This window comes from Narcine bancroftii, chromosome 4 (genome assembly GCF_036971445.1).
Source record: "Narcine bancroftii isolate sNarBan1 chromosome 4, sNarBan1.hap1, whole genome shotgun sequence".
Taxonomy (NCBI): Eukaryota; Metazoa; Chordata; class Chondrichthyes; order Torpediniformes; family Narcinidae; genus Narcine; species Narcine bancroftii.
This window is the reverse complement of record NC_091472.1, coordinates 57,571,768-57,643,856: the sequence shown is the minus strand read 5'-3', so window position 1 is coordinate 57,643,856 and position 72,089 is coordinate 57,571,768. Positions and strand designations below refer to the sequence as shown.

The following is a 72,089-nucleotide window of genomic DNA, read 5'->3' as shown; positions in this document are numbered from 1 at the left end:
GCAAAATGATTCCAGAAAAGTAAACGTGATAAATGGCTTCTTCAGTGCAGAAGGCTGGTAAACCAAATGAAGATTCCAGTTGTGGATTATAATTGACGTCCTGCACGTAGACAGGAATATGAAATAAACAAGGTGATGATGATAAAGCAAGGGCAGCGGAATTATTCTTTGATCAGTGATGAATTCAACCTTCGCTCGATTGAATGTCCGTCCGTTGGATATCAGTGTATCCGTTAAATGGTCGAGGTCAATGGAATTATTGCAGAGGTTATGCTTTTGCAAAGTTCTTGGGATAATAAATCAATAAAAAAGTAATGGAAATGTGGTACCTGAAGCATCGCCGTCCCGGCACGCCGTATTGACACACTTTTTGCTTGCTGGGTAGTTTGCAGCCCTGGTGTAAGGTGGGGGCGCTACAGAGTTAGGAGGGATCTGATTTGAGGCCATGCAATGGTTACGTGGTGATATCGGTTGTAGTCAATCAGGTGATGTAGTTTGAAAAGAAGCCACTGTTTAAATGTAATTGTTGTCTGATCAAAACACTACAAACTAAAAATAAGTTAAATGATTGACACCATTGAAGGCCATTTGGTATGATCAATATATTTCTGAGATGAACTAAAACAGGGTGCTAACTTCAACTTATCATTTTACAGTAGCTCTCAACTTAAGGTTACGTGTATATAAAATATAATTTCTCTTGTTTCCCCCCCCCCCCCCCACCCCCTTTGGGATATCGAGGACTGTCAACATTCTTGTACAAATGTTGAATGACCCTTAACATGATCAGTTGTAGAAAGTTTGTTTTCGTTGTAGTGGGGAAGTCGAAGTAAAAACAGCCGAAACGAAAAGTAACTTTCGGAAGAGGTAATGAATAGTTACCCTAAACATTAAAAAGAAAGTGCCATAATCTCAATGAAGCCGATCTGTTAACTTAATACTCTAACTGGTCGCAGATTTAACCACCGACTGTAGATTGAAATTCAAGCTGCAGCTACAAAGCGGAAAGCTGCATTTCTCGAGAGGATCCCCCCCTTTCCGGAAAGCAGGAAAGACCATACTGTTCACGACAGAAGAGGGAAAACCTACCAGTCTTCGGGGGAACCTCAATCAAATATATTATTTTCCCACAGACGGGATCGGACAGCCTTTTATGGCCTCAGTCATAATGTCGAATAAATCACTTTTTAATTTACGTTCTACAATTTGGATCGATTGAAATTATTTATAGGACCTCCAAATAATCCTTTCGCCTGGAAATTGAGAAACTCCTGGGCAAGTTGAGCACCCCATTCTCTCTCCGACCGCCCACTCTCCACCTTCCCCCAGCCCGACCTCCATCAACAACACCCAACATACACACATCAAAAGCCACGTTCCTCCTGTAATGGGGTGACACCAAACAGTTGCGTTCATTTCCTTCCCCATCCATTAAAAATAAAACTCAGGGAGATGTTTTATGGCCTCTTTGCTAACAGATAAAATGACGTGGCTGACAAACACTGATTGATTTAGCAGACTTCTTTCTGTCCCCAATAAGTTAAATTCCATATTGCCCTCTGTATCTTCAGCTTATTTCAGCAATAGATGATTTACCGGCTGGAACTAACTTTTCAATTCGTCTTATCAAATAGAGCAAATGGGCTAATTTGTCCCTAGATCCAAAACCAGAGATTAACGTACTTTTAAATTGTAGCTAAAGCATGTATTTGATCCTGCGTGTGCACATTGGGGGAGGGGGGATGTTGTGCTGCAGGCTTTGATTGAAACAGAGATGTAGGGATTGTGCGAAATAAGCAGGCATTCCGATACGTCCTAATTGTGTATCTAGAGCTTTATTAAATCATCACTGTGTTTAATGTCCCAGCTTTGTAATGTCGTCCATTCAGTAAAGGTTGGTGTTGACCGTGTCAGATTCGTCTGTAGTCATGGATATTATAAAATCAATTTACAAACGGAGAATGATAGATACAATTATTCAACCATACGTTTTCATGCGGTTGGTGAGAATGACAAGTAGTCATCCTGTCATCTTGGGCGCAAGTTAATTTTTACCATGATATACAATGGTTGAATGGGTTCGGCTCGTCACATATCAAAGGTGAGGTTCGTTTTCTTTAGATTTTTGTGTTCAATCGAATGTATAGTTTCATGCATGCCACCCAAAAATCGAGGGCCCAAATTAGCAGTTGAAAAATATTTAATTGAAACTGCCTTTTGAGTAACAGTATGTTATTTTACTTCAATCATTAAACTGATATTAAGTGTGCTCTCTGCTTTTTAAGCTACTATTAAATGGTTAGCTGACTCCCTGTGGACAACACTGCCTTTGCCAGAAGTTAGGGATCAGAATAAATATGGTCTGTGCTTGAATTATGATCTACACAGATGGCTTTTCAAGGATTCCCAAAACCGCGGTCTGTAAGTGAAGATTGCGGTTACTTTAGGCCCATTCCAGCCCTGCAATTTCAGTAATGGAAAATACCAAGTAGAAACCTTCTATCCATTATCCGCAGTGAATATGAGTGCAAAAATATTGTGAAACTATTTCTTAGCCGGACCCGAACGCATACTTTTAATTACAAGTATAAATCCGTCTTTTACCTTTTTAATCATTCTAGTGGTTGAATTTACAATTTGAAAACTGTTCAGTAATAGTTATGTTAAAGCGATGGGCGATTTTCCCTACAACGATTGAATTCATGTGGCTGAACGTTAGTTTACTTTGTTGTGAAATACTCCTAGAGAGGAAAAAGTTATTTATCATCAGAAAGTTTCCACCCAGCCAAAACATTCTCTGCCGAGCTGCTGCGATGCCCGGGGAAACATTCGATGAAGTGAGCGTTCGTTATAGAACCTATGCATCATTTCGGCAGTATAACGATGTCACCTTGTCGGGTCATGGCTCTTTACAGAACCCATTTGTTGAATATCAGTCATATCCATCTGATGAATTACAGCACGAACCTCTCAAGCTCAACATCTTCTTTCATTGGCATTCTAATTTAATCCTTTTAGTCGTTTATATAAAGAATGTTAACAGTTGATATGTAATGCCTTTAAGTACTGTACTGCAGAGCTTGTGAAATTTATAGTCTGTGTATATATTCTGGCTCCAGATATCAGCATTGTAATGGATGGCTGTATTTCATGAATCCAAGTATATCTTCCCGGCTGTAAGGAATCAAAAGTCATTCCATTTATGGTGCACTAATGTCTCTTAGTTAATCCACAAGACAGGCAATAAAATTTAGTACTAAATGCGCTGTTTGATAACAAAGAACTTATATTGATTATAGAAACGATCTAAACTAAATAAACCACCTTTTATTATTATATCTGCGAGAAAACTTTACAGCAGTGATTAAGGCAGCAAAAGAGACAGTAAAATCTGTGTAAATAAACTATGAACCCATTTTAAAGCAAATGTAGATAGGATGCAAAGCAGATCCATCACAGATAGTTATGTTTTGTGGCATTGAATAGATTCATTATTGACACTGTAAACCAGACGATTTAAATTCCAGATTATCTTGTTTATTTTCCTATTTTTCTGTCTTATGTTCTGATAGAATATTACTTTTTTTAATGAAAAAACTACAGCAAATGCTGTTAACATTTAAATATAATGTATATTGGCCATCGACATGGCCCATGTCTCGTTTTCTTGTTTTGTTTGCGGAAATAAACAATCACGAATCTTCGTTTGGGCTGTCACACAAATCTACGTGTCTCTCTCCAGGCACGGCCTGACCCGCTGTCCTTTTCCAACACCCAGTTTTATTTTGAAAGTTTTAGCAATGACAAATTTGTTGGGGGTTTGAAAATTTGGAACTTCTGCATTGTTAAGTTACACACATCAACTTAATGTTATTTTACGAAATAAAGGAGACCCGATGAATTAAATGTTACCTGAAAACTTCTAACACACAAGAAAGAAACTATGGACATTCGTATTTTGCGCACACTGATGTTGACTACAAATGCATTTGGGGAAAATGTGTCCATGGTAAGTCATCGCAGTACTTTATTGAAGTGCAAAATACCAAGATAGTTGCAATTTCTCAGAGAGGAGTATATTTCAGATAGAAATAGGTCATCCAGCCCGTCGAGCTGCTCCGCCATTCAATTAGATAATGGCTGATCTGGTGACAGGCTCATCTCCACTTACCTGCCTTTTCCCAACTAAAAATCTATCTATCAGGTGGAGCAGGAACATTTGTCAGAAATGTAGAATGTTTTTGCCAGCTTTTGGCGCCAGACCCCTAGGCCCAACATTCGTTTGGATCTTGCCTGCTCACAATTGCAGCGCTTTAATTATCGAAGATAATTGTTTGGACGTTGCTCAACACCACGGAGTCCAAAATGATTCCGATTTAACACTTTGGCAAACTTATCTTACATTTTTTTTCCAGGCAAACTCCAATAGAGCTTTTAACGTTTCGGGGTAAAAACATTTCCTCCGGGTTGTCCTGAAACATTCACTCCCAGATGGCGCGGGACCCGTCTGGCATTTTCTGTTTACATTTTAGACTTCCAGCATTGTGCAGTTTTTTAAATAAATTTTCAAGCCAGAATATTCTCCGAACCGGAGGCCTGAATGATCCTCCAAGAGTGAGGAAGGCGATGCTTTAATGTTTTGTATTACAATGTAGAGAGTTATATGTCAGCTGTAAGGTTATTAATTCTGTTTCGATATTTTCAAGTATCGATCATGTATCCAAATGTCTTTGTTCTTTATGTAATCGCTTTCAATTCATAATAATTATAATTTGAACGATAATGTGTGTATTTATACAGCAATCATTACTACTGGCTGACCATTTAAAATTAAATACGGTTAATACTATTTTCTTAACCTCTGTTTTCGTATTTTTAAAGAAACGCTAGAATCCAAGCCCATAAAGTCGTAATTAGAAGGCGTGAGATGTATATTCAGAGCCAGGTGGTTGAACTCACTGTCATCTCCACAAGTGAACCCCCCCCCCCCTACCCCTTTTAACTGGACCTCACGGTAAGACTTGGAGATCAATAATCAGCTTAATGGAGCTCATTAGGGTGATTGCCAGCCAACAGCTTGTGAAATTTCCCAGCTCTTGCACCCAGTGGTTGGAGATGTTTAAGGAAGAGTCTAATTCTGGACCTGATGGCTAGTTTGTTTGTGTCCTATGCGAGGGCGGATGATACATCAATCAGACAAGAACCTTTCTCAAACAATGACGATTTGTTTATAACACAATGCCAAGGGAAATTCAGCAAGGTAATTGCATGTTTATGGCTCTATCTGAATACCTAGGCATCATTCCAGAACACGGCCAGCCACTCTGATATGCAGTGATCTATGTCGGTGCCACCAAAAGGTCAAAATGACCCAGCTGCCTTAAAAACGAAACCAGCACATCAAGTAATAATAGTATATGTCAGTTACAATATTCTGAGTGATCAACTAATAATTTCCATGTTAAATATTCTTAAACATTATAGGATTTGACGCTTTAATTAAGGAATCGAAAATCTGCTGACAATGTCGTTCTCCGCTCGCAGTGTTGCCATTTGAATGCTCACAGTTTCAATGGAAAGCTGTCCTGCCATCTTTCGAATTAATTAATTCATGAACCCGTGCAAAGCTGATTATGCTGGTGGACTGGAAGACGTTGGATATTTGGAATGCAGCAGAAATAACTCCGCAGAATTTCACTTTGAGACTTTGGTGATATTTACAGTATTTTTAGTTCTTGAAGCGTGTTGTTTTTTTTAATAGTAGTGGATATCTATTTAAGAGTCCAGGAGGGCAAGGTGTATGGAGTTATCTGATTCATGTTTCATCCTTATAACACATTTAAAACTATGTCAACAACGATTAAGGTCGAATTTAAAATGATAAGGACAAATCATTATTTGACGGCAAAAGATTGTGCTTGCAAACATAACAAACGTTTGGCGTACACGCAACTGCGGTCGTTATTTTAACTGGAACGTACTTTTATGAGAACCTTTCTCAGACTCGGTCCGACACCCTACATATTTTATTGCGTCGTTTTCTAGAAATCGTTTTGTGCATATATATCCTTCGGTTCTCTCCATTCTCTGCAAGACCCCAGTTGCATTCACCATATTCCATTTGAGAGTTCGTTTGAAGGATTGTTTCAAATGGACCTTTCCCCCTCTCACAGCCACTCATATTAAAGTTAATAAGCAAGATCATGAATACTGATTTGCCTTGCCAAAACATTTGCTGTGAGATTATGTGATATTAATAATCTGATGTTTATTTTAAAATAGTGAATAAAGATTTAGTGTAAACGGTCATTCGTTCTGATGAGCGTTGTACAGCAATAATAAGGTCGTTTATTTACTGAGAGAAGTAAAAGTTGACATTACAGATGTAACAATCTGTCTTGGTGGACGCCAGCCAGTCCGCGGGGGTTCAGTCGGGGCAGTATGCTGTGGAAAGAGTTTCTTCTGTTGATTTACCCGTGTTCATTCTGTTTCGGTATCAAAGATGTAAAACTATATTTTTAAATTCTCATACCATGTCACCACTCAGGTAGCGGTTACGATAACTGACTATCTGATTTCTGTGTTATCCCTCGTGTCGGATTGATGTGGAGCTCGTGACTGGGGCTTTCGGGAGGGCAGAAATCTCACTGGGAAGGACAAGCAAGTAGAGTGGGGGTGGGGAAGGAGAACTGCTATTCTCCCATCTGCTGCAGTTTCTTCAGCAAAGGGAAACTCCATGCGAGACCTTGTTACAGTATCTAGAATCCGGAAACGTAACAAAAGGAAAAAATATGAAGAACAGGACATCTTCAGACGAAGCTAAATAACATTAACGCTCTTGGACAAATCCTACAGTTTCACCAAATAAATACAGATTTACATGCTTGTTGCTGTAACAAAAAATGTATGGAAGAGTACCTATTTTTACTGATTTCGTTAGAGCTCTGTTTATCGTTTATACCTAGACTAATGAGACCAAAACATAGTAAAGTAAAGCAGGAAAAACTGGCAGAAACAATTTGAACAAGTTGTATTATATCAATAGTGGTGAAAACCCAATGAAGTGGTTCCCATAGGATGGTATTAACGTCGACTGTGGCAAATTGGAAGTCATACACATATTCTAATTATATTCTGTTTCCATTTTCGTTTAATATTGGGATTATATTATTTTTGTTGTATGCAATTCAGTAATGATATAACAGTTAAATTATAGCTTGCTTTTAAAATCAAATCCTATACCTCCAATATTTAACTGAGCATTATCGAATGACTCAAAGTTCAGTGCACAGAGTTATCTGTTAGTTATGACTGAAAGATCATTACACTACTTCTTATAATCTTGCTGGATCATTTTATAAGGTTACGGTATATTTAATAAACATTTGTGCCGAGTGTATCATCCAGAGCGTAACTCTCTCAACCTGTATCATAAACATTACGGCAATTCTCCTCATAATGAATGCGAACATATTTTTGACTTCTTTCACCATGCATCGCACTCTCAGCATTTCGCAGGTTGGTGAAAATTCACTTTCCATAAAGGTTGACTAGTAAGGATTATGTACTACAATATAATGGAATAAATGTCATAACTGGAATTTTATGGGCATCGCTGCTCCTCGTTAGCCACATTATATTTTATTCTTTCTGTGAAACAGTCACGCGTTTAAATGGCCAATACGATTAAATAATCGCATTTGGCTGTACCATTTTAGAACTCACAAACGACACCTTAGACTCATTGATATTATTATCCTTCTCCTAAAATAAATGTATTAATATTGACATAATTGATCGTAAACTATTCCTCGACATTCAACCTAAATCTACTGGGGTGCCACGCGTGTGATTGAAATATAGCGCAGAGAGCGCTCACCGTTCTGTCGGTGCACTTTCCGAGTGTGGCGAGGTGAAAAATCCTGAGCCTCGGTGCAGACATTGAAACAGACCGAGGCCAGTCCACCAAGACTCCAGAAACACACGGTCATATGGCACGGGCCAGTTAAATAAATAACACTCTGGTGACAAGGCCTGTTGTAGATCTGATTAAAGATAAGGGGCATTCAAATTCTTTTTTGGAAAAGTAAATGAGTGAAAATAAATCCAATCATCTGAGAGTCCGTAAATAATTATCACGGAAAAGTACAATAGAAACTAAGTGGAAATTTTTACATGGGGCTAATTCACTATTTTTTTTAAAAAATAAGTTAATATAAAAATTGCAAAGCAATTATTACCCACTTTACTATTTGTGAGCCGAAGCGATAAATTTTATGCGAATCTTGCATAAAAAGATAAATGACCAAAAATGATTAAAACGTGGATGATTTTAAATATGTCGTTAGCTAATGTACCTACTGAAAGCCTAAAGTATAGTTTGTGGTAAGAATGAACCATAGAAATCGCACGAATATCCCCGACGAAGTCCGAAGTACCACCCAATATACCACCCAATATTAGAAAACATTATACATTTCGCGCATTCAGATAACGTGGATCACAGGTGCAACAAAGCGTCCTTTAAACCAGTATACCCATTTTATTAGATATATTTACGATCAGTGCAATCTTTTGAATCAGCTGGCATTGAAAGGAAATATTGAACATCATTGGGTAAACAAACCTGGAAAAAGCAAATGCTCGTTATTTTGAATGTTAATAGATGGTAATAGCTCAAACGAGGTGTTGAATATTAATAAATCTGTGCCCCTAAAAATCCAGCTGGGTATACAGTAAGCAAATGAAAATCAATATCAAAACATGGAAACTTATGGTACAAGATCACTCACTTTGAATGAAGATTTTTAAACAAGACTATACGATTTCAAGTCCCAAACAATATTTACATATTTGCAATTTACAAGTAGGAAGTTGAATATGATCTCTTTTCGCCTTCCTTTCGCAATAATATAACTTACTCTTTTCTTCTGCAATGTCCTTTACTTCGTGGTAATCCCATTGGGGGAAAGGTTTAAAATAATGTTCACATTTATAGCAAAATTTGCGACGGAGATGCTGGAGCACTTCGTACTGGTGAGGCGTTTTGTTTGGGGACGGCAGTACTTAAAGGGACGAGACCTGATCTGATGACCGTGGCCTTGTGATCCGCATCCACTTCGATGTCCTTCTCGATAATGTCAGTCGATTCCGAGTCACTTTTCTCACTGTCACTCTGGTTCTCCCTCTCTCGCTGTTCTTCTTCCAGAGATGGAGGTTTCTCTAGGTCTTCCTTCTCCTTCTCCTTCTGTGCTTGAGCTTCTTTCGAATGTCTCCACTTCATCCGCCTGTTTTGAAACCATACTTTTACCTAGTGATAAAAGAGCAATCACTCATTCAGGAAAAATGCTTCTGAAACAAAAAAAAGTTCGGTACTTCTTTTGTCCGCTCAGCCCATGAATCAGCTCCGCTTTCAAGCTTGAGGTGGCTCTTGAGTGTACCCGCGTTACAAAATACTGCCCTGATTTTATTTCACAGGTTTACTACCTCTTGCTTGATGAAGGACTCAATCCCGAAACGTTGCTTATGTATCTTTGCTCTATACAGTAAAGTAGTGTACTTTAAAGTAGCTGACTTTCCCCAGTTTTGAGATTTTACAGTTACCACTTTTCTCCGTCTCGAGTCTTTTTTTAGTGATGAAGCAGCGTGCTCGCCGTTTAGCAGTTTCAAAAGAACGACGTGGTTCTTTTGTTTACATGATGGTACCAATTAAAAGGGGAACATGAACTGGAGATCTTCAACTCATCTGAACACATCGTAACTTGGGGATTATTTGGCTAACTGCCGTGTTGACCGCGATTTCCTCCCTGAATTCTCCTTACTGTTGGTTCTGTAACAAATTTTATTAAATCTATGCTTCTTTCAACCCGCTGCATTGGTTAAAAAAAAATTTCCGACCGCTTTATTGCACCCAATTAATAACTACTTTAAACACTGACCTGTGCATCTGTCAATCCCAGCATCGCCGCCAGCTGCTTCCGGTCAGGTTTAGTCACATATTTCTGAATCTCAAATCTCTTCTCGAGTCCCTTTCGCTGCAGATTAGAGAACACCGCTCTGGACCAAGATCGTTTCCGTTTGTACGTCTGGGGCATTGTGTCTTTTGTTAGAACTGCGTAAGGCCCTGCTAGTTAAAATAAAGCATAGCATCAGAGTTCATGTCTCCAACAAAACAATAAAATGGACTTACACTGTGATCCCCAACTTGTTTAAAGTTTATCGGTGGCCGGTAATTGGACCTAAAATGCCTTTTGGAAGTCAGGAACTGAAATGTGCGGTTGGACAGTTCCACTGGTGGAAACTGAAAGCGCGCTGCCTTTCAGCGCACGTCTGACTCCGCTTCTGCTTCTCACCAAATTCACCGGCTTTGTTGACCTCTAGATGAATGATAAAAATTATTGTTCAAGCACTGCCATTCGCTCACAGAGTTTAAATGATTGGGATAATTAATTTGTTGTTTTAATATATCATAAAAATGTAAACGCATTCAACAGTTCAGAAATAGGATGCAAAAGCGCGCGTGGTTCTCTCGCATTTTAACGAGTGGTGGCGTTAATCTTTATTTCGTTATTTTCTTGAGATTCAATGGACATTTGGCATGAATTAACGCCTTCTCGTGTTGAAATATTTTAACCAGAGCGCTGATGTAGATTTCGTCTGTGGCGAAAATCGGCGAATTAAGGCTATTAACCTGGAAAAGAATCCTGATAATGTTGCTGGTTCGAGCTTCTGGAGTTCAAAACTGAGGGAGGCTCACCAAGTCCAGGGTCCAGCGACGCAAAGAACTGGTTGGCGGAACTCTGCACGGAGAGGTGGAGTCCAGAGCGGCGACCTGGGCCCATGAGAGAGGTGAGGTCTGCAACAGTAAACGGGGAAGAAAGCGGGTGGGTTCTTTGCTGCCTTCTGGAGTCGTCTTAAGTTCAGTTCTGTTGATTCTTAAAATCCTGCCTGTTTATTGGCCCCGTCATCCGACACATTCACCCAACAAATATTTCAACAGAAACTTGTCAGGCCGAGACAAAACGCCCCACCATTATGCATTTGACTGACTCCTGTTACTTTGGTAGTTATATCCCAAACAATTCCCCCACCCCGTTGGCACAGATAAATTGCAAGTGCACACGGTAAACAACCCGGGATTTTCCATCAATTTCCCGAGCTGTCGTCGCAGATTTTACTTTATAAAATAAGTGTGTCATTTTGATTTAATGATGTTATGTCCGCCTTACCTCGTAAAGTGCTGCACTCCTTCATTTTAAAGTCTGTATCGCCCGACAAGATGCGGTCAATGCCGAACTTAAGGTCCTTACTGGAGGGCGCGGGAAGCTGCTGCACCGAGCCAGCTGCCAACTGGATCCGGGGCGATGAAGAAGTACAGATGGCCGGGGCCCGATGGTAGGAGGAAGCCGGCGAAGGTCTCTGCGCGAAGCCACCGATCTGCTCTGGGGCGACGGGCGTGGGGCGCAGAGGGGAGCCCGGGGGCTGCATGCTGTGGAGGCCGTTCATGTGAGCCACGATGGCCGATGATCCTGGCAGAGGCGGCGGGGCTGCTGGCATGTTCTCGGTGTCGCTCAGATGCAGAATGTCCGCGATGCAAAAGGAAGGTTTCTTCACCGAATCCAATAAACCATTCGAGCAGTAGGCGGACCAGAGGCTGAAATTACTGGGGTAATATGGAGCTAGTCCTGCGGTGTACATTCTGCAATCCTCCCTCGGATTGTTTTTAGCAACTAGGATGCAAATGCGAAAGATACGATCTAAAATAGGCTTATTTGGGGGGAGGGGGGAACTTGACTTTGCGAACTCGAAACTTTCCTAAAACTCATCTGCACATTTGGCAGAGAGTTCAAGTCGGCTTGGGAAGAAGTTGCCACTGTTCAACTGTGATTGGCTGCTTGTGTTGACAGCACACCCAATGGCACAGAGATCCTTGAAGCGGCTGACTCCGCCTCCTCCAATGCAGCTGCGACTGAAGCTGGAATTCACTGTCAATTCATTTTACTTCTATTGACCCACGCAATTGCAACAATGACGCCAGTAATCACATTTGGTAGGATTTCCCTTTGATTAAAAAACTGAGGTGAACATTGCGAAGTTTCCTGAAAATTGCTGCTGCTTTCTTGTAACAACATATTGAATTGTTGTTTTATTTATTTTCCGCGTCAGGGCTTTTAAAAACGTGTCAACTTCTCTGTATTGGACAAATGACGGGATAATTCAGCAACTCAACGACTAGATGTTCCAAAGCTGAGAACATTTGACCACTATAAATTGCTCTTTTTTTTTGGACGGACTTAGTGCGCTTTATTTTAAATAACTTTACAAAATCATTAAGGGACTAGAGAGAGCGCCCAGTGTCATTGAAGCCATATTCCAGCACGGAGTTTTCTTTAGTGGAAAATCGAAAATACTTTCTAAAATAAATATATAGCCTGTAAGGAACAATGATTCCACCAGCCTCATAACATTAACTGTTAAGGTTTGGCTACAATTCAATATTTGGAGATGTTCGATAACAGAAAACTGTCTAATAATGGCTTTTCGTGTTGTAAGAACCTATTTGTTGTCCTGGCCTTTTCTATTTCAAACGCTGCTCCAGCCTTTGTTTCCCCCCCCACACCCTCCCATCGCCGCCTAGTGCTGTCTCCTAACCGTTCTCACAATGAAGCTGATTTACATTTAACCTTAACCTCCTGCAATTGACGTTGTAACAATAGTGTATTATTGGAAAAAGTACGCATTTGCCCTAGATCTCTCACCTTAACCCCTGCAATTTATTCAATGACAATAACAAATGAGTTATTTTCATGGGTTTTTTGAACAATGTAAAACACCTTGCTTTTTGCGTCTCAATACATTCCTGAGTATTTGTTTAAACTGCAAATATGTAAGGACTATTTTTCCTTGGGCCAATCTTCACAGTAGAGGAAATGTCGAGCTCTATTAAATTCACATCGTTGATAGCCATCCTGTTTTGATGTGCTTAAACGCGAAGTAAATGAGCGGATATGCCTGTTAGATTTTCTTAAAATAGAGCCCGTTTAGTATTTTAGGATACAGCAGAAATCATTATTTCTTCCGGAGAAAAACTTTATAATGACTGGTAGAACTTCCGTTTTCAATATTTATGCAACTTTATCTCGTCTCGCAAGTTGTACTTGTGACGCAAATCCGCTCCGGTACATGAAAATGCCACAGAAAGAAGGGAAAGAAATGTGACCGGACCGATCTCAGTCCTTTGAACAACAAAGAAAACACTTTCAGATTAGTTCCTGCTGACCCCAGATTACCCACAGAATAAGGAATCTACATCTTAATGAAAATGAACGGTCTATTTGTCCATTTTATTTGTTTAAGAAACGAGCAAATTTGGTTAAAATGACATCAAAGCGTCTTTCGTTGCATTTAATTGAAATCCCCACTTCCATCGTAAACTAATTTATTTGCATCTATGAGATCTGTTTGAAATCCATGGTCAAATTTGTATCTCTGGCGGTGGCAATGGTGCAACAAGTGGCGATCTTCCTTCTGTCAGCTGCACCGCTCGTTCTCCTGTCTCGATTAGCGCAAAAGAGCTATAATACCCACAGGATTTTATTCTCAAACACCCATTCGCTGTTGAAATGCAATTAGAATAATACATTGTTTATTTTATATGTACGTCATTCTCATTTATGATTGTATATCGCGGTCGTTGTCTGTAAAGCGATATATAATCATTCCTATTGTTTGGTGTCGTTGAGATGATTACCCCCGGAAGACTCTCTTTGGCCCACGATACATTTAAAATATTCCACTGACACTTTTCCGGAACACAAAGAGCGAAATGAATCTTTATAGTCATTGACTCAGACATAACAATATGGGGAAGAGGATGAAGAAATAGCTCAGAGGAGCTGAACTATAGTTTTTTTCAGGTGTGGAGGAGATGTAAAAGGAAATATTTCAGCAATTTGAGAGATCGCTTTTCGGCAATTCTATAAAAAGAGACGAAGGAGATGTATATTTTATTTTGTGAGGTTGGAAGTGGCAGCTATTCTGTTCGACGTGTTTGGTTAAATAATTCATTTGGTCCAAAAGAGATCAAAATCAATCAAAGTGCCTTTCCATCCCTCCCTCTAACCCTGTCCCACTCTACCTATTCAATGACTGCCCATTTATTCATCTACATATAGTGGGGTTTTTTTTTCTATTTACGTTTCTATCAGCTTTGTTGTTACGTCGATAGGCTCTTTCAAATTATTTCTTCTCTCCTGTAATGTTTTTGTCGAGGAATGATACTGTCCTTTAGTTGTAGCAACACTGAGCATCTTTCAGAAATGCACATTTATCAAGTAAATTAAGCAGCCAGTCAGAATTAACTGTTTCAATATATACTGCTGTCAATAAATCACAACCTACTCCTGACGTCCAGTTATCCATGGAAAAATCGGTTACTGCCTTAATGAGCGAAACCCCGTCCGATATGTCCCCTGTGAAACAGAATACAATTCAGCTTCATTAACGCCGCCATAATGCGAGAATGAGTTTTGCTGATGGTTATTGCCCATTGCCGGTGATTTCCCTCGCTCGTGATGATCCGAAGGAGTAAAAACACAATACTGGAGAAACTCAGCAGGTTCAACAGTGTCCTTTCTACAGTAAAATCAATGTTACACTATAGTACAACCAATGTTATACTATAGTATAACCCATGTTTCACTATAGTACAACCCATGTTACACTATAGTATAACCCATGTTACTCTATAGTATAACCAATGTTTCACTATAGTATAACCCATTTTACACTATAGTATAACCCATGTTACTCTATAGTATAACCAATGTTACACTATAGTATAACCAATGATTCACTATAGTATAACCCATGTTACTCTATAGTATAACCCATGTTACACTATAGTATAACCCATGTTAAACTATAGTATAACCCATGTTACACTATAGAATAACCCATGTTATACTGTAGTATAACCCATGTTACACTGTAGTATAACCCATGTTACACTGTAGTATAACCCATGTTACACTGTAGTATAACCCATGTTTCACTGTAGTATAACCCATGTTACACTATAGTATAACCCATGTTACACTATAGTATAACCCATGTTACACTATAGTATAACCCATGTTTCACTATAGTATAACCCATGTTACACTATAGTATAACCCATGTTACACTATAGTATAACCCATGTTACACTATAGTATAACCCATGTTACACTATAGTATAACCCATGTTACACTATAGTATAACCCATGTTACTCTATAGTATAACCCATGTTTCACTATAGTATAACCCATGTTACACTATAGTATAAGCCATGTTACACTATAGTATAACCCATGTTACACTATAGTATAAGCCATGTTACACTATAGTATAACCAATGTTTCACTATAGTATAACCCATGTTACACTATAGTATAACCCATGTTACACTATAGTATAACCCATGTTACTCTATAGTATAACCCATGTTTCACTATAATATAACCCATGTTACTCTATAGTATAACCAATGTTACACTATAGTATAACCCATGTTACACTATAGTATAACCAATGTTTCACTATAGTATAACCCATGTTACACTATAGTATAACCCATGTTTCACTATAGTATAACCCATGTTACACTATAGTATAACCAATGTTTCACTATAGTATAACCCATGTTACACTATAGTATAACCCATGTTACTCTATAGTATAACCAATGTTTCACTATAGTATAACCCATGTTTCACTATAGTATAACCCATGTTACACTATAGTATAACCCATGTTACACTATAGTATAACCCATGTTACTCTATATTATAACCCATGTTTCACTATAGTATAACCAATGTTACACTATAGTATAACCCATGTTACTCTATAGTATAACCAATGTTACACTATAGTATAAACCATGTTACACTATAGTATAACCCATGTTACTCTATAGTATAACCCATGTTTCACTATAGTATAACCCATGTTACACTATAGTATAACCCATGTTACACTATAGTATAACCCATGTTACACTATAGTATAACCCATTTTACTCTATAGTATAAACCATGTTTCACTATAGTATAACCAATGTTACACTATAGTATAACCCATGTTACACTATAGTATAACCCATGTTACTCTATAGTATAACCCATGTTTCACCATAGTATAACCCATGTTACACTATAGTATAACCCATGTTACTCTATAGTATAACCAATGTTTCACTATAGTATAACCCATTTTACACTATAGTATAACCCATGTTTCACTATAGTATAACCCATGTTACTCTATAGTATAACCAATGTTTCACTATAGTATAACCCATGTTACACTATAGTATAACCAATGTTTCACTATAGTATAACCCATGTTACACTATAGTATAACCAATGTTTCACTATAGTATAACCCATGTTACACTATAGTATAACCAATGTTTCACTATAGTATAACCCATGTTACACTATAGTATAACCCATGTTACTCTATAGTATAACCAATGTTTCACTATAGTATAACCCATGTTTCACTATAGTATAACCCATGTTACACTATAGTATAACCCATGTTACTCTATATTATAACCCATGTTTCACTATAGTATAACCAATGTTACACTATAGTATAACCCATGTTACTCTATAGTATAACCAATGTTACACTATAGTATAAACCATGTTACTCTATAGTATAACCAATGTTACACTATAGTATAAACCATGTTACACTATAGTATAACCCATGTTACTCTATAGTATAACCCATGTTACACTATAGTATAACCCATGTTACACTATAGTATAACCCATTTTACTCTATAGTATAACCCATGTTTCACTATAGTATAACCAATGTTTCACTATAGTATAACCCATGTTACACTATAGTATAACCCATGTTACACTATAGTATAACCCATTTTACTCTATAGTATAACCCATGTTTCACTATAGTATAACCAATGTTACACTATAGTATAACCCATGTTACACTATAGTATAACCCATGTTACTCTATAGTATAACCCATGTTACACTATAGTATAACCCATGTTACTCTATATTATAACCCATGTTTCACTATAGTATAACCAATGTTACACTATAGTATAACCCATGTTACTCTATAGTATAACCAATGTTACACTATAGTATAAACCATGTTACTCTATAGTATAACCAATGTTACACTATAGTATAAACCATGTTACACTATAGTATAACCCATGTTACACTATAGTATAACCCATTTTACTCTATAGTATAACCCATGTTTCACTATAGTATAACCAATGTTTCACTATAGTATAACCCATGTTACACTATAGTATAACCCATGTTACTCTATAGTATAACCCATGTTTCACTATAGTATAACCCATGTTTTACCATAGTATAACCCATGTTACACTATAGTATAACCCATGTTACTCTATATTATAACCCATGTTTCACTATAGTATAACCAATGTTACACTATAGTATAACCCATGTTACTCTATAGTATAACCAATGTTACACTATAGTATAAACCATGTTACTCTATAGTATAACCAATGTTACACTATAGTATAAACCATGTTACACTATAGTATAACCCATGTTACACTATAGTATAACCCATTTTACTCTATAGTATAACCCATGTTTCACTATAGTATAACCAATGTTTCACTATAGTATAACCCATGTTACACTATAGTATAACCCATGTTACTCTATAGTATAACCCATGTTTCACTATAGTATAACCCATGTTTCACCATAGTATAACCCATGTTACACTATAGTATAACCAATGTTTCACTATAGTATAACCCATGTTACTCTATAGTATAACCAATGTTACACTATAGTATAACCCAGGTTTCGAACTTGAGCCCTTCATTATCTTTGCTATTAAAAGGACACTGTTGAACCTGCTGAGTTTCTCTGGTATTGTGATTTTACTCCAACCCCGGTGTCTGCAGACTTTCGTGTTTTCCTTCCTTTAAGTCAAGCAGCAGGCTGACTCACAGATGCACATTGCCACCTATAGGCAGCCTCGGGCCGTGCAGATCCATCAGTGCGCAGACTCGCTTCCTCCTTCGCAACATTTGGAACTCGTTTTCTGGCTAAACACTGATGCAAATACACTAAATGTTAAAATGTTTAACTTCAAGAAGAAAACCACATTGCCTTTCCAAGGCTGGGTAAACGTTTTGCTTCATCTTTAGTGATTTAACCGCCCATTCCAGGTCACTAATGGGGCGGCTGTTTATAATCCATCTCCCAAAAATATGGTTCAACTATGTGTTTCATAAATGCTAACCGATGTAATGTATTCTCCCCCAAGGAATTCGTCAATGCTTCATATATTAATACACCATACCATCAGGTGCCAAACATTCAGCGGTTTAACTTCAGTGTAAAAGAAATGGGAGTCAATCATTTTACTGCAAACGGAATTCAGGGTCATTCTTAACAAAGTTTTGCTGAAAATACAGGTACTCCCGGCGTGGGACACGCAAGAAGGATGTGCCTGAAGTTAAGTTTATTTTGAGGACGGAATAACTGCGGGGAGGAGAGTTCGCGGTGGGCTGTATCGACGCGAATTCTTCAACGAGAAGTAATCTGACCTTGCGCGGGTTGTAACCCGAGCGATCAAGTAAACTGATGGAAACCTGGAAAGAGCAACAACCATTCTCATTCTCTGTTCGCACTCTTAATTCTCCGAGCAATTTACTTCGTGACAAGGAAACGTGTCTCAGAGAATGAACCTGAAACACTTTCCCTGAAATGAGCAACTGTGTTGCATGCAAAACACCGCTCATCGAATTCTTTGAAGGGAAATATTTTCAGGGATTGCTTGCAAAATTCCTTCTTGCTCCGGTTACAGTCTCCAACCAAACCGGGAACAGGCAAGACAAGTGCCTTAATGTCCATATCCATGTTTCATTAGAGCCGTTTGCAAAGCAAAACCAGGCATGCCTGTCTGCCCGTTGCGGCCGTTTCTTAATAGCCTGCATGACCGCGGGTCAAATGACGCCCAATTGTGCCTCTATACTGGAGGACAGACTGCCTCCCTCTTCCCAGTTGGTACGTCGATTTGTCTTCCATCCATTTTTTTTAAACTTTATTTATTCGTTCAAAAAACAAATAATATATGACATATGCAGCAATTAAACATGAACGTTTTTTTTAGAAAAAAAAAGAAAAGAACCCCCCCCCCCCACCCTTACAGCCAACTCTCCTAAGGAGAGCCATAAAAAAAGAAAAAAAGAAAGAATATTAAAGAAAAAGTTAAATATACATATTAAAATCTAGTCAATATAAATTGAAATGTAAATATTCTGAGTATAACAGCCATTTATTAATTTTAAAAATTATAATTATAATGCAAAACATATGTAATTTTTTCCATTATTAAACAATATTTCATCTCATTATGCCATCTATTAATATCAATCATATTTGTATCTTTCCACGTACTTGGCAATACATTTTTTCGCTACGGATAAAGCTAAATGTACAAAATCAAGCTGGAACTTACCTAATCCCAAACCATTCAGAGGTAGCGAACTACCCAATAAAAATACTGTTGGATCTAAAACTATTTTAATCTTAAACAGGTATTCTAAAAACGACTGAATTTTCTTCCAAAAAGTTTGTATATGTATACATAACCAAACAGTTCCAACCATAAAACCACATCTAAAACACAAATCTGATTCATTAAAACTGTATTTTTTTTAATTTTTCAGGTGTCAAATATAATTGATGTAAAAAATTGTAATTAATCATTGCATAACGTGCATTTATCAATCTAGTTACACTATCATAACAGATATCTAACCAATCTTCTTCAGAAAAAATAAAACCAATATCCGCTTCCCATTTAATTTTAGATCTATCCCAACCCTTTTTATCCATACCATCCTGTAATATTTGATACATAGATGAAATATAACCCTTCTCTGGTACCTTCATAAGAAAAGTATCAAATTTAGTCATTTTAGGTAAAATCATATCTCTACCAAACATACATTTTATGAAAGATCAAATTTGAATATAAAGAAATAAAAAGTTCTTATCAATACCAAAATCTTCCCTCATCTGATTAAAAGATAAAAACTCACCCTCTTTAAAACAATCTCCCAAATTTTTCACACCTTTAAATCTCCAATGCAATAAACTTTGATTATGTATTGAAAAAGAAATAAGTTGATTATTATACAACGGAGTCAAAGCCAATAATTTACCCCTAGAGCCTGTCATTTTATTTTTCTTTATCCATAACTTCATTAAATGTTTTAGTTTAGGCACATTATATTGTTGTAACAAATTTATATTCCACCTAAACAAAATTTGATGTATTTCAAATCTCAATTTTAGCCCAACTAGGAGGCCGTACCAAATCCATTAATGAACTAATAAATTTAAGTTGGGCTGCTTCATAATCATATTTAAAATGTGGTAAACATAGTCCTCCTAACTCATATTTCCAAGTTAATTTATTCAAAGCTACTCTTGAAAATTTACCCCTCCATAAAAACTCCCTAACCATTTTATTCAAATCTCAAAAAAAAATTTATCAAGTAAATATGGAATAGATTGAAACAAATATTGCATATGCAGAGAGATATTCATCTTAATTGTATTTATCCTTCCCATTAAAAGAATAGGTAAATCTTTCCATTTAATCAAATCAGTTTTAATTTTTTTCATTAACAGCATAACTTAATTTATATAAAGATTGATAATTAACATCAAAATTATACCCAGATATTTAATTCCATCAGTCCACTTCAAATTAATAATATTCTTATAAACTGAATAATCTCCTTCACTTACTGGTAATATTTCACTTTTTTCCCAATTAACTTTATATCCAGAAAGACATCCTTATTGTATTAAACATTCCTTCAAGTACAAAAGTGACTGAGCTGGGTTTATTAAATACACAAATACATCATCAGCAAATAAATTAATTTTACACTCCTCATCTACAACTTTCATACCTTGCATCTGTGTATTTTGTCTTATCAACTGTGCTAAAGGTTCAATCACTAACGCAAACAAAGCTGGTGATTCAAGGACAACCTTGACAAGTTGATCGAATTAACTTAAAAGATTCTGAAATCAAACCATTCGTCAATACTCTAGCTACCAGTTTACTATATAGAGCCCTAATCCAATCAATAAAAGAAGGACCAAACTTAAATTTCTCCAAAACTTTAAACAAAAAATTCCATTTAACTCTATCAAATGCTTTTTCTGCATCTAAGGATATCATCATCGGGTGATCTAAAGATTCTCAAAATCTATTAATCAAACTAATCACGCACAAAATGTTATCTGAAGCATATCTATTCTTTATAAAACCTGTTTGATCAATATAAATCAACTTTGGTATAAATTTAGCCAATCTATTCGCTAATATTTTAGCTATCATTTTAGCTATTATTTTATAATCTACATTTAACCACGAAATTGGTCTATATGAAGATACTTTCAAAGGATCTCTATCTTTTTTAGGAATTACTGTAATTAAGGCACTAGAGCAAGAATCAGGTAATTCATAATGTTCTCCAACTTGACGTAATACATCCCAAAAACACTGTAGATAAATCATCATAAAAAAATTTATAAAATTCAACTGAAAACCCATCATCACCAGACGATTTACCGTTCGGCGTTTCCAGCATAGCCATTTTAATTTCTAAATATCGGTAAATTCAACTGTGATTAAAAAAAAGATCAATCGATTCAGTTTCTTGTTTTCCTTCAGATGTATATAACTTTTTATAAAATGAATAAAATTCATCATTAATCTCACGAGGTTTATAAGTAATAGAAGAATTCCATCTAACAGCATTAATAGTCCCTGATATCTTGTCTTTCTTTAATTGCCATGCCAATACCTTATGTGCTTTCTCTCCCCATTCGTAATACCTTTGTTTAGTCCTATTAATCAAACATTCAAATTGATAAGATTGCAAAGTATTATATTTCAATTTCAGCCTAGATAATTCTATTTTCTGATCTTCTGTAGCATCTTTCTGTAATTCCTTTTTTAGCAATTTGTTTCTCTAATTCAAGACTCTGATTTATTCGATTCTTTTTTATTTTAGAAGTATAACTAATTATTTGTCCTCTCAAATAGGCTTTCATAGCATCCCATAACACAAACTTACTTTGAATAGAATTAGAATTTTCTTTCAAAAAAAATTAATTTGTTTCTTCAAAAAATCAATAAATTCCATATTTTTAACAACATTGTATTAAATCTCCAATGATAAGCTATTTGAGTTTTCTCAGAAGTTTCATATGTAAAATATAACAGAGAATGATCTGAAATCACCCTACTTTTATATTCTGCTTGTTGTATTTTCCCTTGTAAATGTGCCAATACTAAAAAGAAGTCAATCCTTGAAAGCGATTCATGTCTAGATTAATAAAAGGAAAAATCTTTCTATGTCGGATTCTTTGGCTTGGCTTCGCGGACAAAGATTTATGGAGGGGTATGTTCACATCTGCTGCAGGCTCGTTGATGACTGACAAGTCCGATGTGGGACAGGCAGGCACGGTTGCAGTGGTTGCAAGGGAAAATTGGTTGGTTGGGGTTGGGTGTTGGGTTTTTCCTCCTTTGTCTTTTGTCAGTGAGATGGGCTCTGTGGTCTTCTTCAAAGAAGGTTGCTGCCCACCGAACTGTGAGGTGCCAAGATGCACGGTTGGAGGTGATATCAGCCCACTGGTGGTGGTCAATGTGGCAGGCACCAAGAGATTTCTTTAAGCAATCCTTGTACCTCTTCTTTGGTGCACCTCTGTCTCGGTGGCCAGTGGAGAGCTTGCCATAGGACACAATCTTGGGAAGGCGATGGTCCTCCATTCTGGAGACGTGACCTACCCAGTGCAGTTGGGTCTTCAGCAGCTTGCGGACTCTGCCAGCTCAAGTACTTCGATGTTGGTGATGAAGACATTCCAATGAATGTTGAGGATGGAGCTGAGACAGTGCTGACGGAAGCGTTCTAGGCGATGCTGGTAGAGGACCCATGATTTGGAGCCGAACAGGAGCGTGGATATGACAATGGCTCTGTACACGCTGATCTTTGTGTGTTCCTTCAGGTGGTTGTTTTTCCAGACTCTTTTGTGTAGTCTTCCAAAGGCGCTATTTGCCTTGGTGAGTCTGTTGTCTATCTCTTTGTTGATCCTTGCATCAGATGAAATGGTGCAGCCGAGGTAGGTAAACTGGTTCACCGTTTTGAGTTCAGTGTGCCCGATGGAGATGTGGGGGAGGGGGCTGGTGGTCATGGTGGGGAGCTGGCTGATGGAGGACCTCAGTTTTCTTCCAGGCCAAACATTTTGGCAGTTTCCACAAAACAGGACGTCATGCACTGGAGAGCTGGCTCTGAATGGGCAACTAAAGTGGCATCATCTGCAAAGAGTAGTTCACGGACAAGTTGCTCTTTTGTCTTGGTGTGAGCTTGCAGGTGCCTCAGATTGAAGAGACTGCCATCCGTGCGGTACCGGATGTAAACACCGTCTTCATTGTTGAGGTCTTTATTGGCTTGTTTCAGCATCATGCTGAAGAAGATAGTAAAGAGGGTTGGTGCGAGGACGCAGCCTTGCTTCACGCCGTTGTCAATGGAGAAGGGTTTGGAGAGCTCATTGCTGTATCTGATCCGACCTTGTTGGTTTTCGTGCAGTTGAATAACCATGTTGAGGAACTTGGGGGGGCATCTGAGGCACTCTAGAATTTGCCAAAGCCCTTTCCTGCTCACGGTCTCAAAGGCTTTAGTGAGGTCAACAAAGGTGATGTGGAGTCCTTTGTTTTGTTCTCTGCACTTTTCTTGGAGCTGTCTGAGGGCAAAGACCATGTCAGTAGTTCCTCTGTGCGAAAGCCACACTGTGATTCTGGGAGGACATTTTCGGCGACACTAGGTATTAGTCTATTAAAGAGAATCCTAGCGAAGTTTAAGACGTCTCCAAATATCTACTAAATTAAGATCTTTCATCAACGCTTGGACCTGAATTGCCATCTTGGAATTTTTAACTTTCTTCTGAGATTTATCTAATAAAGGTTCCAAAACACAATTAAAGTCACCACCAACTAAAATATTATCAATAGCCTGACCCAACATAAAAAATGCATCTGAAATAAATGTTTCATCATCTGCATTTGGGGCATAAATATTAAATAAAGTTCAAAATTCACTAAAAATCTTACAAATCAATTTAAGAATACATCCTGCCTTTTCCTCCATTGATTGTAATTCAAAAGATACATTTTTATGTATCAAAATTGCTACACCTTTAGCTCTGGAATGAAATGAAGAAGAATATACATGCCCAACCCAGTCCCTTTTTAATTTCACACTTTCCTTCACATTCAAATGTGTTTCTTGTAAAAAGGCAATATCATTTTTAATTTTCTTAATATACGTGAAGACTCACTTACACTTAATCGCACTATTTAATCCTCGAACATTAAAAGTAGCAAACCTCAACTTTCACATATCTACTATTATTACTATATACCAATAATATCTTTATATAAAAACTCAAATCAACACATATAGGCCCTCCAATAGAAAAAAAATCACAAATAAAAAAATAAAAAAAATAAAAATTAAAAAACAATAAAGAAAAAAAAGAAAATCCCCCTAAAAAAAAACCTATCAAAAGATAGTAATCCCCTAAACAAAAATTGGGTGTGGGTCACCCACTAGTGGTTGATGACTAGTAAAGAACTTAGTGCAAATCTCTCCCTCCCCAGCCAAGCAGTCAATAACATCAAAATATCATAATAACACAAGAAAAAAATAGAATAAGAAAATTCTTCTTTTCATCCAGAAGATTCCAATCTCGAAGATCCCATTTCAGAAGGAAGTAGACTCTTTTCATTCCCGTTTTTCCCATTTCTGCCATTTCTTCCATTTCCAGAGCAACCAGATTTTTCTTTAGGAGATAATGGTGGACTACGTCTTCGACCTCTTATATCTGGCAATGAATCAGCAAAAATCATTGCTTCATGATCAGTTTCAAAAAACTGAAATTGATAGTCTCCATAAAACACCTTCAACACTGCAAGGTAATGAAAAGTAGACTTATAACCTTTACGCCACAAAACTTCTTTAACTGGATTGAATCGACATCGACGTTGAATGACATCTTGACTCAGAGCAGGATAAAAAAAGACTCTGCTATTCTGAATCAATAATGGGGTTTGTTGTTGTCTCACATTTTGTACTGCTAGTCGATGTATTGCTTCTCTATCCAAATAACTCAAACATCGAATTATTACCAGTCTCGGTGGTTGACCAGCTGAGGGTGTTCTTCTTAAAGCTCTATAGGCTCTTTCCAATACCAATCCCCCAGAAAAAAATTCTTGCCCTAATATTTGCGGAATCCAGTCTTTAAAGAAACGAAGAGAATCTTGTCCTTCTATACCTTCTGGCAAACCAACAATTTTCACATTATTCCTTCTGCTTTGATTCTCCAAGTAATCTATTTTTCTTTCTAGCTCCTTCTCATGTTCTCCTAATTCTATGATTGATTTTTCCGCCTTCAACACTTTTTCTGTGTTAGAAGTCACTTGTTGATTGCAGTCCAAAAAAGCAGTCTGAAATTTTTTAAATTCGTCATAAGATGCATCCGCACGTGTCTTAACCATATTTAATTCTGAACTTATACCAGCATTCATTTGAGCTATTTCATTCATTTGAGATGTCAATAAAGGTTTTATAACAGCTTGAATAACTTCATTTAATTGCATACACTGTAATTCAGTAAAATTCAACTCTGCTCTCTCTGATGTAGTGGCAGAACAAGGTAACTGCAGCACCTGCTGCAACTCAACAGAAGGCATTTAAAGAATTTTACTGTGGGTCTGGACTCCCAGTGACGGCACTCCGACTTCCTCAGGGAGTCGCCGCTGGACTCCCCCCTTTTCTCGTTGTTTTTTCATCAATTCACGAAGAAAAACTATTTCTTCAGATTGAAATGCTACCTGATGCATTTCCAACAATGGAGTCATCTTCCTGTGTGCTCCCTCCATTGAAATCGAAAGGCTTTCCAAATCAGGGTCCACTTCTTGGGAACAGGCACCTTCTTCTGGAAAATGAGTAGTTCCAGCACCATCCTTCATTTGGTGAGTAATAGTTTTTTTTCAGCCCCCACAGGCAATCTTTGGGGTTTAGACAATGAGGAGATTAAGCCTGGGGCTGTATCAAGTCGTCTAGGCCCCAAATCTTCAACACTTCGAAAATGTAACTTCTTCTGCACTTGGGGTTTAGTCTTTTTACCATTAGTGGCCATAATAATTCCTTAATACTTTAAACTAAAATTTTAAAAGTTTAAACCTGAAAACAAAGGGTTAAAAAACAGGTATTTAAAAATCTGGCCAGAGAGGTCGAGATTGCACGTCTAGACTCTACGCCATCTTGCCACACCCCCCTTCAATCCAATTTTTACACAATTCGTAATAATGGCAGATAAGTTTGCTATGGTAGTTTGTAATTTATTGTGTCGAGATTCGCGTGAGTCTTGGCAAAAATAAACTGCTGGAGGAACCCAGAAGCATCTGTAGAGGCCAAGGGGTGGCCTGCAGTTCAGATCGAGGCCCTGCAACAGTCTCAACCTGAAATGACGGCTTCCCCTTGGCCTCCCTACATTCTGCCTTGTCCCGCTGACTTCCTCCAATGCTTGGTCTGTTGCTCCTTTTTCTGGATACTTCGGTTCTTTGCACCTTGCCCCAGATGACCATGTGCCCCGTGCCTTAGGATGCCATCTGAAGCCGCAAGGCACTGAAGCATATGGAGGAACCTTGCACTCTATTCCGATTTCAGATTTTGTTCCATTGAGCGAGGAGTAACTTATCAAACAGCTGTGTTATAGGAGTGGGTACATTTCCCTCCGTTTTCCATGTCTAATTCGTCTTTAACTCACAGAAATCCCGAACTTTGTATTTTGATGCTGGGAATAGAGCCGGTGCTCTTATACATTTAAAAGCATTAATATTTAATTAAATGAAATTAATGTTCAATTATTTGTCAGAAATTTGTAAATATTACACCACAGAAATTGAATCGATTGAAATCAGATTTATCGGACCAATGGTTTAGGTATGGTGAAGATGTTGGAACTTTCTTGCCTTCAACATGGTCTTGCCCTAATGTAAGGCCCTTTTGGGCAGTTTTACAAATTTTTTTGGGAAAAAGTTACAGAAATTGTTTTTTTTTCCCCACAAAGTCCAGATTTATTTTTATTAGGAAACATTGAAGGACAAGACCTAAATAAAAACTTTAAATATATCAATCGGAAATTTGTTAAACCAGTGTTAGGTGGTGAGGAAATGTATTGCAGTCACTTGGAAATCTGATATATCTTTAGGTATGTCAAGATGGCATGCAGAAATTCAAATTTGTATTCCTTTGGGAAAAAAATTACATACAGCTTGAGAAACAAAATTGCCTTTTTGCAAATTTGATGGTGTATGCCCAAATAATAGGATTTAATTTGCAATAATGTCTTTTCTATGCCTCTAGACCTGTGAGATTCTCCTCTGAATTGTAATGAAGAATTCTTATATGTGTGTTAGATGACATCTCTCTGAACAATCCTTTTCTTCTTTTTCTATGTTTATATAGTTATATTATATCTATATGTCAACTGTTTTGAGAGGGGGTTTGGGGTAGGGGTGATTACCATCATATATATAACTTTAATTTGGTTTTTTTCTGGAATGTGTATAATCATATCAATTTTGATTACTGTATGTATGGAAACAATTTTAAATAAAATATTCAAAAAAATTTAAATACTCCACTTGATTTTATTTGATTAAACATAATTTTCACTATGTGCTTCCATTCGTTTGTGTAGAGATAATGAAAATTGATGCGTTTATCTTTCTCTCAAAAAAATAGGCCCAAAAAGTGCAACTATTCCCAATGCAAAGTCTCCATCCAAAATGTTGATTTGTGCATTTTGTCTCCACAGACGTTGCTTGACTCGTGAGATCTTCCAGCATTGTTTCTTGGTCAATCCCCTTTGTTTTCAATCCTCCAAGGTCTTTCAGAATTATTTTGTTTAATTTATTTTTCATTGTGTCTGAATAAACATAAAAGTCTATTGTCCAGGTAGTTAACTCGTGCCTCATGTTTCTAGTATTCAGGCTAATTTCTACATATAGGCTGCCTCGTTTATAACAATCTCAGTCTAAATGCTCCAAATTTGCAGCAAAACAGATTTTGTCCCATTTGATCAACAGATCTGCTCATAGAAATGTTAATTTTAATAATAGGAACATTATGTTAAATAGAATCAGAAAATTCTGCAAATATTCTGCAGGCCAGCCTGCATCTGTGGATAAAGAAACAGTAAGTTAGGTTGAAGACTCCTCTTCAGAATTGGGAAGGAGAGAAATGAAGCTCTTTAAACAGATTGAAGGTGGGAGAGGGGAATGTCTTTGGTTGGGCTGGGGGATAAACTGTTAATGAGGCTTTTTAGCCAATGAATGAATGGGAGCAGTTAGAGAGTGAGAATGTACTTAAAAGTGTGGTGAATTACAGTGCTGCAGATTCAGCAGGTCAGGCTGGGAATGCCCTCCACTCCCATAGAGGGGGGAAAGAAACTAGCTGACCTAATATCACAGATGAATAACTTATGCAGATGAAGAAATCAAGTTATCTCAAGTTGTGTCATGAGAAACAGAGAGATGAGCAAACACTGATGACACTACAAAGAGTCACATGTTTCTGGGATCTCATCTGACTGTTTTAACAAACACTTCTTTTTTTAATGTTTACTAACATTGAAAATACAGAGTACATACGGATATGTTCAAAGTCAAAAAGATACATTACACTTAAATCATATAATTTCATCCAAGGTACCCCACATTTTAATCAAACAGATTATATTGTATTGATATTTTATTATAAAAAAGGAAAATCTAAACCCACTACCAAGAAAGAAGCTGATTGGCCAAAAAAATGAAGACAGAATTCTTATCAGAATCTTATCCTCATTAGTCAACAGTTCTACCTTCATAACAAATCAAAGATCACAAATGTAATTCAAAATGAGTCCCCACAGTGTTTGAAAATTTGAATTCAAAACGAAAATTGAACATCTAATCTTCTCTAAGTTTAAACATGATACGACATCACATAGCCATTCTGCATATTAGTCGGGGTAAGATCCCTCCATCTGAGCAACACTGCCTGTCTAGCCATAAGAGAAATAAAAGCTAATAAATGCAGTTCAGATGTTGTTAACGTTATATCGCTCTCTCCACCTCACTGACAAAAGGCAAAGGAGGAAAAACCCAACACCCAACCCCAACCCACCCATTTTCCCCTGCAACCGCTGCAACCGTGTCTCCCTGTCCCGCATCGGACTTGTCAGCCACAAACGAGCCTGCAGCTGACGTGGACATTTACCCCCTCCCTAAATCTTCGTCCGCGAAGCCAAGCCAAAGAAGACTCTCTCCAACAATATCAAATAAAGCAGTTAATGGATTAGGTTTAATCTTAACTTAAAAAATGAAGAGAAAAATTGAAATACTTCTTTCCAATATTTCTCAAAACTCTGACATGCAGAACAATGTTGCATTTATCAAATGAGGAGCTACATCCACATAAAAACAAGATAGTTTGACTTTAAAGTTTTCACTCTATCCTGCATTTTATCTCTGTATTCTTTATGCACTGTAAACTACACCCTGTGCTTTTGTTTTATTATTTCAGTATCTCCTGTATTTAAAGCCCCTTTCAGGCAAAGAAAATGCCTGACTGTAAAGGCAGAGGTTCTCCGGCCTTACACCTTTCTGAATGCGCCGTGGCCGGCTCCGAGGCGCCAAATCCAACCCTTCTTGGGGAAGGATTATTGGCAGAGCACTGCCCTCCGCTGCCTGGCTTGAACGTACAGCCACTGCAAAAGGCTGGTTAGGGGGCAGGCTGATGACGTCATCAGCCTGCGACCCATCTCTCCACTCACCCCTCTCCCCTCAAGGCCGGGGCAGCCGGTGGGAGTCGTCGGGGCAGTGGGAGCCGTCAGGCAGCAGGATCCATCAGGGTAGGGGCGACTGGCGGGGGGGCCGCTGAAATCCGTCAGGTCAGGAACAGCTGGCGGATGCCATTGAGGCAGCTGGTGAAGGCTGTGGCAGCCTCACCAGGCCACTTTGACCTTCGGGACTGCTCTCTGCGGCTCAAAACGTGGCAGAGCAATGGCTGTCTTCCCTACCCATAATTCCCCCATGCAGCTGGATCTGTTCTGGGAAACACAGAGGGGTTCCAGCTGCAAGGGGGATTATGGATAGGGAAGACGGCCATTGCGCTGCCATGTATTTATGATGGGCGGTGTCACGGTGCCAGTTGCCCCACCTCCATCGGAACCGGAAGGGCTGCTCTATGAAAGGTAAGTTTTAAGTTTTCTCTCTGTGCCCATAGCTGGCCTCCAAGCAGAGGTCTGGGATGAAATGGCCTCAAGTATGCAATGAGTTGCATGGAACTTGTAAAACAAAGCTTTTCACTGTATTACATTACATGTGACAATGAACAATTCAATTTGATTCAAGTCATGCGCGGTTCTCAAAATGCTTGGTGATTTGGTGAGAAGATGGCTCATTGCAAGTTAAAAATCTGTCTTAGCATTGTGAAAGGAATACAGTTACAGTGCAAAATAATCTCTCAATGTTCCTTCATCTCTTTTTTCACTCACACCAAAATTGAATTTTATCCTCTTGATTATGTCAAAGATGCATACCTGGAATGATTTTTTTTAAGTGCATAAGATAGTAAATGGTTTGAGGGGAAAAAAAAGATATCTGAAACACTTTTTAAAATTAAGTAGTAGGTAACAGGTACATTCATTCAAAAGACTAACCACAGCAGGGATGATTTCATCTAACATGAACCACATTTGCCCTAGATATTAGATGAGAAAGCCCAGTAACCAGAAAACAAATAATTAGCTGCAGAATTTGGGTGGGGGAGGGTTGAGCAGGACAGGAAGGAGAATTGTTGAACCGTCTTCCTTATCTATAATTATGATGTGAACGTGCAAGTTACCAAAATCAAGACCTTGGAAGATCCACTTTGATGTTTTGATGTGAAATGCTTCATGGCTCAGTATCCCTTAGAAAATGTAATTCACAGCCATATGGTATGTTAATAAAAGAAATATGTGATTTTCCTTCCCCTCGGTGGTAATTATATATTAAAAGATTTTTGAAAGTATATCAATCCCAAATAGAAAACTGTAAAAAAATCTTGAGCCATTTATTAGGAAAGTACTTAAAATGTGGCACATAAAGACAGTGTTACGTACCAGACAGCAGCAATAGAAATGAACCCAGTGTTATATTTAAAATAATATTTTTATTATCAATTACCAATAATATAACACTTTATCTGATTTATCTAACTTTATCTAAACTTATCTACTTAACCCCCAACTATGCGTAAATATATATATATATGTGTGTGTGTGTGTGTGTGTGTGTGTGTGTGTGTGTGTGTGTGTGTGTACTACCCAAGCCACTACACTCAGGCACAATTCTTGAAAGGAAGTTCAGAGTTCAATTTCAGAAAATCCAATGTTGACATGCAGGCTTGAAATTAATGCAAAGAAGTTTACAAAGTAGGTGGGAGAGACGGGGGTGACAGACTGTTTATAAACTCACCAAATCCTTGTTGATGTGCTTACTGAGAAATGTCCTTTTCTTTTAGCCATGGTGGAGTTCAACAATTCCCTTCAGAACTGATTTTTCCTTTTCCTTAATGGGATTCAACAAATCCCCTTTTAAAGTGACCTTTCCTTTTTTGGTCATTCCCCTATAACACAGAGAAAGCAGACAAATTGTCTATTACCACACATGAGGCCACTTTAGTATTGTATTACTTCCAAGAGCTCTGCTCCCCAGCACCACTTCCTTAAAATCGACATACTCATTCCCCTATAACAGGGGTGTCAAACTCAAATTCACAGAGGGCCAAAATTAAAAACTTTGGACTAAGTCGAGGGCCGAACTAAATATTTATTGAAAATTTTCAACAACATCTGCATGTTTTCTCTTCTTTCAACATATGTAATGTTAAACTTTTTCTTATTAAAATAAATGTTTAATAATAGTTTTGGATAAACTCTTTCCAGAAGCATTAACAAATGAGAAATAAAATATTCAATAAATAATATTTCTCTATAGAGGATTTGTCAAATGTTGCTAGTGTGCTGTTGAATAGTAAAATCTGAGGGCTATTGAGAATGTGGGAGAATAACATGATTCCTGAAACAATCAAATGGGTGACTGATTGTGGGCAAGAACTCTAGCAGGGTTATTTGCCATGCCTTTTTTCCATTGGTAAAGATCTCCTTTGATTTACACACTTTTCAAGTTTTATGTCTAGTAAGCTTGTATCCAGGTGCAGGACTATTTTTAACCAGGAATATATTTATCACTGTGACATGAAACTATTGGAAGATCGTTTTATCCTGAGATTAAAGTTCATAATACTTACTCAGGCCTGTGTGCGGGAGGGCGGGGTTTGCGGGCGATCGGGTTGGACAACGACAGTGCGGGGGCATCGGCTCTCGCTGCAGGGCGGCATCTCGGCGGATCAGCGGCCCCGTCACCGTGAGTCGCAGGTCGGCCTGCGGCAGGGAGGGGGAGTGGGCAACGGTCCTGGCGAGGTCAGGCCCGAGGCCTCCGGTTCCGGGCGCTGGGAAGCGGCCTTGGCTTCCCCTGACACCGACCAGGCCCCAAAACCAGAGTCCATGGTGAGACCCTGCAACGTAAACAGAGGAGGTGGGGGCGATTAGCAGGCTGACGCCAATGCATTCTGGGATTTGTTTTTATTACTGTGCATGCGCTATACTGGCGCGGCGGCCAGCGGGCCACCTCTAATACATTTTTTAAATGATCTTGCGGGCCAAATATAATTATGGCCCGTGGGCCAGAGTTTGACATGTGTGCCCTATAACATGAAATCTGACAAATTGTCTATTATCGCACGAGGCCACTTCAGCACAGCGTCACTTCAAAAGATGCTTCTTCAAGAGTTGCTTTCTTAAAATGGCCCCTGAGCAAATCAGTGCACTGTGTCTTCAACGCGCTGGTCACATGGTCTCAGCACATGTGTTCTAGGGACACTGCCTTGCTTTCCTTCAAAATATCCAATTTGTGTGCACACTGTCCTCAGCCTGCCAGCTCACAGTCACTCTCCAATATCTTGCAGGGCTGGCAGTCTGATTTGTTTTCTTAAAATGTCAGTCCTACTCAAATAAAAATGAACTGAAAATGGGAGCATGTAATAACAGTTTTCATTCTAGGTTTATCCAATGGATCTAATTCATGGCAAGAGAGTATGTTTCCTTACGATGAGAATAGCATTTAACTGAGGATTGTATCAAATAGTCCTCATAAATATATTAATGGAGAAAACAGGGAAACTCCATGAATAGTCAAGTCAATCTGAGATGAGGAAGATAACTAACCATTGTTCCTTAGAGTTCAAAGCTTGACACTCCAAAAAGAATGTGCGGGAATACATGAATCTGTGAGCGAGTTTTTTCAGCTGCTTGAATGATACTTCCTTCCATAATATAATCAAGGTCATTGCTGACTAGTTCACAAAATTCAGAGCTAATCATATCTCCAAAAATGAAGCATCTGATACTGAACAAAACAGGGAAAGTAGCAGACAATATGCATGTCACATAAGTCATGATCATTCCTTAGATAAAAATACTGTAATTGCTTCTTTTTATCCACCTGCAAGTCTGTCATTATCAGTATATGGGAGATCACCACTAAACAAGAAGTTGGATTGGACAGCCAGGTGAACAAGTGACTACAAAAACAAATGTAGTGGTTAACTCAATGCCTTTACAGTGCCAGCGACTGGGACCAGACCAGGGTTCGAATCCTGCGCCATCTGTAAGGAATTTGTACATTCTCCCCATATCTGCATCGGTTTTCTCCGGGGGCTCCCGCCCTTCAAAAACTTACCCGGGTGTAGGTTAATAGGGTGTAAATAGAGCGGCACAGATTCGTAGGGCTGAATTGGCCTGTTACAGTGCTGTATGTCTAAATATTTTTTTAAACTAAAATAGAGAACAGGTACTCCTAACTGCACAATGTATTTTCTCCATATGCAAAGTGCAAGCTAATAATGTGATGGAATTCTTATACGTCACCTGAAATGCGGCCACAAAACCACGCACTGATTTGGAGATTAGACCTTCATCTTAATCATGGAATCCCATCTCTAAGAGATTTTTGGGAAAAACATAAACATAAAAAATTCAAAATTCAAAGGAATGGTAAGAATTTCAATTCTTAATTTAGAATTACAGTGCACATGTATATGGTGATTATATACTTATAAAACTCATTCTCATTATGAATTTAAATTTTAAATTTAAATTTATACATACAGCACAGTTACAGACCCTTCGGACACCACCCAAATACCCCAATTAACCGACAACCCCATAGTTTTGAAGGGTGAGAGTGGCCAGAGGAAACACACACAGACACGGGGAGAACGGACAAACTCCTTACAGACAGAGCCAGATACAATTGCGCTAACCACTATACTAATCACGCCGTCAATGACCATGAACTGTGAACATGGTATGCAGCCTGTAGACCACAGCTCAGATATTCTGGGTGTCACGAGCCAGGTTGGAAACATAATGAAAGAGTGAAATATAACTGAAAATTATATAGAATTTAGTCAATGTGAGCTTTCTTTGTAGCCTTCACCTGAAAGGGAATAATATATTTCTGTCCATCTGTGAACACAATTATCAAGAGACTTCTTTGCCCAAGTTGGATATCCATCCTTGTTCTTGTTACATGAATGGTGTCAGACATAGTTTGGCATTTAACAGTACAGATTATTTTTTTTCCAATTTGCTATTTCTCATCTACTGTTTCTTTAAAATGTTTGTTTTATGTAGAATCAGAAGAGCAGTACACTAGCGGGTATTTGAGTAACAAACCTGCATTCATCTGGAATTCACTTGAGCTTGTGAGTTAGTTAATAGGAAAAGGGAAAATTAAGAAAGAATCAGGCCTTTTCTGCAGTGACTTTCATCCAAGGAAACAGACTGAAGGTCATTATTTATGGTGATCGGGGAAATATGTACTTAGGGAGATGTGGAGAGATAAAATTTTGAAAGAATCATGGGATGTTAGAGTATAACATTGCTTCTTTCTTTACTGTAACTTAGCCAACCTGACAAAGCTAGCAGACAAATAGTTATATGCTACAATTTATTAGCTAGTATTAAATATGCTCTCAATTATGAAACTGAGCTCATGGGCAGTGCTCAGTTTTTCATTCAGCCTCTACCAGAAATTATTGGTTTAATTTTGCTGGTGAACATAATGTTTCTAAGGACTTAGCTGGGATCCAGGCGCAGGAACCTCACTGTAAGGCTGTGCTGCACTGTTTGAACCTCTTCTCACTGCGTATGTTTTTCACCAATCAAATAAGGTTAAAACTAAATCAAGATGCAAGATAATGTTTTCAAGATGGCAATTATTGTTGGCAAATGACTATAACTTTCTACAGTTTGTAACAAATCCTACAACTCTTTACAACCTGACTTCCCGAGAGCTTTTGAACCGAAAAACAACTGAAAATTCAACATATCATTAGAATGTCTCGATTATAATAATAAATCAGATAAATAGTGGACTAATTCAGTTAAATCTAATTATTTTCTCAATTAGAAAGTTTTGAAATTTTGCATTGCATTATTCTTTTTCAAAAGCTTTACATATTTTTTTCCCTTTATAATAAATTTACTGGGGTATATTTCAATGCACTTTCCTGGTTTTTACTGGAGATGGTAGATTAGTGCCCTGTTCCCACAATGCTGCCATTTTATCTGATGTTCGCCAATGTGTGTTCTGGTGCCTAACTGAAGCAGGCACAAGACTTGTTCATCTGTCTGATGAAGTACATTTGATACAAAGACTATTTGAAATTATTAGTGAAACCTGTCAGCATGTAAGAGAGTTGTGGACATTTATTTCTAAAATTATTTTCTAAGAGCAAATGAATCAGAATGGTTCCATAGAATATTATCATCTACTCAGTTCCATAATATCCCATTTGAAGCCATAAACTTTCCTGGCAGATCTGTTGCTGGAGTGCCTGATATGTGCTGGCTCAGATCCAATGAGCTGCATCAGGATGCCTATTTGATGTATACCTACCTCCCACTGACAGTGTAGTATTGCAGGGCAATGCACTTTGACAGTAATTGAAACCTACTTTCACTGACACTGCAAAGTAGTTGTAAAAGTGGTCAAGGTCATAATGGAACAGCATGCAAATTGGAAAAAATATAAAAATAACTTTGACTGTTGGGGAAATAACTACAGGAAAATAAACTAGACACAACATTGATCAATCTTACTATAGAGTCCAATACCTAAAATTAGTACTGACATTGGGCATTTGGTAGTAAACCGTACTTTTACTTCTGGAGTCGGTGTTTGATTCCAAACCAGCCTAATGAAATTAATATCTCCTGAGCTTGACTCTGTAAAACCTTTAAGTAGAATAAGTTTGGACAGTCTTAAGAGAGTATCTGATTGGCAGGAGTCCACAGGAGAAATCTATATTAAATGGGCAGAATTACTCAGAAATCTCACAAATGAATGGAAGCTCCATGATCAATGAAGGATTCAATGAGGTTAAGACAGTGAGACAAGATCTTATTCCTTTCTCTGATTTATGCTCACAGATTTCTTGCAGGTGTTAGTTAGATTATTACCTGAATTGGAAGAGATTTTCTATTGCCAGAATTGGTACCCTATACCCTGCTCCCACCTGCTCCTCTAAAGAGATAATGGAAAAAAACTGACATTTATAGGATAATGCAGAAGTGAATCCCAATGTTAACATGCAAAGAAGGAAATATCACCGAAACAAAGATGATGAGATAAAACTGGTTGGTGTTAAGCCAAATTGTCCACCAAGAATTTTTTTATTTTTTTTTACTTGTAGGTATTTCACATTAGTCCAGAAAACATCATATCAGTCGAAGACTTCTCCAAATTTCTGAATAATTTTAACAGGTCCAGTAATTTAGGAGACAATAAATAAAAATATAATGAGAGTCTTAGGGAAGGAGGAAACATCATATTTCACAGTGAATGAATCCATTCTATCACACTTGTCCAGGAAGAGATTTTTCTCATTATTTAATACTGTAAATATATTTTGATGTTTCAAGCTGTTGAAATAGTTTGTGTACAGTCTGTTTCTACAGTGAAACTTGCTGAATAATTGCAAGCTTTGCAGTCTCATATTGGCAGCTTCAATTTGCAACAAAGTATGATTCCATGAGATAGGATTGGAGGCCTTCAGCTTAACATCAGCTTCAGTATAATTGCAAACAGTTCAAACAAAATGGTAAATATGTAAACATGAAGATTCCATTTTCATTAGTCTAAGACAATGGTTTTCAAACTGCCCCCCTAACTCACATTCCACCTGAAACAATCCCTATGCTATAAGTGCTCTGTGATTAGTAAGGGATTGCTTCAAGTGGTATGTGAGTGGGAAGGGAAGGTTGAGAATCACAGCTCTAGACCCAATTGTTACTGAAATATTTTGCTTGAGAAAAATTGCCATTGTCCCATTTCCTTTAGAGTTATGAAACTGTGCACATAACAAGTCATTAGGTACGATTAAAACAGTGGTTTTCCAACAATTTCTTTCCATTCACATACCACCTTACTAATCACAGAGTACTTATGGCATAGAGATTGCTTAAAGTGGAATGCGAGTGTGTGGGAGGGGGATGTTTGAAAACTACTGGTCTAATACATTATAAAAACCAGTAACCAGTAATCCAACAGCATAAGGATCAATTTTTCTAATTTTAGGTACCACTCCCCTCCAACCCCCACTTCTATGTGATTCTTCTATTCCCGTCTCTTATTCATCAACTCCCATTCTTATTTTTCTCTCTAACTCTTCCCCAATGGTTTTTCTCTCAAGCTGTCTCTCCACTTCTCCTGCCTTCTGTTTAATACCTCATTATTTCTTAACCCTTCCCCAGCTTCTCCCATCCTTCTTTTTTTTCTCCTTTGATATACTTGATATCACCCTTTTCTACTTTAGTCTGAATAAAGGGTCCCGACCTGAAATGTTGACTGACCAATTCTACCAATGGATAGTGTTTGGCCCATTGAATCTCTCCAGCTTCTTAGCATTTGCTCTAGATTTCAGCAAGTTTTTTGTTGTTTCTTTAATCATAACTTCCATCCATTTACCGCTCTACTCAATAAAAAGTTGCCATTTCAAATTTGTAGCTGCAGTACATTTGAGCGTAACATGTTAATTCAAATTAGGCATTTAATGCAGAATACCTTTTTAATAATATACCCTTTTAAAATTGCTGTGTCAAATTTTCTGCAAAATAAATTGTTGTTTTTTTCTCTTGCTTGTGCATTTGGCATGTTTCTGGGGTCACACACAATTCAATTGTCCCCATTGTTAAAGGAAAGTGCACCAATATATCATTTCATATCGCAGTAGAACAGTCGGGAATAATCATATATCTTGTATGGGTCATAGCAGCAATATTAGTCCTCAAAGTTGATGACTATTTCATGTGGAGTACCACAGGAAAGTATATTATGACATATGTAGGAGTTGGTATTATTGTTGATTACTTTTTATTTGACATACTTCCAGCTTTGACTGTTATTTGCGATGGCAGTTGTGATTGCAGTTTATTATAAGAATTAACATGAACTGCTATTAAAATGTAGAAGAAGGAAGATGAAATGCTTCCCTTGAGTTTGAAGCCAAATTCTGTCTTAAGAGACAGATAAAATTAGTTATGGTTTTCCATTTTATTAAAACCATTACATATTTTCTCCTTAATATTTGATTTAGATGCATTTGTTTGGGTATGATGTGCCATAATGTAGCTTTCAAGTAGTCTTTCAGGAACATATACACCTGTGTGTACAGCACAGAGCCATATATGTGCAGAGAGAACTCCAAATCATGCTTCCCTGGCCTTTGTGGAACTCTTCCATACGGACAGACGTCACGAATTCGACAATCTTTCTGTGCTATGTTTAGTGCACATGGTTAGAAGGAGAATAAATAACCAACATTTCTACTCCTGACACTTAAAATTCAGCTCTGCAATAAAGCCATAGATAAAACTGACTCTGACAAGCATTTTACTTATTTCAATAAAATTTAATTTCAGTGGCCAAGTAAAAAGAGTGCTGGTGATATCCCATTGATGGAGATGAATTTCTAAAGGATGGCAAACAATGAGGCAGGATTGGACTGAAATGTGATGATCCAAGGTATTGTCTGACTTATTTAACAGAACATTCAATTTGTAGATGTAAAATAGGTGAGATCAGAAATCCAAATTTCTGTTAATCTAGGCTAAAACTAATTGAAAAAGAACCCACTTGGTGATGTAGTTCCAAAAACAGAAGGAGTATACAAGGAGAAATTTTGGACAAAAAAGACCACAATTCTGCTGATAAATATCCATGGTTATTTTTAACCTGAAATAGAGAAATTCAGCACAGATTGCTTTTGATTATTTGAGGCTCTGACCTCTGAACATTCAGTCAGCCTTGATGGGGGAGGGGGAGAGATGATCACATGTATCAGAAGGCAAAAGGCACTCTAGCTCCTTTTGCAGCAGTAACATAAAATAAAACAATGTTTGCTGGGTCATATTTTAAGCAAATTCTACTGATTCTTTTAAATAGCGTTTCTTGATCCCAGGTTCAAATGAGAATCTGTAATATGAATTCCATCTGTTTCTGCCTGAAATTGCACTTTAGATTCCACAATGACTCTGACACAAATTTCATTCTGAAGTTCTCTGATTTAGGCAGGTGTGTTGCTTACCAATTTATAGGTCATGTCGTCCTTGTGGTAACTGAGATTGTTGTTGAAGTTTAATCTTTCAGGCAAGAAATGGATGCATGTTTTTTTTAAATTGTGAAAATCAAGTAGCTATAAAAGAGTCGAACTAATGTCAATGACATTTTCGATTTGGTTCTTCTGTGTTTTGTCATTCACTGCTTTATATAGCTAAATGATAGTACAGAACATCATTTATTATTTGTCCATGGAATAGTTACAGTTTACAGAGAAAATAAATTGCACCTGTGATATCAACTATTCCTTGGATGAATTTATGCAGACTTGAGGTCAGAACTACAATCATAATTACTACTTGTGATGTGTCTTTGCCTGTTTTCAGATAACTGACACAGACATTGCATGGTTAAGATTGACAATTATAATCAGACTTTACCATTTAGTCCCTTCTCTTTTCAAATTCGTTTGTGGTGCTCCATCTTCATTTATTGAATTTGGTTTAGTATTGGTTCTCGATATTGTTCAATTCTGTGTAATTACGTTTTGCGATGATTGAGAAAGAAGCACGGTTGTATATCTTCTTTAACATCATGTGTCAGGGAGAATTTAAGGGCCTAGCAGGTTGTCCCGACAAAATTCATGCCCCTGGAAGTCAGAAAACAAGTGAAAGGAGGAATGCTGTGAAATGGGCAATGTTGGGTATCCTACTGGACATGAATAAACAGGAAGAACAAGCCTGGTGCGAAATGCACAGACAATCCAGTACCACATGTTTTATACCATGCATTAAAACTTTAAATTATCAAGAAATTTCCAACATTTGCTATTGACGTGAAAGACCCAAAATTTGCATTGCACCAGTTGAGACTACCCTTACACGAGAGAAATTCTGTCAGCACCTTCTGCCGTGCACACAGGCCCAGTTAAAGGCAAACATATTGATAATTTTGCAGTGTTTCACAGCAGAAATATGCCTATTGAATGTTGAAAGGGCTGGATAGAGAGAACATGACGATGTTTAAAGTATGAGAGAGTCAAGGTCCAAAACAAAAGAACATCTCTTTAGAACAGAGATGTGAAGAAAGTTTCAGCCAAGGGGTGATGAATCTGTAGAATTTGTTGCCACAGATGGCTGTTAGGCCAAGTTATTGGGTATATTTAAAGCAAAGGCTATCAAAGATTACAGAGGAAAGGAAAAATACAACAGCCATGATTCCAATTGAGGAGAAGACTTGATGGGCCAAATGGCCTAATTCTAATCCTACATCTTATGACTTTATTAAATCAATGAATTAACAAGAAGTTCAGTATTCTTTTCAAAAATAAATATGAAAATATTGTTCAATTGCATGAGGTGTAAATGTGTTTCAAATAACTTGCTAAATTGTAATCAACCCCTCTGACCCCAAGACATAAATAATTTCACGTGTGTATATGGGTTGTCATTCCTCCTTATATTTTTTCAAACATTTTTACTTTTAAAAATATTTATTTGAAGTTTGCTTATATAATATTTCACTTTCTACCATATTATGTACATTTCACAATTTACATTTTCTGGTCTGTAAAATGTATAGTTGTTAAAAAATTGTGTTTTTTTTAAGTCTTGTTTTGCTGTCAGTAAGATCATCTGCTGGTAAAAACACACAGTAAACTGTTGAATCAGCTTGATGACATCACTGTTTCCAAACACCCAGGAGATGATGCCTGACACCAAACAATACCATTTTACTTTACAGAGATCCACAGAGCATCAGCTGACTGCAAATCAGTGGTAATAAGATGATCCTTAATTGTTGGGTTATCATTGTATATTAAGAACTGTTTTCCCTCCCAAAATATGCTTTAAAATAATTTCTTGCTGTCCCATTAATGTTTTAACTTTCATTTTGCTCTTTCCCCTCCTCTCACCCATTTCTTGTTTGCATTGGAATTCAACAAAGCTTATGGATATCAAATTGGAAGTTTGATATACAGGTTTCCAGATTGTTATTCCTTACAGAGAGTTTATGGATCAAATATTAATAATAATAAAACTTTTCAAGGGTCCCAATGCACGGACTGACATATTGTTCAGCTTCACATAATTGTGAAATGCTTATTATGAGGAAAGTATTGAAATATTTCAAGATAAAGAAGTGTAATTGCAGAATACCATTGCTGTTATAGTCTTGAATCATTAATAAAATCGATAACCTGCCCTTTCTAATGTAATGAAATGTTATAATCAAAAATTGAACAATTCAATAGCAGCAGCCCCATGCCTTTAATTTAGTTGCAGCCCATTAAATCCAAGCAAAAGGCCAAGTTCATTATTGTGTGCTTAATGACAAGTTGAGTCGGCAGGTGAGGTAAACCAAACAAAAGACTTTACTGAACACAGCCAAACATGATAAACAGGGAAGGGAGAGAGAGCCCGCAGCATGGGGTCTGCTCCCTGCTAGTACTCGATTCAACTTATGCGCCCTCGTGGTACTCGTGTCTGCGCAGTGTGATTGCAGCGGGTGCAGAGCAGCCGATGACAGTGGCTGTCTCCACCCCCTTTCTTGAGCTACCCCTGCATGAAACAGTGAACATATAGAATTTACACTAGTATAACAATACATAGATCAAACCCAATTCAGTTCCGGTATTTTGGGTTGGTTTTACAGACACGCCCAGCGCACATTTTGTAATAGCCCTCTGCTGATGTGGAGGTTTGGGGGACCTTCTCCTGATTGTTTCTACTGTCCATAGTCTCAAGGGCATCATCCATCACTTCTCCTGTGGTTACCGGGGGGCTCTTGTCGATCCTGGGTTCACGTTTCAACTTCATATATACTAATTTGTCTGGGTCGGTTTGAGATGGGGTGACTTTCTTACTGGAAGGATGTGTCATCTGTTCCTCCTGTATAGTCTCCCCCTTTATTTTGTATATTCTCCCCCTTGAACAAACCAGGTATGACCTGGGTTCCTGGCAGCTCATTTCCACTATACCCAGGCGGTCATAACCTTGTGGAGTCTGCATCCTTACGACTTGCCCTTTGGTCAATGGGACAAGCGGCCAGCTGGTTTTGAGGTCACTTCTTTTGCTTCAACCTTCTGTTTAGCATCTGGGCCTTGACATCCTGTGGGTCCTTTGGTTGGAGCTCCAGAAGTTTTCATTGCCACTGATAGGGTTGTCCTGGTCTGCTTCGACATTAACCGTTGCACTGCTGAACCCAGGATGGTGTTGCAATGGACCTTTCTTAAGTTGAGTAGGCTGAGGAAGATGTCAGTTTTCTTCTCCATTGGCACTTCTCACCGTTCTTTCAGCCAGCTCATTTGATTGTAGGTACTCTGGACTGCTGGTAATGTGGGTGAAGTCCCAAGCTGTCGCAAAGTCGTGGAACCTCTAGCTGGTGAATTATCTTCCATTGTCTGAGAGAAGAGTATGGGGTGCCCCATGTACTGAAAAGTTGCGCTTTAGTTTGGTGATGACAGTTGCAGAGATTACGTCCAGGAGCAGGTCTATCTCGAACCAGTGTGAGTACGAGTCTATTAATACTAGGTACTGTTGGCTCCGCCATTCAAAGATGTCAATAGCCATGGTCAACCACGTTAAGTCAGGTACTGGGTGCAGCTGCAGTGACTCTTTTTGCTGGTGTGGTTTGGTACTCTTGCACACTGAGCAGAACTGTACCTCTTCATCTATGTTCTCTGTCATACCTGCTCAGAAGACGATGTCCCTTGCTCTGCATTTCATCGCTTCTGCGCCAGGGTACCCTCTGTGCAGGATCTCCATGTATGATGACTGCTCTTAGGCCCTTAATGATTATCCCTTTATCAATAAGCAGTTTGTCGTGGTACAGAAAGAAAGGCTGCACTGCTGATGGCAGGTTGTGCTGCTTGGCCGACCAGCCACCCTTAATGAAGGTACTCAGGGTATTAAGAGTTGTGTCTTCTGCATGTGCTTTCTTAGTTCATCCAGCTGGGCCGAGGATACATGGGTTACCATCATCACATTGAAAGTGTCCTCTTCCTCAACTTGCTTGATCGTGCATTTTTTGGGAGCCCTTGATAAAGCATCAGCTAAATGTATTTCCTTCCTGCATTTGTGTACTAGGATGATGTGGTATTTCTGAAGCCTGAGCATCATATGCTGCAGTCTCGCAGGGACTGCATGAATTGACTTGTTTATTGTGGTCACCAGAGGTAAGTGGTCAATTTCTATGGTGACCGGCCTGCCATAGACATATCATTGAATTTCAAGCAGGTGAAAACCACCACCAGTAGCTCTTTTACAATCTGAGCGAACCTCATTTCCGTGTCTGTAAGTGACCTAGAAGCGTATGCCACTGGTCTTCTGTCCTGCAGGCATGCTGCCCCTAGGCTGTACTGTGAGGCATCAGCGGTCTACATACATTGTAATAGGCGAGGACTGGAGGGTAGGACATGTTTCTTTAGGGCATCAAAGGCATTTTTTTGTTCATGCCAGGTCCATTCAACATCTCTATGGGTCAACTGTCTACATGGGACCGTCAGTTCACTGGAGTTGGGGATGAACTTGCCCTAGTAGTTCACCATGCCCAGGAACTGTTGCAGGGCAGCCACATCTGCTGGTACCAGCATTTTGCTGATGGCCCTCAAATTTTGGATGGGTTCACCTGCAGGGCCTTGCTGATGAACACGTGTCCCACATAGCTCTCTTAATTTAGATGGAACCTGCACTTGTTGGGGTTGGGCTGCAGATTTACCTTCTGTGCCCAGTCGAGCACCTTCTTTAGGTTGGGATTGTGCACTTTTAGTGTCCTGCCACCTACCAGTATGTCATCGACTATGAGGGCACAGGGGTACCCAGTGAACATTTGTTCCTTAGACCTTTGGAATATCCCACTGGCTGAATTGATCCCTAATGGTATCCTCAGGAACCTTACCGACCAAATGTGGTGCTGAATATTGTCAGTAGCAACGAACAGTAGTCAAGTGAGACCTGCCAGAATGAGTTCTTCGCATCCAGGACCTAGAATATCATTGCGTTGGCTATCTGAGCAGCAATTTCCTCTATGGTGCGCTTGGGGTGATGTGGTCTTTTTAGGGCCACATTGAAGTCGCACAGATTTATACAAATTCGGATTCAGGTCCATCTATTTTCTTGTCGGCCACCACAGAGGATACCCTTTCAGTTGGATCTGAGACAGGAATTATGACACTCAAGTCCTGCATTCTGTTCAGTTCGGCCTTGACTTTATCCTTCATTGCTACTGGAATGTGATGCGCCGGCCAGACTATGCATCTTACCTCTGGGTCAAGCTGCATGGAGTACATCACCGGCAGCCTCACCAGCTCATCTTTGAAAAGTTCACCATACTCAGAAAAGATGCATGGTTTTCCTTGTTCCATCTTTCTCAGCCGGTTGAATGTCCTCAGTGGCATGACATTACATTTGGCCCCAGTGTCAACTTGCATCTCGGCCATCTTGTCGTTGACTTCCATGAACACAAAGGTTTCATTGCTACCTCTGATACTGGTTTCTGCTGGGTTGCCTTCTGTCCTCATGGTGAGCCCATCCACATAATATTCATCGTCAGGGTCGCTCCCTCTCTGCTCCAGTTCCAAATGATTGCTGGTCCTCCTGGGTCTGGTCAGTTCGGTGGTCTGCTGCCTGGATCTACAACATCTGCTGAAATGGTTCCATTTGCCGCAGTTCCTGCTCTGCTGGCCGAATGCCGGGCACAACTCCCTTCTCAGCATGTGGTCTCCTCCCTTCACCCTGTCCTGGGTATGGGATGGCCTGGCTGGCTTGGCTGGCTCTTCCCTTTAACCTCCAGACACAGTCTGCTCGCCATCCCACCTGTATCGCGCCAATACTTGTGGCTCATTGTGGAGAGGCTAGCCTTTTACTATTTTCCTTGGTAGTTTCATACACCAAGCATGTTGCAATGGCCTTTGCTGTCTCGTAAGAATGCCTTTCTCATTATCGTCGTAAATCCCACAGACCATTCTGGCTTTAATTAGTTTGAGGCAAATTGTGCTGAAATTGCAGGTTTTTGCCCTGATTTTTAAATCGCTGTCATATGAGTGTATCGACTCGCCAGGCTTTTGGTCTCTCATGTTGAATTTGTGCTTTTCCATTGTCACATTTCTCTGAGGGTTGTGTAACACAACTGATTGAACTCAGATGCAAGGGAGAAGTACAAACATGCTTTTAATAGCTTATAATCAATGGCCGGTAGACACTATAGTCCTCAGATGAATCTGAGATAAGGCAGGAAAACCAGAGTTTATATTGGGGTAGGTGAGGGTGGAGCCGGGGAGGAGCCAGGCATCAGAACAATATATAGACAGTGAATTTATTCACCCCTTCCTTCAGAATATAATCTGTAGGCGAAAACAGAGATCATATATTTAAAAAAAACTAATAGTTTACAAATATTTACGTTAAGTCTGTCAGGGGTCTGATAATTCTGGTCGAACGCTGCAGTACTGGAGGACTTTGGGCTTCCTGAACTTCCTGCTTCCTGGACCCCCTGTGGTCAATGGGTCTTGAGGGCTCCGGCTCTGGTCGTGGAGTGGATTGGACCACTTCCCGAGCAGTGTCCTCGGGGCCCTGAGTGGGGTACTCAGTAGTTCCTGGCTCGCATGAGGCATCGGACCCTCAGTTCTGGTGGGTGCCAGGTCTCTGATTAAGATGGTGTCCTCGCTGCTGTCAAGGTTTGCCACGTCGTCATATGTTGGGTTGGTGTGCAGCAGGTGTACCCTCTTGATTAAGGATCTGACTTGTTCCTCCTCATGTGCTTTCTCAGCAGGACTGGCCCTGGTGCCATTAGCCAAGCTGGGAGAGTAGTCCCAGATGTGGATTTCTTCTGGAACGTAAACATAAGCTCATGAGGACTTGTGTTGTTCACTGTTCAGAGGAGCGACCTCATGGAATGGAGCGCCTTGGGTAGGACTTCTTGCCAGAGTGAGTCTGGCAGGCCTTTGGACTGGAGAGCCAATTTCATGGCCTTCCATACAGTCATGTTCTCCTTTTCAACTTGTCCACTCTCCCGAGGATTGTAGCTAGTCATCCTGGTTGAGGCAATGCCCGTTACGAGCAGGTACTGGCATAGCTCTTTGCTCATAAATGATGATCCCCAGTTACTATGGATATAACTGGGATACCCGAATAGAGTGAAAATAGAGTGCAAGGCCCTGATGATTATGTTGGGGGTCAGGTCTGGGCATGGAATAGTGAACGGAAATTGTGAGTACTCATCAATGACGTTGAGAAAGTACTGGGAGGAGACCCTTGAAATTGACACTGACATTTGAAGGGGTGGGATGCCTTTATCATGTGCGCTTTGTTGGGGTGGGAGAAATGCAGCTTGCACTCTGCGCAGACCTGGCAGGACCTGGTTGTGGTGATACACCACTAGCCTACTGCAGGGGGTAGCCTGTGTACCTGCTGAAGAGCACTGGAGGACAAGGCAACACCTAGCCGTCAATCAGCTGACCTGAATGGTCCAAGCCCCACCTGGTCGGCTGCCTTTTACCCTCTGGGATATAAGCTAGATCTGGCCCTTCGAAGACAATCTCAGAGCTTGCACAGCACTCTCACAGCCAACTCTGTGGATGTTTATGTAGAATAAAGCCTGTTGAACAGACATTATGTTTTGTTTCTGCTTTCTGCTCAATAGCGCATCACACAGGTCATCTCCCGGATATCCTCAATGGAGTAGGGCAGGTTGCGTGCCTTGACAAAATTGGCCATGTGGGTGATGCCCGGTAGGCAAAGCTCATCATGCAGTGACTGCAACTGGCTGATGTATGCAGAGACACAGCTTCCTCATGACAGGCCATCTGGAAGTTCATTGAGAATGCCTGGCCTGTATGCGTTGTCATAGTTATAGGTAGACAGTTCGATCCTCCAACTTTATTTTTCCCCTTTTTGCATTATTAAACATAAATGTCACCGATCGCTGGTTGGTAAGCCGTGTAAATTTTCTGCCAGCCAGGTAATGTCTCCAGTGCCTGATGGCCTCCACAATAGCTTGGGCCTCTTTCTCCACAAATGGGTACTGAAGCTCGTGGCCTTGTAGGGTGCAAGAGAAAAAGGCAACCGGCCTGCCCGCCTGGTTAAGGGTAGCATCCAGAGCTATGTCAGAGGCATTACTTTCCACCAGGAAGGGTGCATTCTCATCCACCACGTGCATGGTGGCCTTTGCAATGTAGCTCCAAATGTAGTCAAAAGCTGCCTGGCCTTCAGCCGATAATGGGAAGAAGGTGGATTTTAAGAGGGGAAGACCTTATCTGCATAGTGAGGGACACACTGGGCATAGTAGGAGAAGAAGCCCAGGCACCTCCTTAAGGCTTTCATGGTCTTTGGGATTGGGAGGTATATCAGGGAGCGTATTTGATCAGGGTCAGGGCCAATGACGCCATTCACCACCACATAGCCCAGAATCACCAGATATTTAGTCTGGAACACGCACTTACTGGAGTTGTTCGTGAGGTTCTGAGCCTTATCCGTGTGGAGAAACCTCCGGAGTTTGGTGTCATGGTCTTCCAGAGAGTGTCCACAAATGGTGACATTGTCAAGATAAGAGAAGGTGGCCTTCAACCCGTACTCGTCAACCATTTTGTCCATCTGTTTCTGGAAGTCTATGACCCTATTAGTAATGCCAAAAGGGACCCTCTGGAACTGATAAAGCCATCTGTCTGCCTCAAATGCTGTTTAGGAGTGCTCCTCAGAATGAATCGGTAACTGATCGGCAACTTTCAGGTCAATGGTCGAATAGATCTGATACTGCACAATTTTGTTTATCATGTCCGAAATTCAAGGGAGGGGGTACGTGTCGAGGAATGTGAAACGATTAATTGTTTGGCTGTAGTCAATCACTAACCTGGACTTTTCTTCCTCTTTCCTGACTACCACCTGGGCTCTCCATGGGCTATTGCTAAGTTCAATTATATTTATTTTGAGCAGCAGCGGTGTCTTGGTTCTAATAAATTCCCAATCCCCCAATCCGCCTGCTCTTTGTAGCTATTGGTTTGCAATCAGGAGTCAGGTTCGGAAACAGTGGGGGTGGGAAGATCAATATTTAGGGTGGAGAAACCGCATGTGGCATCCAGCTTTTGGGACCCACCGTTCCACACTGTGATTGGAAGGAGTAGGCCAGAGTACTCCATGGTCACACTTTTAAGGTGACACAGGAAGTCCAAGCCCAGCAACACAGGAGCATACAAATCCTTCAGTACAAACAATCGGAACTTACAAAATTCCCCTCCTTTTACAGTTAGAGGCACTATACACTACACCTGGATCATCGCAGAGTGCAAGTGTGAAACTAGGAAGATATGATAGTCCATCAGATACACTTTTAAGTTGTACCACAGAGCTGTCACAGAGTTTATAAAGCTCTCAGTGGAGCCAGTATCTACTAAGCAATCCGTCCAATGTCTGTTTACCCTCACCTCTATCATCAAGTCATTCAATTGGTGAGGTATTGCCTGATCCAGAATGAACTATCCCAGTGCTCTGGAAACCCCAGCGCTTCCCATGCCAATGTCAACTTTTCCTCTTGTCCCGTGGGCAGACAAGATGGTGTCGACCACAAGGGGAAGCAAGATGTCCACCCTTCATCTTGATCTGAAGGACGACTAGGTGGCAGCGACCTTGAGGTACAGCAGATGGTCACCATTGCTTCCCATGATGCTTTACGTCTGTACCACGAGGCACAGCAAGACACTGGCGGTGAGCAGTACTGAGAGTCTGAAGCTGGCACTTCAGGACTCTGGCATGGGGTGAATGACGATTCGGGGGTTGCACACGTGGTCGCCCTCTTCGGGTTCCCTTTAGCCAGCAAACCTTCACCCAGTGCCCTCGCTTACTGCATCCTGGGCATATGGAGTCCTTCACGGGAGTGCTGTGCCTGTCCACAGAAGTAGCATCCCTGGTCATGCATGGCCACAGCTGGGGCTGCGGGGGTTACCAGTGCTCCAATGACCTGATCCTTTGAAAAGGCGCTGCTTTCACCAACAAGGTCATCAGCTCCCAGTTGGGCCTGTTCGAGTGCTCCAGGCCGCTGGCCAAGTCTTTCTTCCCCAACTCCAGCAGTCGCTGCCTCACGCACCTCGACCTCACTCCTGCCACGAGGGTGTCCCAGATTTGTTCCTCCTCTCTTACCCGGGTCATGGCCGCTACATAGTAGCATTTTCTGGTCAGGGCCCACAGTTCAAGGACATAGTCGTCCAGCGACTCACCCGACGATGAGAGAGCTGGTGCCTTGCCATCATGTTGTTCTGTGTCCTCATGTAGCGGGCTTTCAAGCCTTCTATGGCTGATTTGTATGTAGCACAGTCTCTGATGACAGCAAACCCCTTGGGGCCCGAGAGAAGTGCAGATCCCCGGAGACTATCAGAATTGAAGAAGTCATGCATAGTTGTCAGGTAGGACTGGAAGCACTCCAGCCAGTAGACAAATTCCTCTGGGGCCTCAGGGGACAGAGGATCAACCTGGAGCATGCCTGGCTTCAACAGGGGTTCCATCCTGCTTCAGTTAAGCTATTAAAATTGCAACATGACTGATTGCACTCAGAGACACGAGGAGTACAAACAGGCTTTTAATAGCTTACAATCAATGGCCGGTTGACACAATAGTCCTCGGGTGAATCTGAGGTAAGGTGGAAAGATCAGGGTTTATATTTGAGGAGGTGAGGGTGAAGAAAGGGGAAGAGCCAGAACAATACACAGACAGTGAATTCCAGATCACTGCAGCTTGCACATTTCTCTGAATTTACGCTTTAAAGATTCAGGGTCCCTGTCTTGACTCAGTCAGACTGGTAATGAAGTTCTCGTCACGCACTTCGCCTGTGTACAGAAACAACCTTTCCCTTTCAATGGCTTCCGGGCCCACCAAATTTAACAGAATATACACCCTGGTATGGGCAGGCTTGTTGCTATGTGCTGCCATTATGAATATGTTGTATTCGTGTTCAAAGATACACCAGTTTTCGGCCACATTTCTATCAAACGTGACTGGGTTGGGCCGCCTGAATCCATCTGCCATTATGGCAACTGTGCAAAACATAGGCATGGTTATTCACTGCAACCAATTTGCGGTTAGAAGATTTCAGGCTTGGGATGCTCTTGATCCCACTTCTGACACCATGTGTGTTTAACAACGAGTCAAGTCGGCGGTTGAGGTAAACCAAATAAAAGTCTTTACTGAACACAACCAAACATGATAACAGTGTAGGTAGAAAGAGAGCCCACAGCGTGGCGTATACTCCCTGCTAGTTCTCAATTCAACTAATGCACCCTCACCGTGCTTGCACATGCACAATGCGCTGTTGCAAGAACAGTGGCTGCAATAGCCACTGATGGCAGTGACTGTCTACAGGCCACATCCATAGTCAACTAAAAAAAGGTGATAATGTTAACATCTCAAGATAATGCATACAGTTCAACTCTGCTCAGAAAACATATCGAGCAAGTCAGCAGGTGGCTTACCTCAATGTCTCTGGTTAGGCCTCGTCTAATAAAAATATTGAAACTGCATTAAATCAAGAATATGTTATATATATTGATGCTGAATGCAATCCCAGTCTGCTTTTGTTCTTACAATATGAATAGATTTCCAGTTATCTTCCCCCTTTAATCTCATACAGACACATTCCTGATTTATTCCATCATGTTTTTGACAATACACAGAAGACGACTCGGATTCTGACGGGCAGTTTAAAGAAAATTCGAACAAAGAAGTTTTCAATCACTTTGGAGGCCATTTTAACCCACCCTTCTCAATAGGAATCTGATAGGCCTGGGCGAAGTCAATGAAAGGTTAATGCTCTGCTGACCTAGTCCAGGGAGCTTTCCATTTGACAGATCAGGTTAAAATTTACTCCAACATTTTATTATATTCAGTCCTTTTTTTTTAACCAAATACCTGTACCTTTCACTTCATTTTGGTATTTAATCCAAGGTGACGTAAAGCAGAGCCTAAATAAATTATTCTTCCATCTTCTTGCACGATCATTCCTTGGAAGTCAAGGATGGGATAGTTGGCTGTGAAAATTACACAGGGCTTTTGCTGTTTATTTTCCATTTCTAATTTTCTCAAGGACTGTCAAATCTGTGAGAAATTTTGAACATATAATTTCCTATAAAAAATGTTCTGATTGTCCTTGCTGGGGTGTACCAGGTTGAGATGTTCCATTTCAACAGAGACATTCTCACAATCCCAGAAGCTTGGTTTTGAATGACAGCCTCTCAAATTCATCTGATAGCTGGCAGTGCAACCCTTTTTGTAAGCTGGTGATCAGAAGTAAATCTAGCTGCAGCCTAATTAGTCTTTCATCAAAATCAGAATTTATTGTCATGAACATGTCAGGAAATTCATTGTTACAGTTCAAACAGATCTTCCCTGCTCTTATGTTCCATTTTATGTCTAGCTGACCTGCCAGTTGAGATCCTTTCACAGTTCAGAGCTTGCTTGCTGGCTTTCAACCATTCACCCTATTTTTGTAATGATTTGTCTAAATCATTAATATATATTGTGGATTGCAAAAGGCAACATACTGTTATCACTGTGTACCCTGAACTGGAAACAGTCTATCGGAAAACACCCATTGATTGTTTCCCTTTGTTGCATGCCATCGAAAAAATTTTGGATAAAACTTGTGACTTCCCCTTGGATCTCATGGGCTTTTATTTCTCTGTCCAATCTGCAAAAAGGGACATCATGAAAAGCCTTAACAAAATGCATTTAGGAATGACAAATTTATCAACTTCATTGACCCTCTTTGCCATTTTAAAGCATTATGCTGACATTTCTTGAATAATCTGTACCTTTCTGAATAATGATTAATGCGATTTCTCGGAATCTTTCCACCAGCGCTGTCTAGCCTGTCATTATCCATAACAAATCCATGGAATGCATGAACACTCATAAAAAAGAAACTCTTGTCATAATAGGTTATTCTTAAATAAAACATGCATTATATCACAAAATATTTTGTTCAAAACAAACCTAAATCATATCACTACATGCTACATTTAAATGAAATCAATGAAAGCACCACCTCAAATCATCAATGCAAATCTTTCATTTTATCCTCTTCGTTATGCTAAAATTCTACTCTGTTATATTTAAATGCAATCCAAATAATATCAGATGCTTATACAAACTTGTTGCATGTGAGCCTGTGAAGACAAACATCGCAAATTTGATTCAGTATTGTGCTAATATTTTTTTATCAATCCTTTTTATTTCTCTTCTCAGACAATTTAAAATTGCCTTGGCTGAAATCCAAATCAATATTTCCTTCTTATTGCTGTTCTTATTTCACTACCTATCAGATTACATTTGGTTCTTCACAACAGCCATATCCCCTAAAATATGAGGAAATGGTGAATGTGAAAATATACCTTGAAGTATCTTTATTCCATAAATAGCATATGATTTAGAAGTTTCTATAAGCCTGATTAGTGTGATAATGTCAAAAATAATTTTCCAAAAGGTGAAATTGACTGAGTGAGGTGATGTACAATTTCAATTTGTTACAGATTAGGTCTTTATTCTTTGGAGCATAGAAGGTTGAGAGGGGATTTGATAGAAGTATTTAAGATTATGAAAGGGATAGACAGAGTGGATGTGGATAGACTATTTCCGTTAAGAGGAGGAAAGATTAAAACAAGAGGACATGAGTTAAGAATTAAGGGGCAGAGGTTTAGAGGTAACATGAGGGGGAACTTCTTTACTCAGAGAGTGGTAGCCGTGTGGAATGATCTTCCGGGAGAAATAGTGGCGGCGGAGTCAATTGTATTATTTAAGAAAAGGTTGGACAGGTATATGGATGAGAAGAAGATGGAGGGTTATGGGCATTGTGCAGGGAGGTTGGACTAGAAAGGGGTGTTTGGTTCGGTGCGGACTAGAAGGGCCTAATGGCCTGTTTCCGTGCCTAAAAATAATCATGCCAGAAGTCCTCTGCGTAAATGTGTATGTGACTGTAGTTAGGGGAGGGAAGATCATGGGAATTCGCTCTTTAAGCTCAGTTTGGAAGGAAATTAAATTCTGAATAAAATAGCATTGAGCAGGAGATGTGGGAAGGGCAAGTGTAATCAAAAGGGAATGCTTTTATTAAATGAATTGAACCTTGGCATCATTATTTTATAAAACTAGTCTTTTCTTGCCATACAACTTTAAAATGCTGATACAGCAAATAATATTTACTCCTAAATATTTGCAATCTAAGATTTAAGCAGAATTGAGGATAAGATAACATTGTATTCCCTACAACATGCAATTAAATTCTTTAACAGATGTTTGTTTTAAGAATATCTCAAACAAATTTATTTCCCTTCAGTCTATTGCTCTATTAATTGCCCAGAGGAGAAACTATAAAAATGAAATATAGTGTTAATACCTTTTCATGGAAGTGACTTACTGTGTAATGATCATTTGCAGAATTACTTAGCTGTTATGCAGAAAGATTGCAAATAAAGTTGAACATGGAAGACAAGAAAGAAAAGGGCAAACTGAAGGAAAACCCACCTATGTTCAAGGGGCACTTCAAGCCTTGAGTTACATGGCACTGCAGACGGCCAATATTATTTAATAACACTGGACTTTGGGGATGGCAGATTGATGAGGATCTAAGAGAGGGACAGACCTTACTGGGGAGGGTCAGGTGGAATTCTGCATCCTGATGCTTTTGATATTCAAGGTCTACCAGGATATTGCATGAGAGGCATTATAGTAAAAAAAATAACTTGTGAAAGAAGACCGAATCCCTTTCAAAGAGGTGGTATATTTTATTCTGAAATGAATAAAAATGTACATGAGCCTGAAGACAAGCATCCAGCAGCACAAGGACAGCTTCTCCTTCCCCTTTGCCATCACATTTTGGAATTTTTTTTGCACTATTTATTTTTTCAGGTAATTTATAGCAATATTTGGACTATAATGCTGCCACAAATAGCCAAATTTTGTGACAGGTTCATGACAATAAATTCTGAGATTCTTATTCTGAAATAAGGATAAAGGGGGTGAGGCATCTAAATTGAAACCAAATGCCATTTTTTTCTGTGCTTAAAAAATAATAAGAAGCAACAGAAAGATACTGAGGTTCTCAGGAACCTTGTCCTTCCTATAGATGCTGCATAACTTGCTGGAAACTGCATCATAAGGAGCAAGTCCACGTCTGAGAAAGAGAGACAGAATGTTCTTCCGATGCACGGTAAATGGTAGGGCATAATGTGTTATAACAGAGGGCTCTGGGAGTACAGAAATATGGGAGAGGTATGGAAGGATATGGACTAGGTGCAGGTCAGCGAAATATAATAGTTCAGCACAGACTGGTGTGACAGTGGCGTAGAGGAGTAATGTGGGTAACTAAATGGAGATTGGCATCTGGTCTGCCACGGGCGACCTCCACCCACAGGAGTAATTCTCTATTGAACCATATTAAATGATTTATCCCCATCCCCAAGTGGATAAAGCCAGTCTGGGGACTGGCCACAATCCCAATCTCCCCCTCGCAGATCCATAGCTGTACCTGAAGCTTCAGAAGCCTTCTTCACAGCAAACTCATATTTTACAATATTGCCTCCTGTCCCGTGTCCATCTGATCTTGATGGGGACCAAAATGCTATTCTCACCAAACGCATACGATCTTTGATGTTTTCAGACCAATCTATATTATTTGTCTTTATCATATTACCCACCTTTGGGGGCAAACACTAACAGGATGGCATTAAACTGGCCTGATTGCTGCTCTCAGTTAAAGGGCTCATCTCCTGCAAAGTGTTATGACACTTACACGGAATTGCTTTTGCCTGTTGTAAGGGAGACCGTACGGCATCAGCAGGAACTGCCTGAAGCGCCTCTTACAGTTAGAGAAAGAGAAGCAAAAGAGAGTCCTCTCAGTGCCACAATGTGTCTATGGATTCGCCTCCAGGGCTCCCGCAGCCTCTGCCATCACACAGAGTCCAGTCCAAATCATTGGTAACCCAAGCTCCAGATCCAACCTCGACACAATCAGGAACCCTTCGCCTTCAGCACCTCCTTGCATCCCGGTTTCGATACTTGGTACCCCTTCAGCCAGTTTCAAGCCAGTCTCCAGCAGTCCACAGCCTGGCATGGTTCTCCAGACGGCAGTCTCCAGCACCCCACAGCCTCCATGGGTTCCTCACCTCGAGTCGCCAACAGCCTGCCACATGCATGGGTCTTCCAACCTCAGAGCCTTTCACTGGTCCACCGCCGAGGTTACAGTCCCATGCATCATCTCCTCTGCTTCTCCTTCTCAGACAGGAGGTGGTCTCCCCATTTTCTGCTGTCCTGCACCAGTCCTCTGCTCTCCTGGAGTCTGCAAACCCTCGTGCCTGCTGCTGATCGGAGGTGCTGCCATCTTGGGCGCAGATCCTGCAGTCACAGGATTTTAAATAAAACTACTGTTGGCTCCTTTAATGGTTCAAAATGAGGAGCTCATGGCAGTTGACTGGACAGTTGGACCCTGCGGTAGTGCTGTGTCTCTGCTGCTTGCTCTCCGTGGGTCCGCATCAGCGGCAGCGCTTCCGTTACAGCGGCTCTGGCAGTGCCACCATATTCCTCATGGTTCCTTCAGGTGAACCTGTTCCAAAAATCGAATGCCTGTTCTCCAGTTTTAGACTTGCAATCCAGTACACGGGACACATTTGCTTGCTGGCGTAATGCTGTTCTTAGCACTTCAATAATGACATTAGTTTGATCACTCTCAATGACAGACAGGGATTGTTTCCAGTGTGGACAATCTGGACACTGGCAGAGGGACTGCCCATAGAACTTTCAGGGTCCCCAAACTTGGAGTTCACAGGGATCACAAGAACTTTGGAGATCTCGAAAGATGCTGCAGCAAACCCCTTTAACCATGGAAAACTCTTTCAGTGACTAAAACTGGATAATGTATTCTCTGTTTTAACTATGGGACATGATGAAGAACCTATGGCACATTTTCAGATGCAGGATCAGCCTCTTCCATTTATAATTGATACGGGGGGAATGTTATCAAGCTTGGATCAGGAAGTTGTGGATAGACTGAACCTTCCACTCTCTGGTGGTAGTGTGCTTCTGGCAGGACTAGATTATCTACACTCCCACTGTACACTGCCACTGGAAGCACGGTTGGTTCATAATATATGTAAAATCCTTTTACAGTAACAGATAACCAATACAATTTTTGCAGGATATGATCTTTTGTGTCCACTTCTGGTAGAAATTCAATGCACAGACAATGGTCTAGTTATAAAAACAAAACCTGCAGATCACTGACAATTTAAACATTTTCCTTTACCTCAATGGTGGTCTGCTGACCTACAACCACAAATCCTGTCGCTTTTCTCGTCACTTCCTAATCTGCACGTTACCCTCTGCTATGATCCAACAGGAGCTAATTATGAATTTGAGAAATATGCCCAAAATGAAGAGACGCCACAGAAATACAACTAATTGGTGGGAATGTACTATTAACAACAGTGGATCCACAGCGGCCCTTGTCATTCCCCATGTCCAGGTTACTAAAGGATACTGAGCAAAGGAATTAGGCTTTTTTAGTGCACATGCTTGTATAACAAGCAGACCCACAAATTTTTGACCTGTCGAGGAACTAAGTGAGTATTTTGCATCAGTCAGTCAGTCTTCACTGCGGAAGACAATAGCAATATACCTGATAGTCAGAGGTCTCAGGGAATAGAAGTAAATACAGTCAGGACTACTAGAGAGATAGTGCTTAGTAAGCTGAATGGAAAAAAAATAGATAAGTCTCCCAGACTGGATGAGGTGCACGCATGGATTCTGAAGGAGGTGGCTTTGGAGATAGTGGAAGCATTGTAATTGATTTTCCAGAAATCAATAGACTCTGGCATGGTTCCAGAGGGTTGGAAAGTCACAAATATAGTTCTGCTGTTTAAGAAAGGAGGGAGGCAGAAAAAAGGAAATTATAGGTCTGACATCAGTTGTTGGAAAGTTATTGGAGTTGATCCTTAAATATGAGGTTATGAAATACCTGGAAGTGCATGGCATGATAAGTCCAAGCCAGCATGGATTCATGAAGGGATTCATGCCTGACCAACCTAATAGGATTTTTTAAGGAGATCTCAAGTATGATGGGCAAGGGAGAGGCTGTGGATGTTATTTATTTGGATTTTCAAAAGGCCTTTGATAAGAGGCCACATAAAATGCTGCTTAAAAGATGATAGGTCAAGGAATTACAGGAAAAATATTAGATTGGGTGGAGTATTGGCTGATAGGCAGGAAACAAAGGGTGGAAATGAAAGGATTGTGTTCTGGTTGGTTGCCGGTTACTAGTGGTGTTCCGCAGGGGTCAGTGTTGGGCCTGCTTCTTTTTACAATATATAGTGACAATTTAGATTATGGACTGAATGGTTTTGTGGTGAAGTTTGCAGATGGCAGGTGGTGGAGTAGGAAGAGTTGAAGAAAAGTGAATGCTATGTTGGCATTCGTTTCAAGAGGAATAGTGTATAAGGGTAAAATAGTGTTGATGAGGCTCCATGGAGCACTGGTGAGTCCTCATTTGGAGAACTGTGTACAGTTTTGGACCACTTAATAATGCTGGAGAGAGTAGAGAGAAGATTTACCAGGATAATTCCTGGGAATGCAAGGGCTAACATATGAGGAATGTTTAGAGGCTCTTGGACTGTATTCATTGGAATATTTCTATTGAGAGGAGACCTCATAGAAACATATTGAATGCTGAAAGAATTGGACAGAGTAGAAGTGAATAAGATGTTTCCCTTGGAAGGTGAATCCAGGACAAGAGGCATGGTCTTAGAATTAGAAAGTATCTATTTAAAACTGAGAAAAAAATAAATTTCTTTAGCCAGAGAGTCGTGAATTTGTGGCTGCATACAACTGTGGAGGCCCAATCACTGGGGAAGTTTAAAGGGAAGATTGATAGGTATCTAATTAGTCAAGGGATCTGAGGAAAAGGCAGGAATTTGGAACTAGATGTGAGAACAGTTTAGCTCAGGGTGGATTTGTGGAGTAGACTCGACAGGCCAAATGGCCTACTTCTGCTCCTTTGTCTTGTGATCTTGTGAAATGTTCCAGAATGGGACTTTGCCATTCTGGCCTAATATACAATCGTATTCAGCAATAATCGGGGTGATCTGGAAGTCAGTCCTTCTGGCCCTGAGGTCCAAAGGCTTGTCTGTTAACTACTGGCAAGAGGCCCGCCCCGAGGGACTCCATGCCATTAAGTCACTCTTGAGCACAGCTACTAATCAGACCCCTCACGAGTGCCCTTTCTCGTTCCCCAGGAAATCAGTGACTAGGGTCTCCCTCCAAACTTGGCTCACATCTCTGGGATTGGTGCTCCTCTGCAATGGACCCACAAGTCTGACCTGCTGGTTGAACAGGTGCTCCTCCTCCACACCAACCAGAACTATGCCTACATCAGTTATCCTAATGGCCATGAGGACACCGTTTTGACCAGGGATCTGGCATCAGCAGGGGCACCACTCACCCAGCATCACAACTACCCAGCCCAACCTCCCCACCATGGGTACCCTTGGCCCACTCAGGATTCAGGGCTGATCTCCTCCCTTTGCCCCTCCAGAGGGCCCCATTCCTAGCAGACCAGACCCACTGGCCATCCCCCCCCCTTCCCGCAGGCAGACATTCAGATAATGTCCACACCAATGCCTGCCACGGCTATGGTGGACCCGCCAACCCTCAGGCAACCATGCCCTCACCGACCTTTGACCAGGAACCAACCCTGCAAAAGTCCCAAAGACTCTGACGGCTTCTGGACTGCCTAAATTTATAAATACCACTGGCACCATTTTACACACCCCCCCCCCCCGACTTAATTGTAAGGGGGTAAATGTGGTGATACGACCACCAGTCTATTGCAGGGGGTGATCTCTGTACCTGCAGGAAGACCACCTAAGAGGCTGACTTCACCTGGCCGACTGTCAATCAGCCAACTTGAATAGACCACCCATGGGGCTGACTCCACATGGCCGGTTGTCAATCAGCCAACTTGAATATAAACCTGAGCTGCCCCCTCCTCAGCCAGTCACACGGGGGCTGCCAAGGCTTGAACTGGTGTTCAGACTTTTACTGGAATAAAGCCTGTGGTACAGTCTTTTCTGAGTTTGTGCTTGCTTGCTTCTACCTCAGCGCAGCACATGGGTATACCTTTCAAAAATGCCATTTTTGTCTATGATCTGCTTGAAGCAATGAACCTTCCAAGCAAACTGGCCTTTGTCAAATCTGAAGAACACACTAATAAAACAGACCCTGTCTCTCAGGCATTGCAATGATAGAAGTAGCAGCAAAACAGGCGACCATCATACACAGTCATGAAGTTCTCACTTAAATTGCCAGTGAATTAACAAACAGACAGGCACTTCCAGACATTTACAAATAAAACAATGGCAATGAGATGCCCCAGCCATTGAATTACAGTCATGCGTTGAAATCCATTCAACCACTGGATTGTGGATAACACCGGCTGGTCAAATATGTGTACCAAATGTATTTTTACCACTCTTGCTTGATTGCATTCATAGTTGCACCCATCTTGGCAAGGAGAGAATGGTAGAAGTCCTATTGCAAGCATGGTAGCACCCAAAATTAGGCAGCAGAGAGAAAAGCTAGAAGCTGCGTTATATATATATATATATATATATATATATATATATATATATAAAATATAATTCCAGAAAGGCGATATCTTGTGCCCCAAGACGGACCATTTTCGTGCTTACAGCTTGATTTTATCAAGTTACCACATGTACTTAGTTATAAACATTGTTTAGTAATAATAGATGTGTTTAGTCAATGGAGAGAGTCAATACCCACCACGGTAATACTGCTCTAACTGTGGTAAAGGTACTATTATGTGAAAATTATACGCCAATTCAGTCTACCCGAGACAACAAGTTCTGTCAATTGTCCTCATTTTGTGGCTAAAATAAATGAGGAACTGTGCAATCAACTGGATATTCGGCAAGAATTCCATGGCTCCCATCTTCACAGGGGGCAGGAATTGTGGAATGAGCCAATGGAATGTTGAAAAATAAACTCGCTAAATTAAGAGGAAACTGGACTAAATTGGCGAAAGGTGTTACCCCTGAAATGCAGATCATTCTGTGATTGGTCCATGGCTTATCACCTGCAGAGATCATCTATGGGCGATCCCTGTAGACACTTTGGGAGCACAGTCCAGGAAAATCACAGCATGTGATTTGCTGTGCCTGGAGAAGAATTAATTCACTATGTCAAAAAAATTAACTAAAATATTACAGCTTTTACATCTGCAGATACGTCACACCTATCGTGAGGAATCAGAAGAGAGGGAAGAGAGTCAACTCCAGCTTGAGCCTGGAGATTATGCCCTGATCAAAAACTGGGGTCAGAGAAAGCTTGAACCATGATGGAAGGGTCCCTTCCAAATGCAACTAACAACTCTGATCACAGTAAAGGTCAAAGGACAATCTCGTTGGATTCATCACACAGACTGCAAAAGGATTGGTTCAACATGACTCTGACAGAAGCAAAGGGATTAAAGGACAATACAAATGAATGTCTTTTATTTTACTGTCCTGATAGTGGTACATAAGTTGTGGAATTAAATCTCTAGGGAGGTTCACAGTCCTTAAGGTCTAAATGAGAATGGCATGACATCACTTACTGTACCTACGGATATCCCTGATGTACATTATGTTGAAACTATAAATGCTTCTCATTGTTGGGTCGGCACTCAACTGTCAATCTACAGTGGTCCGGGGGGGTCCCCATTATATCAATATCATTTAATCAGACATTACATCAGGCCTGGAAATGCCACTCTAATTGGACTTTGAGCATTATAAAAATGTCTGAATGCCGACCTGTTACATATTTGCTTAACAATTGGTATAAGCCCAACTCTGATCTGTCCGAGACACCCTTTATTTTAAACAAAGCAGGTACTCTATAAGGGGAACTTGTTTGTGCAGGGGAAATGAAAATAGGACAGGAACGGGTCTGTGATAGTCCAGATTCTATCACCAATGTGTATATGTACAGACGGTAGTGTAGGATGACTGTGACTGGCTGAGAGTGTAGCCATACCTACTGGCAGGTCTTAAAGGATTGCTCCTAGCCAGACCAGGTCATTCTGAACTGGTTGACCTACTTGTGATATGCTCCAGTCTTTTAGTTAATAAAAGCCGTGGTTTGAATCAACAAGTCTTTGGTTTTTTTGATGCGCTCTACAGGGTCATTGTACCAAAATAAGTGATCAATTTAGCTATTTTACAGGTGAAACCTTAAATGGTACCTAGTGATGGACAAAATGTGTATCCATAGCTGCCATACTATTGGCAAGGGTGTTATTAATTACCTTATGGCATTTTGAGGATATTACTGACCATCCTTTGGTACAGGATGGAGCAAAAAAGAGCTATCTCTGAAACAGAGTGATATTTATGATTCTCTTCCCCAATTATGCTATCTAAAGCCACCCACAAACTGATCAATATATGTCCAGTGCCCAAGAAAAGCTTGCCAACACCACCGCAAGGATTGAAGAAAATACTCAGACCCAGATTCGCGGACTCACTGCGGAGGTAGTGGCTATACAAACCGTGGCTCTGCAGAATCGGATGGCCCTTGATCTGCTATTGGCAGAAAAAGGTGGTGCATGTGCAGTAGTCGGGCAGGAACATTGGTGGACAACAAAGGATGGTGGACAACATTCATTCAGTGTCTGTGTGTCCTGGCTAAAATTTTATTAGTTGTGTTGCTCGCGACTTTTTTGTATGATCCGATTATGTTTAAAGACCAAACTATTCTAATGACTAAATAAATTATCATGGAATGATAAAAGGAGGGAATACTAGATTACAGCATAGATTGTATAGATCTATGTTTGCTTCTTTCCTTTCTATAAATTTCAGGAACAATAAAGGCTTTAAAAAATATTTTTATGTGAAATACTGGAGTCTGTTAAATAAATTGTTTTCTTTTAGTAGCTCACCTGCAAGACATGAGAACCTAGGCCATGCTGTTCTTGAAACTCATGCTAGATGATTTGCAGAAGTCTGCAGATTACAGGTCATGTGAATAGTCACAAACAGGTTGCAAAATGGAAGTTAAACTATATAAAAAGTCTTGCACCCATCTGCCTATGGGCTTTCTTGCAGAAAGATCCTGTTGAGTAACAGAGCACCTGCTGTGCAAAGCTAATAAAGTTGGGTTGTGCTAACATTAGTTGTCACATATTTATTTATATTTGATCAAAGTTAACACTAGAAGGGCCGAATGGCCTGTTTTCTGTACGGTAATGTTCTAGAATCTAATAGCCATGTACACTGCTGATGCTTGTCAAGAATTATGAGGAATGAAAGCAGTATTAGTAAAGAATCAGATGGAAAATTATATCCTTAAAATGTGTCAGGATGCAAAGGAAGTCATTAGGTGACCCCACTGAGAGATAGGCCATTAGCTGTGGAGTTTTAGGATTACAAGGATAATAGAGAGTCTGTCCAAAAGAAAGCAGCAGTAGTGGCAATAGAAATGGTATCACGTTCTCTATATAAGTGTTCGTGGTCATTCTGCGAATTGACCTATCCTCAGAGAAAATGCCTGTTTTGTCGGTGATCCAAGGGATAACCCTCTCCCTTTGCCAGTAATACTTAATACAGTTAGTCACAGGGATTTTTTTAAATCCTGATGGTGGTTGGGAGTGTGAAATCTCTATGATTTTGAGATCAACTGAGAATCTAAAGAGTGGAGAAAACAACATCCTTGACTTACTTCTGGGGACAGAGAGGGACACAAAGATGCATGATAAACCCTTAACAATTGCATCACTAAGGGATTAAGGATACAACTTTGCAGTCAATTGAGTTCATTTCTTTCAGAATGATTATCGGGAAGCAAAATCCTTATGCCATTCATCTAAAACGCTTCCCACATATAAATGGAATCAAGAAATGAAGCATGGCCCTATAGTTTTGTTTACATTGCTTGGGATTGTAAGGCAAGTAGTTTTATAACTTGAGTTCTGTCATGAAAGACCATGGACTTCATTGGACAATTGGTTGTATGTATGATTGATTGTATCTGGTTCCCTGACTTACATCATTCCTTACTTAAAATGCGATAGTTTCTATGAAATGTATCTGACTGCTTTAAGTTATCCTAGCTGTTTAGCCTTTGAGAAGAGGCCATTATTGTTTCTGAACCAATTTAAAGCATGTAACTGGCTTGTAAGCATTGCATGAGGTTGAATTCCTTTTAACTTACACAAGAACAGAGGGTACATGAGTGAGGAAGTGAAAAACCAAGAAGGTATTTGTTAAGTCTGTGCTGGGAGGAAATTGGTATTAATCCCTATGTACTTCCTACATTAATTATGCGGCAGGGAATTGGATATGATCTGGGAAAATATTCCATATTCCATATGGAATAAAATACAAGTCCTTTGAAACATTAGAGTTAGTGTTTAGAAGTTATAGGAATGAGAGAGCTTTGTATGGTTCCAAAATCTTTTTGTTTTCCCTTGTTTTAAAGGTATTCCATATTGATAAATGGGTTTTATTATTTGGTTTGAGCGCAAAGAAACAAGGACCTGACTTCCAGAAAGGTTACACGTAATTCTATATTATTGCAATGAGTTATATGGGAAATTCAACATTCTGTACAAAAGATTCCTACATACTAAACTTTTCGTCAGTTGAATAATTTAATATGGCATTTTGGGTCAAATGAGGTGATTTTGTTGATCGAACTAATTTTTGACATAAGGAGAAAATTTGGAAGATGCTTCAGAAGTTGCAAAGAATGAATATTTTCCTGCAGTGAAACGTTAACCCCACCCCCACCTCAGGGTTCTAACCAGAGTCACAGAGGATTGAGTTTGTTTTTAAAGCAGACAACATGAATGTTCTCGAACCACAGGAGGCAAAGCAAGGGGTCCATTTTATAAGAATCTAAGAATTTACCACAAACATCAAATGGCAATTTGAATTAAAGTTTTTTTTTCCCTTTGGGAGACTTGGACTCAATGCAATCAAGGTTGTTTGTTGCTTTCCAAAATAAATCACTAAAGGAGAAATTTACCTCAAATCCAAGACAATGATTATACTTGAATTTTTAGAAGTGCATTCTAGGTATTTATTACAGATAAGAATAATAATGTTTTAAACCAAGAAGCAAACTGAACTTTGACAAAATCAATCCGAACAAAATACTGGGCTTTGGGATTTTGAGATGAAACAAAAGGACTTGATATGTATCTTGATAGTTCTAGAATATTTTGCTATCAGTTAGGAACACACTAGCAACTTGCATTTGTGGGGCTATTTCATTTCTGGAAATACTGTATTGGTAATACCATTTATTCCATGATAATGCGGCGACCAACGCATTTGGTGTTCAGGCGAACCGGCTCCGATTGTAAAGTGTGCACAGTCAGAGCAGCCTACACCAACATGACACTGTGTATCTTCCCCTTCCCCTCAAGGAAAGGGCACGTATTGCAAAGTATGAATTGATGCCAGTCAGTGATGCAACTTCCAGTTCCCAGCGGCGGGAATAGGGAGCGCCTTTAAAAGGCTCAGTGAGCAAACAATAAAGCACCGAGTATTGGAACGGTCCTGTCAACTGCCGGTCTCGTTATTCACTCCATAACGTGAATGCTACAATAATTTCATTACCATAAATTTCAATTATGCTCTCTATCACAAAGAAATCACTCCACCAGATAGGATGTTTCCCAAAATTATATATGAATCAGATTAAATTACCAGCGTACACTTCACAGAAATTAATTAAAATTTGAAGTTAAAGTCAGGAAAAGTGTGATTGGTTAACTAATTAATTACTTTCTCTTGGAAAGGTTGTGCTCGTGTCTGAACATTTGAAGGAAATGGTCTTTGATAACCTGACCATTCTTGAGAAGTAGAGAGAGAGAGAAGTTTAGATCTCCAGGAGCTTTTGAAAATCATTTGAAAAGCAAAGGTTTGTTTGCATTATATGATGTTTGTGATATTTTACTGAGATGCCATAGTGAAGGTGCAAATATAATTGATATTTAGTGGAAAACCATTGTGAATTTGCATGTACAGTTACCTGTCATAAAATGGTTAATGTGACACAGGGAGGGGAGAGAGAAAGATGTAAATTACTAATCAATCTAGGCAAATAGTCCACAGAGAAAATAAAGTTTTAAAATCACACGATCACAAGAGCAGAAGTAGGCCCATTGACCCATTGAGTCTGCTCCGCCATTCTAATCCATCCACCCACTCAACCCCACTCAGCCCCATTCCCTGGCTTTCTCCCCATTATCCTTGATGCCTTGACTAATCAAATACCTGTCAATCTCTGCCTTAAATACATCTAGTGACCTCGCTTCCATAGCCACCTGTGGCAACAAGTTCCATAGACTCACGACCCTCTGACTAAAGAAATGTTTCTGCATCTCTGACTTAAATTTATACCTTTTTATCCTGAAATTATGCCTTGTTGTCCTGGAATCCCCTACCATGGGAAACATCCTTTGTCACATCTACTCTGTTGGGCCTTTAGGCATTTGAAATGCCTCTATGAGGACCCTCCTCATCCTTCTGTAGGCCAAGAGCTGACAATCATTCCTCAGATATTAACACTTTCATTCCTGGTATAATTCTAGCATATCATCTGAACCCTCTACATCTCAAGCACATCTTTTCTCAAATATGATGTCCAAAACTGTACACAGTACTCCAAGTGAGGTTTCACCAGTGCTTCATAGAGTCTCACACTACATTGCTGTTCTTATATGCTGTCTCTCTAGAAATGAATGCCAACATTGCATTCACCTTTTTCGTCACTGACTCAGTTGGAGACCAATTTGGGTATCCCACAGAAAGAGTCTCATGCCCCTTTGCACCTCAGAATTTTGAATTTTCTCCCCATCTAAATAATAGTCTGCCCCTCTATTTCTTCAACCAAAGTGCACGACCTTACATTTTCCACCATTGTATTTCATCTGCCACCACTTTGCCCATTCTCCTAATCTATCCAAATCTCTCTGCAGCCTTTTGGTATCCTCAGCACTGCCTCCCCTACCAGCTATTTTGGTATCATCTGCAAATTTAGAAACAAAATCATCTATTCCATAATCAAAATCATTAATATATAAAAAGAAGTGGCCCAAACACCACCCCTGTGGAACACCTCTGGTGACCGGTAGCCAACCAGATTAGGATTCCTTTATTCCTACTCTAGCCATGCTAGCATCCTTCCTGCAATTCCATGGGCTCTCATCTTGTTTAGCAGCCTTATGTGGCACCTTGTTGAAGGCCTTTTGAAAGTCCAAATACACAACATCCACTGGATTTCCTTTGACTATCCTACTTGTGATCTCTTCAAAAAATAGCAATATGTTTGTCAGGCATGATTTTCCTTTAAGGAAACCATGCTGTCTTGGGCCTATCTTTACATGCACCTCAAAGTATTCCATAATCTCATACTCGACAATCTACTCCACCAGCTTTTCAACTACTGATGTCAGTCTAATAGGTCTATAATTTCCTTTCTGCTGCCTCACTCCCATCTTTATCAGCAGAGCGACATTCGTGATCCTCCAGTCCACTGGAACCATGCCAGACTCCATTGATTTCTGGAAGATTATTACCAATACTTCTACAATCTCTAAAGCTATCTCCTTCAGAACCCGAGGGTGCATTCCATCCAGTCCAGAAGACTAATCTACCCTTATACCACATTCCCTTCTCTTCCAAGAGAGCCACTAGAGTCCAATATTCTTCTAATGTATTTGACAGTGAAGAATGGTCCAAAATATTTATTCATTTCCTCTACCATCTCTTTGTCTCCAATTACAATTTCCCCAGCATCATTTTGATTGGTCCTTTGTCTACTTTGGTCACTCTTTTACTCTTTATATATTTAAAAAAGCTTTTAGAATCATTTTGATATTACTTGCTAACCTCCTTGCATAATTCATCTTTTCCTTCCTAATCACCATCTTAGTTGTCTTCTCCAAGTTTTTAAGTTTCTCAGTCCCACTTATTTTTGCTTCCTTGTCTGCCCTCTTTTTTGCTTTTATTTTGACTTTAACTTCCCTTATCAGCACAAGTGTCTCATTTGTTTTTCCATTCACAGTTTTCTTTCATCATAGTATGTGCCTGTCTTGCACTTTCCTCATTTCCCACATAAACTCCAACCATAGCTGATTTGCTGTCTTCCCCATTAATACGTTTTTTTCCAATTGACTTTGCCCAATTCCTCTACCATGCGACTGTAATTTCCTTTACTCCACTGAAATACCATTACATTGGACTCTAGCCTCTCCTTTTCAAATGTCCGAGTGAACTCAATCATATTGTGATCACTGGACCCTTTACCTTAAGCCACGGGTGTCAAACTCAAATTCACGGAGGGCCAAAATTAAAAACTTGGACTAAGTCGAGGGCCGAACTAAATATTTATTGAAAATTTTCAACAACATCTGCATGTTTTTTCTTCTTTCAACATATGTAATGTTAAACTTTAGGATATAACTTTAGGAGGATAATGTTACAGGTCAGGAGTAGGTAGCTCAAGTTCACCCTTTGCTTGACCTGAGGGAAACATATTTGGTCCCTGTGGAGATGTAGTCAGCATTCACAGGCTGTGTCCATTTTGGCCTGCATCAGGACTCAGCATTTCCTGCTCACTCCTCAGGCTCTAGGCCTCTATTCACCCTCGACTCACCATCCCTCTACCTGACCAGTCCTTTACCCAACCTCTACTCACCCCTCACTCCACTCGCTCTGCCTCTACCCACCCCATCCTATACACGCCCCTCTACTGCCTCTTCCCTCAACCTGTTCCTTCCTCTACCCATCTCTCACCCTCTAATCACCCCTCCCCTACTCGCCCTGCCCCTCCCCTTTTACCTCTTCCCTATCCACCCCTCCTTCTACTCATCCCTCCCTCTATCTGCCCCTCGCACCACCATAACTTCCCCTGCCCATTACTCCTCACCTACACCCTCTGCCCACCCCTGCTTACCCACCCACTCAGGCCCAGCGCGCTGCCGATCAGCCTTTGCGGACAGCCACCATCTCTCTCTTCACGTGCAGGGCCGAACCAGCCATCCCTGGAGTCCGCGCGGGTGCAAGCGCTGAAGGCCGTGACGACCGGGAGAAGTGTGCTCGCGATGTGGAAGGGCCGTCCGGTGCCAGTCGCGCGGGGCTCGCGCTGCCCGGGGGCCGTGCGCAGCCTGCCATGCCCGTCGCGCTGACAGGAAATCACAGGCGCTCGCCAATCCGCTGCACCGCTCAACAGGTGGGAGAAGTGACTGGTTGTGCGGGGAGCCTTCCAACTGGCTTGTCGGCTGATGATATCGACAGACTTCTCGTGTTACAATTTCTCGTGTTACAATGGGGAAGGATGTGCAATGAAGGGGGAGGATGGTGGGGGTGACATTACCAAAAAACAGCATCGGCTCTCGCTGCAGGGCGGGCCACCTCTAATACATTTTTGAAATGATCTTGCGGGCCAAATATAATTATATATTTGCCAGAGTTTGACATGTGTGCCTTAAGCTCTCTAATCACCTCTGGTTCATTACACAGCACCTAATCTAGAACAGCTGATCCCTTGGTGGGCTCATCAACAAGGTGCTCCAAAAAGCCATCCTGTAGGCTTTCTACAAAGTCTCTCTCCTGAGGTCCCGTACTGACCTGATTTTCCCAATCTCTTTCATGTTAAAATCCCCCATAATGTCTTATCTATTTCCAGTTGTACTTTGTAATTCATCTCCTGGCTGCTGTTTGGGGGCCTGTATATAACTACCATTGGTGTTTTTATACCTTTACCATTCCTTAACTCAACCCACAAGAACTCTATATTTTTCCAATGATTTAATACTGTTGCTTATCAGCAGAGCCAAGCCACACCCTCTACCTCCCTGCCTAACTATGTATCATGTAAAATAATCAAGACTTGTAAAATAATCACACTTTTGAGACAGATCAATAAAAAGAAGTATGTACTGATCACTTTAGGTAGGAATACCTAAAGGGTAAGGAAATGTAATACTTCGCCTGCTGATCAGATTAATTTGCAAAGGAACACTAAAATCTTTCACTAGCCAGTTTTGCATTGATGCATTGTGTTTTGTTTCTACCAGTTAATTGAGAAATTAAAGGAGTATGGACTTTAAAGTATCTAAATTGTTATGGATTAATTGTAAGAGCTTGATCACAGAGTGGAAATATAATAAGATTTGTGTACATCATCTTTATGGCAAGTTAGGTTACTTGGTAGGAGCATAGTTAGGAAGGTTGTAGGAAAATGTTAACTATGTAATATAAGGGAGAATGTCAAGATATCGGGAAGAAATCATAGAAGGAAAATAAGGAGCAAAGTTTGATGAGAGGGAAAGGACAACATTCATGAATTAGTCTCCCCCCACAAAAAAAGTCTTGCTTATCTTTTTATTGATGCACCTGAAAATATGTATTTGTTATTTTAAAATATTAACCCAAGAAATATACAGTACATTAAGCTAATGGCCCAAGGCTAATGTGCCACCATGTAAAGTGAAAACAGAACCTTATCCAAATTAAGAGCCTCCTGGTCTGGGTTTGTAAATCAAATATTTGATCAAGATGGCAACTGTGTATTTAAATCTTTCTCCCATCGGATTTTTGATTTATATAAATCTTTTTTTCTTTACAGTCTCTTGTAATTTTATATACATATTAGTAATAAATTTCTTAACAACGAATGTATCTGTTAGTATATCTTCAAATTGACTGTTTAGGGAGTCTCAAATCTGCTCCCAGTCTCATTTTCAAATACATTTTTAATTGATAATATGCAAAAACTGTATTATTATGTATATTGTATTTATCTTTTAATTGGTCAAAAGTTAAGAAAAAAGATCCTAAGAAACAATCTTTTATTCTCAGTTTACCTTTACTATACCAATTATCAAATAAAGAGTTATTTAAAGTAAATGGAAGAAGTTGATTTTGTTTTAACAACATTTTTGGTAATTGATCATTTTAAATTCCTCTCTCAATATGAATTCTATTCCATATGTTTAAAATATGTTTCAATACAGAAAAATCTTTAGTTCCTTTAAACGACTCACTATTCCATTTATACAAAATTAACTCCAGAATAGCTTCACTATTTTATTCATTTCTATTTGAATCCAAGCTGGTTTTTCACCCCGTTGATAACAGGAGGACAAAAACCTCAATTGAGCTGCTTTAAAATATACAAATTCAGGAGGAGATTTGGTCAAAATTATGTTATGAAAGTGCTACAAATACAGTAACTGTTAGATATCAAATGATTCAATATAATTTTCTTCATTAATTGTATGATACTCCACATAAGTTAAATGGGCTTAATCCTAATTATTCAAATAAATGTTTTTGATGTGTGAAGAAATAGGGATTTTTTTGCATTCACTGTGGCCTTGTGAAAAAGTGGAAAGGTTTTGGAATGAACTGAGTTTATTATTAGGGCAAATTATGAAGATAAAGATACCAAAGGATCCAAGAATATTTTTACGGAGATATTTATGAAAAGGATATAAAATTGAAATTGGACAAATACCAAGAAAAAATTTATAGCAACTGCAAAGAAATGTATAGCAATATCATGGAAAGATGATCAAGATGTGTTATTAAGTAGATGGTAATAATGAGATGCAAAATTGTATACTTTTGGAAAAAATTATGTATAGTTTAAGGAATCGAGTTGAAATTTTTTATAGTATTTGGAAACCATATATGGATTTTATGGATAATTTTCTATCTTATCCACTCCTCTTAATTAGTAATTTTTAATAATAATTAATGATTGTATATGTTAATATTATTGTATATTAAATGGTAGGTGTTTCTTTTCTTTCCTTTTTCTTATTTTTGGGTGGGGGAGGGATGGGGAGAAAAATACAAAAGTATTTTTTTGTATCATTGGATATGGATATTTGATTAATGTTTTATTCATTTTTTCCTCTACTGAAACAAACATTTTTTTTTAAAGATGGCAACTGTGGCATTTTTTAAGTTCATCTTTTATTTATAAATGGTTGTAAGAGTGTAATTATAAGCATGATAGGATGCTCTAAAGGATATAATAGCTGAAGGGTGGAAGTGGGGACAAGCTCCCATTGATACACAAATGCTCCTCATCATAACCAAGTCCAATCCCTGGCCTTCACAGGAGGTATAGAGCTTATGCATGG

General features: G+C 39.6%; 1 protein-coding gene and 1 long non-coding RNA gene across 8 annotated transcripts; one reads left to right on the top strand and one right to left on the bottom strand.

The window, feature by feature from the left end:
* Positions 1–8,518: 8,518 nt before the first annotated feature.
* hlx1 (H2.0-like homeo box 1 (Drosophila)) lies at positions 8,519–11,876 on the bottom strand. Of its 6 annotated transcripts, none has more exons than XM_069931363.1 (4): positions 11,229–11,876; positions 10,691–10,855; positions 9,939–10,126; positions 8,519–9,310 (listed from the first exon to the last, which is right to left on the bottom strand). In XM_069931363.1, exons 1-4 carry the CDS (start codon positions 11,695–11,697, stop codon positions 8,993–8,995), a joined length of 1,140 nt encoding a protein of 379 aa, XP_069787464.1. In that variant the 5' UTR covers positions 11,698–11,876; the 3' UTR covers positions 8,519–8,992. The 6 variants fall into 6 exon arrangements, with proteins under 6 accessions (XP_069787464.1, XP_069787465.1, XP_069787466.1 ...); XM_069931364.1 differs by having other exon boundaries at positions 9,939–10,123; XM_069931365.1 differs by having other exon boundaries at positions 10,757–10,855; positions 11,229–11,874.
* An 18,115-nt stretch (positions 11,877–29,991) lies between these two features.
* LOC138760605 (uncharacterized) lies at positions 29,992–62,074 on the top strand. 2 transcript variants are annotated; one of them, XR_011355736.1, is made up of 3 exons: positions 29,992–30,421; positions 39,260–39,362; positions 61,165–62,074. It is a non-coding gene; the product is annotated as an uncharacterized lncRNA (long non-coding RNA). The 2 variants fall into 2 exon arrangements; XR_011355735.1 differs by lacking the exon at positions 39,260–39,362.
* The last annotated feature ends 10,015 nt before the right edge of the window (positions 62,075–72,089 follow it).

Excerpts from the sequence above, each read along its gene's own strand:
- hlx1 (XM_069931363.1), bottom strand. The coding sequence starts at position 11,697 with ATGTACACCGCAGGACTAGCTCCATATTACCCCAGTAATTTCAGCCTC. Across the intron at positions 10,856-11,228 it reads GGAGTGCAGCACTTTACGAG|ACCTCACCTCTCTCATGGGC; the intron begins GTAAGGCGGACA and ends TTACTGTTGCAG. Across the intron at positions 9,311-9,938 it reads TGGGATTGACAGATGCACAG|GTAAAAGTATGGTTTCAAAA; the intron begins GTCAGTGTTTAA and ends TTTTATCACTAG.